Source organism: Orbicella faveolata, unplaced genomic scaffold (assembly GCF_042242905.1).
Source record: "Orbicella faveolata isolate gen_17 unplaced genomic scaffold, um_ofav_v1 contig_24, whole genome shotgun sequence".
Classification (NCBI taxonomy): Eukaryota; Metazoa; Cnidaria; class Anthozoa; order Scleractinia; family Merulinidae; genus Orbicella; species Orbicella faveolata.
In genome coordinates, this window is record NW_028301552.1 from 27209756 (window position 1) to 27281844 (window position 72089).

At 39.1% G+C, this 72089-nt stretch overlaps 4 protein-coding genes and 1 pseudogene across 6 annotated transcripts in view; 3 read left to right on the forward strand and 2 right to left on the reverse strand.

The window, feature by feature from the left end:
- LOC110069608 (carbonic anhydrase-like) overlaps positions 1-1616 on the forward strand; it is a 6516-nt gene extending 4900 nt beyond the window's left edge. Inside the window, 3 exon segments of the mRNA XM_089292396.1 lie at positions 85-154; positions 1233-1242; positions 1321-1616. Of these exon segments, the coding sequence (XP_089148522.1) occupies positions 85-154; positions 1233-1242; positions 1321-1531 (291 nt within the window). The 3' untranslated portion in view covers positions 1532-1616.
- A 9782-nt stretch (positions 1617-11398) lies between these two features.
- On the forward strand, positions 11399-38984 carry LOC110069619 (carbonic anhydrase 2-like). Its single transcript, XM_020777142.2, has 8 exons — positions 11399-11448; positions 15120-15182; positions 18520-18555; positions 18968-19299; positions 19938-20030; positions 33630-33708; positions 35156-35325; positions 38735-38984. Exons 2-8 carry the CDS (start codon positions 15128-15130, stop codon positions 38840-38842), a joined length of 873 nt encoding a protein of 290 aa, XP_020632801.2. The 5' UTR covers positions 11399-11448; positions 15120-15127; the 3' UTR covers positions 38843-38984.
- LOC110040070 (uncharacterized) lies at positions 31157-33256 on the reverse strand (annotated as a pseudogene).
- A 5398-nt stretch (positions 38985-44382) lies between the features above and the next one.
- On the forward strand, positions 44383-56985 carry LOC110069580 (carbonic anhydrase 2-like). 3 transcript variants are annotated; one of them, XM_089292129.1, is made up of 8 exons: positions 44383-44652; positions 46032-46094; positions 47141-47176; positions 51688-52022; positions 53432-53524; positions 54227-54305; positions 54716-54882; positions 56726-56985. In XM_089292129.1, the coding sequence occupies exons 1-8, from the start codon at positions 44616-44618 to the stop codon at positions 56831-56833; spliced, it is 918 nt and encodes a 305-aa protein (XP_089148255.1). In that variant the 5' UTR covers positions 44383-44615; the 3' UTR covers positions 56834-56985. The 3 variants fall into 3 exon arrangements, with proteins under 3 accessions (XP_089148255.1, XP_089148256.1, XP_020632762.2); XM_089292130.1 differs by lacking the exon at positions 44383-44652 and adding an exon at positions 45549-45592; XM_020777103.2 differs by lacking the exon at positions 44383-44652 and adding an exon at positions 45809-45906.
- A 6340-nt stretch (positions 56986-63325) lies between these two features.
- LOC110069607 (carbonic anhydrase-like) lies at positions 63326-67480 on the reverse strand. Its single transcript, XM_089292397.1, has 7 exons — positions 67426-67480; positions 66316-66342; positions 65640-65974; positions 65014-65106; positions 64724-64784; positions 64270-64439; positions 63326-63608 (listed from the first exon to the last, which is right to left on the reverse strand). The coding sequence occupies exons 1-7, from the start codon at positions 67478-67480 to the stop codon at positions 63501-63503; spliced, it is 849 nt and encodes a 282-aa protein (XP_089148523.1). The 3' UTR covers positions 63326-63500.
- Positions 67481-72089: the final 4609 nt, after the last annotated feature.

A 72089-nucleotide genomic window follows, 5' to 3' on the forward strand; every position in this document is an offset into this window, starting at 1 on the left:
AGCGCTTCCTCTACCAAACTTGGTAACTTTGTTCACTTTGCAAAATGACCTTCACACCTCACGCTTTGCTTCATTCCTCTTCAGGTGAACGGAGAATTCAATGAATGGATGGAGAACATAGCTCTGTCGTTAAAGAATGTTAAAGTCCCCACTGGTAAATAAATAAATAAAAGAAATAAATATACATTTATATAGCGCCATTTTCCACTAATTGTCCATGGCGCTTTACAATACTTTAAAATTAAAATCCGAAGTTTAAAATCCTAAAATTAAAATCCTAATCCTTTAAAGACCCAAAATCCTAAATCCTAAAAGTTAAAATCCTAACAATTAAATACGCTATATAATACAATTAGGCTACAAATAAAAAGTAAAAACTACAAATCAAATGCGCGCTTAAAAAGGTAAGTCTTAAGATTAGCCTTAAAAACTGCCTCTGATGATGAAAGTCTGATCTGGAGGGGTAGTTTGTTCCAGAGCCTTGGTGCCGCCACGGAAAAACCCTTTCACCATACGTTTTAAGATTTGCTCTAGCCTCATCAAGCAACCTGTTGTTTGAAGATCTTAGTGTGCGACCAGAAATGTTAAATCGGAGTAGGTCTCTGATGTAATCAGGGGCCAGTCCATTCAGAGCTTTGTAAGTTAACAACAATATTTTGAAAATAATCCTAAAATGAACTGGCAACCAATGTAAGCTCCTTAGCATTGGTGTGATGTGTTCCTGCCTTCTAGTCAAGGTAACAAGGTGAGCTGCTGAGTTCTGTACAAGCTGCAGTCTATTAATCAGATACTTTGGAAGGCCGTACAGTAGGGCGTTATAGTAGTCCAAACGCGATGTTATGTAAGCGTGAACAATAGTCTCAGTAGTACGCTGGGATAGGTATCGCCTAATTTTAGCTATACTACGAATGCGGAAAAATGCGCTCTTGCAGGTTATTTTAACGTGATCTTTGAAATCCAAACATTGATCGAATGCAACTCCTAAATTCCTGGCCTGTTTACTAGATTTGATTACTTCATCACCAAGTCGTATATAGTCGAGGGGTGCTCGTGGACGATATTTAGAACTAATAACCAAAAGTTCAGTCTTATCCTGATTTAACTTAAGTTTGTTGCGCAGCATCCAGTCCCTAATGTCCTTCACACATAATTCTACTGCCATCTTTGAGCTTGATAGGTGATTAGGACAGTTGGACGTAAACGACAAGTACAACTGTGTGTCATCTGCATAGAAATGAAACGGTATCCTATGCTTTCTGGTAATGATATGAACTTACGCACAACATGGTATTAATTCCGCCTGAACCGCGTTAAACACAGATTTATTAAAAGACCGCTCTTTTCTCCTTCTAAGGTGGCCAGGCTTGTTCCAGACCTAGTTTTCAAAAACGCACCATATTATACATACAAAGGTTCTCTTACCACCCCTCCCTGTTACGAATCCGTCCAGTGGATTGTGATGATAAACCCGATATCGGTCACCGAGTCCCAGGTAAGGTCGCTCGTTCAAGGGTTAAAAATGAATGAATGAATGAATGAATGAATGAACGAATGAACGAATGAACGAATGAACGAATGAACGAATGAACGAATGAACGAATGAACGAATGAACGAATGAATGAACAGTCCGATAAAATTCCATGGTAGTTCATCGTCTGGCGGACTCTCTGTAACTACAATGTATCTCACATCCTATTGAATAAGCTGAAAACTGCGAAAGCTTTACTTCACTGAGATCTTTTTCTCGGTGGTTGGAAGGTTATTCTCCTTGAGTGTGCAATCAGTTATAATACCAGGCACCTGGTTAAGCAACTGAAAAGTTGCTCTAAAGCTAACAAGATATTTCTCTCACGGCCAATTCGCAAAGGAGAGCAGCTACAGTACAATTAACTATAAAGTACGTTAAAAACGTTTTCATTAAAATATAGAATGTGTATGTTATTTCGTCGTTCGCCTTTTATGAACTATTATTTCGTTCGCCTTTTATTAATGAATAGCACTAAAAGAGTAAGCCCTCTCGAAGAAGTGGGGATGGGGACGAGGTGAGATAAACAGGAGCTAGCCAGAGTTAGAACCAGTAATAATACTAATCGTTTATTTTTAAAAGACTGCCGGAAATGTCCGCCAAATGATTTGTTGTCGCTTTCCAGTTCATAGGTCCTCGCGTAATGCTCCCCAGGGGAATAGGTTTCATACTATTCTGGATTAGCACACGGTCGACAGGAATGCGTACAAGAGAGTACAAAAACCTAACAAAAGAAATAATTAAAGCGAAAAAGCTGTGAAAACACTCGCCTAACGACCCTAACGGCTCGTGTCCCCACAGCATTTCTCGTTCTCCCAAACTTTCACTTGCGTTTTTATAACTCGAAAGAAACACTGAAAACATGTTTTCTATTTCTTAAATATCATTACGGGGAAGACGCAGTTCGGGAAAAAACATGACGAGTATCCAATGCACATCAGTCGGGGGTTGTATTCTTAGACTCCGCCACAGGAACCTCAGGGCGGGTTAATAAAACATGGCTGCAATGGCAGTGGTAACGTATTCTTCTCAACAACACACTCACTAGGCTATTCAGGGGATCGGGCCCGACTGTAAAGTTTTTCAGTCAAGGATACTCCATAAAGCTTCGCAGCATCATCCGTGACAATGCGGATTTTGTCCGGCATGTTGAGATTTCGGACTGTCCCAGTCTCGGGCCGAGGTTGGGGCAGATGCCACCCGAGGAGGAAGTTTCCAAACGTTCTTCGTTACGCGTTGATTTCGCTTTCCATAGACTTCAGCCGTTTTCCAGCCATAGAGCGGTTTTCAAGAAACTGTACCCCTTGTTCTGCTCATGGCATTTCGATTTCATGTGTGCGACACACATGGTTCGCGGTTCTCTCAATATTGTATTCAAGAGAACGGATTTTTTCCCCTACCAGTCTCGACAATGATTTTCTAGCATTTAGGACACAGCGCACATGTATATCATCTGGACGCTCAGGTTTCTTGACTGACTTGACGGAACTAGCGGGGGTCATGCCAAGGATTGCGAAAATCACAACAGGTTGCCCTGCACAAACGCTTTGCATATCATGCTGTAATATTGTCTAAAATGCTTTTGCCACGAGTAGAATTGTCAAGTCTTCGGAATCGACTTAAGGGAAATTCAGATCGATCAGGTGCAGAACATCTTGCATCATGGTATGCGTAACCCTTTGAGGGAGCAGGTTCAACTCTGGCACTGTCCAAGCTTCCTCTAAGGCTATCTGGACACCTGTATTTACTCTTTCAACCCACCGGCGTGGAACGACACTTTTCTCGAACGTCCTTTTTCACCAGACAAGTACGGGTGCTGCAGCATTCAAAAAACGAAACGTGCCCTGTTCAGAGATGGGTTTTTTTTTATGCATGCTATCAGAGATTGGTGGTCTACTGAATTGAAGCAAGAAAAGCACAACTTTTTTTCCTTGCTCAACTGTACTCACTTATTTATTTCTATCGCTTTGAAATTTGTCGCACTTGTCAATTGGGTGTTTTCTGATGCTACCAGACAGGTCTTAGCTATGGGTGAGGCCTGATTCCTTTTCGTAGCACCCGTAGTTAGGGTTAAGAATCTATGAGGTCGTTCTTGATCTCTACTTCGTGTGGGGGGTCGTCCATCACCAGTTCTCCTACCCTGTGACGGCTTACTGAAATTTGGTTAAGGGTGCACTGACTAAATTGTTGCCATTTGTCAAGATCAACTAGTGTTGAGATGGTGGGATGTATCTCACACTCCATTTAATGGGTCCGGCAATTTCTGTACAAAAATGAATTTTAAGTTGAAGACATCAAATTCTGTGAGTATTCCATCTAAACTGTTCATCGTGGTGACTTCTGATAACAAGTTTTTTGGGAGCTTAAGTTGTTATCCTGCTAACTGTTGGCTTTTTTATGGTCATGAATATCTGCAAATTCTCCCCTCACAGACTGCATTGTGCAGCTTGTTGTCTATTGAACGAGTTTATGGTATCTCTCCCCAAAAAACAAACGGGTGATTAAGTAGTCCTCATAGAAGCTTCAGCACCGAACAAGTTTCTCATTTCCAAATTATTCTTCAAGTTATATCAGGGTTGCTTTGTAGAGATGACCATGACAAAGAATGTCTGGAGGTAGGTGATTCAAAACATTTAGAAGAGTTTACTACCACACATTATTTATTTTTTTTTATATTATTATTACGTTTTTTTAATTTACAAACAGTTTACAACATACAATAAGTATCTAATTACTTAACAATAATTTTTTTGTGAGCCTAATTACTTCACAACTTCACGTAAATCTATGGGTTAGTAAACGTAATGAAAAGAGAAGACAAGAAAAGTAAAGCAGAAAAGACGAAAAATAAATAAAGGTTACAAAAGAAATCTATATATAGTCTTGAACTTTGTATTTTTGTTATTATGAACAACAATTTCCCGTTGTATATTGATTTTTTCTCTTAGAAGCGTGAGATAACTGTCAAAACAAAGCTTTTTTTCTTGTAAGCAGCTACTATATATGGAGTACTTTGCTACAAGAAGTGAGTAATTCAAGGAGTATAGGTGTTCTCTATTATTGAAAATTCCGTACAGAATCATGTTCTCTGTTAATGTGAGATTTTCTTTAGTTTTGCTAGTCCACCATGTTTGGAATAAGTCCCAGAAGGATAAACTTAATTGACAGCGCAAAAACATATGATCTAAGAAATGCCTGCCAGCAAGACATTGGGGGCATGTATCATCATCACATATCTTGGCTTTAAAGAGACTGACTTTTGTAGGAAGAATATTATGAATAATCTTATATTGAAACATTGTTGTTTTTATCTGGAAAGGTAGTTCGTACACTCTGTGAATATTATATTTTATTTTTTTCTCAAGCATCTGAGCGGGTCGGATTCCTAAATCCTCGAATTTGATTGGCTAATCATACACACGTGACCGGTCCAGCTTTTTACGATACGGCCCACAGGCCGGATTTTTTTCCCCGCTGCCTAAATTTCGCTCCTAAAAGTTAGCGGCAATCGTCAATCTTTTGCCTTTTTTACACATCCATCGACGATTAGTCAACGCAAGTTTATCTCTGTTCACTTTAAAATGGCAAGAAAAGTCACTGTAAGTAAATTCAATTGAGTGTTTTGAAGTTGTGAGAGTTTGCTTGGTTGTTTGTAGCTTGGGGCCGTAATGGCGCGTAATCCTGTGTTTAAGTCTAGCCGTAAAATTTGAGTAAATTTTAGCCAAGTTTACCTCTCTGATCGTTGCTGTATTTAGAAGAATTTATGTGGAATGCACTTAACGAATTTCCTCGCTTTCTGCTATTCAATTTACGGTAGAAAAGTGACGAAGTGATTTTACAAGCAACGACTGACAGAAATTGTTTTGGTAGTAAAACTTCAAACTTCGCACGAAATTTCACACCGCAAAAACAATTTTGCAGAACTTAACTGATGAAATAAATGCAACTAGCACAAAGTAGTTCGAAAAAAATCTGTTTTTTAATACATCTTTCTTTGTCTACTATCTGAGTTACTCGCTCGTTGCCGAGTTTTTTAAAAAAATCTTTAGTAGACGGCGCGCAAGCCGATTCAATGACAACAGTTGCGTAAACAAACCCATTTGTAATCTGTATAACCAATCTACTGCAGGAAAAAAATAAATATGTTATTTGCCGGCTCGGGGTCGTGCCTCGGGCAGCATTTTCAAGACCTCGGTCACAGTTTTTCACCATACGGACCGACCCCAAGCCGGCAAATAACATATATTCATTTTTTTCTCAAGCATCTGAGCGGGCCGGAATCCTAAATCCTCGAATTTGATTGGTTAATCATCCGCACGTGACCGGCCCAGCTTTTTACGATACGGCCCACAGGCCGGATTTTTTCCCGGCTACCTAAATTTCGCTCCTAAAAGTTAAGCGGTGATCGTTAATCTTTTGCCTTTTTTACACATCCATCGACGATTAGTCAACGCAAGTTTATCTCTGTTCACTTTAAAATGGCTAGGAAAGTCACTGTAAGTAAATTCAATTGAGTGTTTTGAAGTTATGAGAGTTTGCTTGGTTGTTTGTAGCTTGGGGCCGTAATGGCGCGTAATCTTGTGTTTCTCTCGCCGTAAAATTTGAGTCAATTTCAGCGAGTTTACCTCTCTGATCGTTGCTGTATTTGGGAGAATTTCTGTGGAATACACTTAACAAATTTCCTCCCTTTCTGCTATTCGATTTGCGGTAGAAAAGTCTGATTTCAAGTGATTTTAAAAGCAACGACTGACAGAAATTGTTTTGGTAGTAAAACTTCGAACTTCGCACGAAATTTCACACCGCAAAAAGCAATTCTGGAGAACTTAACTGGTGAAATAAATGCAACCAACATAAAGCAGTTCGAAAAAAATCTGCTCTTTAATACATCTTTCTTTGTCCACTATCTGAGTTACTCGCTCGTTGCGAAGAGCTTTTTACAAATCGTTAGTAGACAGCGCGGAAACCGATTCAATGACAAAGTTGCGTAAACAAACCCATTTGTAATCTGTAAAACCAATTTACCGCAGGAAAAAAAATAAACATATTATTTGCCGGCTTAGGGTCGTTCCGTATAGTGAAAAACTGTGACCTCGGGCTTGAAAATGCTGCCCTCGGCTTGCGGCCTCGGGCAGCATTTTCAAGACCTCGGTCACAGTTTTTCACTATACGGAACGACCCTAAGCCGGCAAATAACATGTATGAATAAAACCATATCTAATAATTCTGCTCTCGGCGGTTGGGGATGAGAAGACTTTTTTTAGCATAATAGAATAAACGCTTTTGGTGGAAACTTTTGTTGTGTTGTTTTCATTTTCCGCTACGTGCGAAGGAGTCCTTTTTATTGCCAGCTTCCAAGGGGCCGGCACAGAATTAATTAAGCCGAAATAAAGAGTGAAGGGGTTTCGAGATAAAATTTTTCAGAGAAAAGATTGAAAGGAAGGAAGTTACCGTTATTATCGAGGAGATCTTCAACCCGTAGAATGTTTTTTTGTCTCTAGCCAGCTTTTATAAAAGGGTGCTGTACCATCTATTATTATGTTGTGATTATTCCAAATTATTTCGTTGCGGGGGGAAGTATTCTTTTGAAAAGCAGACCTCGTGTTTTGCCAATATTTTAAGATATAGAAGTCTGGGAGTTTGCTAAATCGCAAGAACTTGACGTCATGGTTGCATTGCGAAAAAAATGATATTCCTCCAAGGTTTTCGAGCGCGGCTTCAGGGATGATTTTCCACGATGCGTCAGACCTGGATTGTAAACGTGGAATCCAAGCACCTTTTAATGCTTTATTCATAATATTAAAATCGATCATCTTGAGTCCGCCTTGTTTTTTTCTCTCCCATGGTAGTTGACTTTTTTATCTTTGCCGGTTTCCCATCCAAAATAAAGTCAAAAATTAGTTTTTCAATTTCCTTGATAAAATGTTCAGGTATAACATGAGCAGACACGCGTTATAAATTAATTTAGAAAGTCCGAACGTTTTAACTGTGTTGATTTTTCCGTAAAGTTTGAGATTTCTTTTTTTCCAACTATTCAGAGTCTTTTCTAAGTTCCGGATTTTCTCTGCAAAATTTAATTCATTGGTTTTGTTTTCATCATAAGAAAAGAAAATACCAAGAGCTTTTATTGGATCCCGTGGTCAGCGAAAGCCAAAAGGCGTATCGGTTTTGTTCTTCCACGTGCCGAGCCACATTCCTTCAGTCTTTGTTGTGTTGATTCCCAAACCGGAGAGATTTGTAAACTTTTGAAGTAGAGTTAGCAAAGGGGCAACGAAATCAAGGTCTCAAACAAAAACAGTAGTGTCATCTGCATATAAAGAGACTTTAATCACTTTCTCACTTACATTAATGCCTTTTTGGTTGTCGTCATTTTTTATAGCTCTTGCGAGTAATTCTATGCCAATTACAAATAGCAGCCCGGACAAGGGACAACCTTGCCTAAGACCACGTTCTAAAGGGAAAAAATTCGAACGCAAATCCGTTATTTACAATACAGCTGGAAACATTATTGTACAAGATTATGACCCAGTTTTGAATGTCGGGTCCGAAGTTAAAAACTTTACGACAGCTGTTAATGAAGTCCCATTCAATGGTATCAAAAGCGTTTTTAAAATCTATGAAAAGAGCGATTCCAGGAATGCTTTACTCTTCTGCGTACGTCATAATGTCGGAAATTGAAGGGACGTTTTCACCGATATACAGATTTTTTATGTATCCAGTTTGATCCGGGTTTATCACTTTTGGTACAACTTTTTCTAACCTTTTTGCGATAACTTTAGTTAAAATTTTGTAATCGGTGTCGAGTAATGATATCGGTCTGAGGTTATCGAGTAAGGCGGTACCCTTACTTGGTTTTGGAGTGAGCGTGATTATTCCCCTCCTTTGAGAGATCGATAATGACCCATTGTCATAAGCAAAGTTAAAACTGCGTATCATATCTGCGTGCAGCTCCTTCCAGAAATATTTATAAAATTCTGCTTGTAATCCGTCTGTTCCCGGTGATTTTTCATTTTTAAAACCCTTTAGTGCTTTAAGGTATTCTGCCTGGGTAACTTTTCCTTCACACGATAACTTGTCTGCGTTTTCTAGAGGGGTTATATTTTCTGAGAAAATCGGGGGTAAATCGTTGTTTGCAACTGAAGATTCGTGGTTATTTGATGTGTAGAGTCCTCTGTAAAAGTGCATTTGTTCTTGCAAGATTTCAGATTGGTCAGTAGTAAAACTACCATTGGGAAGTTTCAATTTAGTGGTTGTCTTTTTTTCAAAGTTTCGTTTCTCTAAACCATAAAAGTATCTAGTGTTACGTTCCCCATGCTCGTGCCATCTAACTTTACTTCTAAGAATTGTACCTTTCGTCTTATATTGCATTATGCTTTTTAGGCGGGATCTGGAAACATGAATTTCATTGATAATTTGCTTGTTGTTGGGATGTGTTTCAGCTTTTTTGTATAGTTCGTTAATTTGTTTTTGAAGATAAATTTCCATAGATTTTCTTTGTTTTGCTTGATTTTTAGAATATTTGACTGTAAAACCTCTTATTTCCATTTTGAATTACCACACATTGTGGGTCTATTGTTCTTTATATACTACTACTTATATTTTTGTCGACAAGAGAACTGAACAGTTTTCCTGAAATATTTACAGACTAAATGCAATTTTGAAACTTGCATACTAACTTAGTGACAGCGTCATCTTATTGAGCAGTGCCTAAGACAGCAGCCAATCAGATTTCTCCATTACACTAAGAAATCAGCTGACCGAATCTAAAACAAACAAACTGGTAGTTATGAGCAACGTAGGCTAGCTTGCAGTTGAATCATTACCAAGTGTGGGTGTTAGGCAAATAAGTGCAAGTAGAAATTTCCTTCCTTGTTCCTTTGTGATCATCTTTGGTGCTGATATTGGACATCTTATTTTCCTCACTGAAGCATGATTCTTGGATTACTTCACATAAGCTTCATATTATTAGGAATGGTATTTTTATAATGTGATGGGTAATGGAAAGAATGGGGCGGTAGCTGTCTAGTGACCTGTAGAACTGTCACGTCTTCGGAATCGACTTCGGGGAAACTCAGATCAGTCAAGTGCAGAACATCCTGCGTCATGCTATCCGTACCCCTTTGAGGGAGCAGGTTCAACTCTGGCACTGTCCAAGCTTCCTCTACGGCTATCTGGACACCTGTTTTTACTCTTTCAACCCACCGGCGTGGAACGACACTTTTCTGGAACGTCCTTTTTCACCAGACAAGTACGGGTGCTGTGGCATTCAAAAACGAGTCGGGTGGTGCCCTGTCCAAAGATGGCGTTTTTATGCATGCAATTACGAGATTGGTGGTCTACTGAATTGAAGTACAACTTTTTTTCCTTGCTCAACTGTGCCTACTTATTTAAGGACGATCGCGCTAATTGTTTCTGCGCATCCTTACTGCGCACACAAATTCACATGCCACGTCATGCATCGAGCGGGCGCTACAGGGCACATGGTCATTGCTATAGCTTTACCTGGATTTAACGATATTGGACGTTCGGTGACGCCTACCTTTCTTTCCAGAAACAGATTTCATTTACAATCATCTCCACATTGCCCAAAAATGAACAAAAAAATCAATGTGGGAAGTTAAAAAAAAACTCAGGATTTCTGTCCACGGGACATCGAACCCTGCCATCTTGCGGCTGCAAGGCGCGTGAAACTATGGTCGCTAAATGCGAACGTATTCTTTAAGGAACCTCACCAGTTGACTAAATTCACTTAACAGGTCCACTTAAACAATATCTGGCTGAGAAAATTTCACTTCAAAGATCTAATTGCAATATTTTGGAGCTTACAGACACTGTGGCTTTATTCACTAGCGAAGCCCGATTTTTTCAGATTTAGGGTTTTCTTCCAGGCATGTTCTTTCCAACACGAAGTCGGTGATCCCCAATTTTTTTTTTTTACATTTCTGACATAACTAACTCATCATTTTACAGTGGTAAAAATCTCAGAAAAAAATCAATGTTGGAAAATTTTCGCGCGAACGTCCTCAAGTCTATCGCTTCGAAATTTTTTGCACTTGTCAATTGGGTGTTTTCTGATGTTACCAGACAGGTCTTAGCTATGGGTGAGGTCTGATTCCTTTTCGTAGCACCCGTAGTTAGGGTTAAGAATCTATGAGGTCGTTCTTGATCTCCACTTCGCGGGGTTCGTCCTTTACCAGTTCTCCTACCCTGTGACGGCTTACTGAAATTTGGTTAAGGGTTCACTGACTAAATTGTTGCCATTTGTCAAGATCAACTAGCGTTGGGATGGTGGCACGTATCTCACACTTCCTTTAACGTGTCCGGCAATTTCCGTAATACAAAAATGAATGTTAAGTTGAAGACACCAAATTCTGTGAGTATTCCAAACTGTTCAACGTGGTGACTGCATTGAGCAGCTTGTTGTCTATTGAACGAGGTTATGGTATCTCCCCCCGAAAAACAAACCGGTGATTAAGTAGTCTTCAGAGAAGCTTCAGCACTGAACAAGTTTCTCATTTCCAAATTATTTTTCAAGTTATATCAGGGTTGCTTTATAGAGATGACCATGACAAAGCCTGTCTGGCGGTAGGTGATTCAAAACATTTAGAAGAGTTTATTACCATACATTATGGGTCTATTGTTCTTTTTATACCACTGCTACTTATATTTTTGTTGACGTGAGAATCGAATTGAAACAGCTTTCCTGAAATATTTACACAGACTAAATGCAATTTTGAAACTCGCATACTAACTTAGTGGCAGCATCATCTTATTGAGCATTGCCTACGACAGCAGCCAATCAGATTTTTCCATTATACTAAGAAATCAGCTGACCGAATCTAAAGTAAACAAACTGGCAGTTATGAGCAACGTATGCTAGCTTGCAGTTGAATCATTACCAAGTGTGGGTGTTGGGCAGATAAGTGTAAGTAGAAATTTCCTTCCTTGTTCCTTTGTGATCATCTTTGGTGCTGATTATTGGACATCTTATTTTCCTCACTGAAGCATGATTCTTGGATTACTTCACATAAGCTTTATATTATTAGGAATAGTATTTTTATAATGTGATGGGTAATGGAAAGAATGGGGCGGTAGGTGCCTAGTAACCTGATAGGCCTTTGAAACTGATTGTAACATTAATGTTTTATATTTACGCTTACCAAACAAAGAAGGGCTGAGAAACTTTTTAAAGGTTTTAAAGCAGGATACGCTATGTTATGCACAAGAAATTCATTGACATAGATAGGTCTCGCATTAGTTCTCAATAGAACTCCAAGATCTTTACCTTGGTACTTAGAGGGTAGAAATGATTACAAACGTCCGTTAAGTGTCCCTATACGAGGCACTCGGAGAACTGACGTTGCGAAGAGTTGTGTGACAAGACCAGAAAAACCAAAATGGAAAAAGTATACCAATCACGTTTTATGAAATCTCAGTTTCAAATAGAAAGGATAAGTTCCACCCATCGTAATAACCAATATCGAGCAGGTGGTAGTTGTCAGTGTGAAGCTTTAAAATCCTTACTTATTCGTTTTGGCTAGAAGGAGTTGGTTAGAGTTTACTATAGCAAAGAACGAGATCTGGCAAGAAACTTTTGCATGCATGTCTGACGGTTTGTAATTGCAGGCTAAATTTATTAACTCCATAGAGCTGTTAAAAAACTCTCTACCACCGCTGGTTAAACATTCAAACAGAACACACCGGAGATTGCCCATCACTTGATTTATTTTCCTATATTGTTTCATTCGGTAATAGTAGAATTACTCTGACATAAAATGTATTTGTTCATTTATTGTAACGTCTTACTCGTCTCAACTATCCCAAGGCAAGTCGTGTCCTGGACTGTAGAACGCTCTTTTAAACACGACAAGTTTACCTTCATCCCAATTGTTATTGAAGTTCCAAGTTACAGTAAAATCCAGAAAACAGGCAACTGGCTTAGGAGCCAGGGAACACCACTAAACAAATAACGACACTGAAAAACTAAACAAGCTCGACAGTTTTGAAATGACTATCGGAAGTACCTCAAAAAGCCTCTAATGAAATAAAATGAAAACGCTTCTGTTGAGACTTATTAACGGAAAAAGTTAAGAAGGAATCCACCACTGGGAAGTTCGTGTAACAAGTGGAGAAAAACTTTGTACCAAGACTATTTACAAACTTCTGAGCGACTGTTATAAATATTTTCTCGAAACAAATTATTTCTAGCAACACCAAATGTCTAAAACAAATTTTGAAGTTCATATGAAACACTTGAAATCACTGGTGAAATGAAACTGATTATGAAATTATACCTGTGCTTGTACAATTTCTCTGAACTTTGGAATTTATGTTCTCGAGTTCCCATGGAAAATTGTTTTTGATGTTATTTCAGTCAACTATTTATATCTTAAGCTTTTAGAAAATGTAAAAGGTAATAGGCTGCTTAAAATTATTCCGGTACAAGTTTTTTATCCACTTAAAACTGAAATTGCTCGATTTCCTCATATGTCTTGGTGTCACGGTTTTTTTTGCCTGTATATTAACAAACCGGGCTATCATATTTGGGTGAGATTTATTTATTACCTGAATTTTTCAGAATGTGAACTTTCCTAACGGGTTTAAAGTGTTCGTCCCGGAGGTACTACGTCCTTCCCGACACGAACATAATAAAGACTCTTGTTATGGAGACTTGCTTGCTTCCTGTGCGCGTCTGATACAAAGAGGCTCGATCACTGCATGTTATTTTTTGTCAATACGTTGAATCCCCCATCTTTGAGCAACCTTCACTTCTTTTTCAACACGTCTTGTAAGGTGTTCTTTCTAGTTAGTGTTATCATCACGATTACATCACTCCTTACTTTCATTCTAACATAAATGTTCTACATGAGGCTGAAGTATCTCATTCGCTAACTCTGTCTTTGGAGAAATCTTATGGTTTTTTAAAATTGAAATGAAATAAGGCAGGCAATCGTCACGCATACATCAGATTTGCTGAGAAGAATAATTATTCGTGGGATCATTGCATTAGGCCAACAACTTTCGAAGAATGCTTCTAATTAGTTTTCCACGATAAGGTAAAATTTCCACCACATGAATGCCTTTGGGATCCCCCAATTTTGTTTTGTCTCGGTCAATATCGGTTTAGCTGCGCGCGGAATGATCGCCGTGCTAATTTGCTTCACGAACATTCAAAATACGAAGTCGTCCTTTTTTAAATTTTGACTAAGCAACAGTAATTTGAAAACATTCTCGTCGTCAAAGACCACTTATCACTAGATGACAACTACATGCAAAACCAATACGTCAGGCGAGCTCATTCGGAAATATTACCAATCCAACCAGGTGTATTCTTAACTAAAAATTCGAGCTACGCGTGGAACATAAGGGAGCTCTCACCGATTAAATATTATAGTTAAACTCCACCCGAGTGAAAAATCATGCCCGCCACCGCTGGTTAAATCATAACTTTGGTTAAATATTCAAACTGAACTCACGAGAGATCGTCAATCACTTAACTGCTTTTTAAAGAACATTTGCTTCATTTGAATGCTTCACCTGGTTACACACAGACCTCCTCTGATTTAACAAAAAAAGGTACTGGTGGAGTAAAGGTAAAGCGTTGCTCGAGAAAGCACTTTACAAGCGGTGTTTTTAAGTCCGTTTCATTAACGAATTACATCGATCTCAGAGTAAGTATCTTCTAATCAACGAAAAAATTCTCCTCTCTGAGATGTGGCAAACAAATTAATTTGCAGCTCGTATGAGATTCCATTTTATACAGAATCATTCAAAGTTCACAAAAAAGTTTCTTTATGCGCTTATTTTTTGGGATACAGGGGGCAAACGAAACACTTTTTAAATGCAAATGCAAATGAACATAAAAAGCCTCAGGTCAAACGTAACGACACAAATAAATTACACAGCAAGTAGGCTTATAATCAGAAAGAGTTATCGTGAATTGAATGGTGAATCATTTGAGGGTCCTCGTGGCAAGACTTTGGTGAGGTGATCAACCTATTGCTTTGTAAAGTGGTATTCCTCATTAGGAAGAATTCTTTTCATTCTGACACGCTCGTCTTGGATATGCTTAGCTTTTAGCGAGGATCTTCCTTTGTCTGGAAACAAGCTTGAGAGTAAGGGTTTCTGAAGTATTTTTTATCAGATTACATGCCATTTATCCAGTCGGTCTCTGGATACCTGAAATGCAACGTGACTAAAGGGAACGATGAGCAGTAAAATGAATTAGTTCAGATAACAATGAATCTTGGAATTTCAACCTTTACTTATTATTACGAATTACTGGAGAGAGTATCGCGGTTAACTTTCCGTGACTCTCTTAGTATGAGGTGCTTACCGAGTTTAGCATGATTGACAATGTGGGCACCCGGTTACGTACGAAATTCCATATTCATGACCAAATGGGGCTGTTTCAAAAATGATAGAGTTTCTTATCAGTTGTGACTTTAATAAGGTGTTTTCTCGTACGTTAAAGTTCAAAACATCATGTATTAAAGAGACCCTGGCTAAGTGTTCTACAAATATTGCTTTTAGTCAATGTTGGTACAATATACATTTTCAGATTGTTAAGATCGTTCCTTTTTCTTTATATCACAGAAGAAAATATGGTTCGATCCGTTCTGTTTTTCGTTCTCATGGTCTTACCTCTGGCTACCCAAGGTAAGAAATTACGTAAATATTGAGATGCCGCATGACGACAAGACAGATGATGATAACAATAATGATAACAATAATGATAATAACCATAATAATAATATTAGTAATAATAATAATAATGATAATAATAATGTCTTTATATATTCGATACAGTACATATCAAACGTTACATAAATTTGGAAAAGAATTAAATAAGTGCTTACAGTAAGAATTTGTCATATTGCTAAATTGTATTTAAAACTAAGTTTATTACAAAGTGTTGGATCATGGGTAACTAAATAAATGTATAATTTACAAATCTAATGTTTTCAATTTTCTTTACAAAGAATCATTTTGCAAGGTCAAATATGAAGAAAGGCTTATTGTTTAAAGAAGAGGAGAAAACATCACCATCGTCATTATACAATTACAATACAATAATGCAAGAGAAACACAATAAAGGTTTCTTAAGGATACAGATGAATAGATGCAACAAGATTAAAGAGTTAAATCAAAGCAACGACAAATTGATAATCAGCGACAACAATAAATAAAAAAATAGGCACCCTGCATTGTATGCAGGCATTTGCAAAATGAAAATGATTTAAATACCAGGGGAACTGCGAGTTCGTTCTTGAAAGCAGGTAAACTGCATGCTTGCGAACAATAAGTGATTATAAGTCGTAGGTCGTTTCATGACTTAATTATCCTGGTAAAGAAGGAGAAATTTTATGGGTTAACCTTACTGGCTTTACAGATAATGCTTATAGGAATGATTTGGTCTAGTTAAAGAAAGTCGTTAAACTTGAGATGGCCTAGACAGAAAGTTTTTGAATTCTTTTTTGCAACGTGATAAAGAAATCATGCAAAACTAGAAATTACGAAGGCGGTATAAAATATCAAAAAATTGGAAGTATAAATGGCTCTCTACATTCCACATTCATTTTACATGTAGCCATCGAACTTCTTGGCTGTGGTCTGCAAATCTAGCGGAAACAACTTTTCTCTTTACAGCCTCACTATTTTGCTGAGTTGAACAGACGAATTTTGATTCGATATGGAACCATGTCACAGGCTTATGGACCCTGTAATCGAATACACGTACTTCGATCAACGCTGTCGACTAGGCTGGTCTAGATTTAAAAATCCTCTATTAAGGGGGATTATTTATTTTAGGCACTTTTGAGGGGGGCTTATGAGAGAGGGGGGCTTATTTGAGAGGGGGGTGTATTTAATTCCAGCCAGAGGATGGTATCAAATCTCCTTAAAGAACTAGAACGCAAAATGGAAAAGTTCAAGCACATGAAGTTGGAGGTCATGCAACTGAAGATCAAAAACAAATTCGAACTTTCAGCGCGTGACTAGACAATACTGGATCAGTCCGTATGAAGCGTTACAGTCATGATTACATTGCAAATGCAGTTTATCATTTATTAACTTGATTGTGTGGGGCAAGGGGGAAGGGGAGGGGGGCTTCAAAGAGAGGGAGGGCTTAATAACTTTCTTCCTCGGAAAAAGGGGGCCTTATTAGAGAGGGGGGCTTATTTGAGAGCGGAGGGGGGGCTTAATAGAGAATTTAAGGTATCTAAATTTGTGAAAATATATCTCTCGATTGTCATGGGTAATAATACCCTGGGTGTCAGAGGTTTTTCTTGCGCGGTTTCCGGTGTCGATCATGTCTCTATTGTGAAGCGAGCGAAAGACCTGGGGATGAGAGCGTGATTTCTTTAATAAGCGCCACGCTAATGACAACCCGGTTTAACCCTTTGAGCCCCAATTCCGCATATATACGTAATTAATGGTCGTGCTCTGTATACCACTTGTAACGTCATCAATTTAAATGTCATCAGATATTCTTGATAAGCAGATAGCAGTACTAGGCTAGGCCTTTGCTTACAATGGTCAGGTCCGACGTCGCAAATCGAAAAACAACGTTACCAGTTTTGGTGCAAAAACGGTGGTAAAATGGTCCACTACGCCTATGATTGATCAAGGTCCATTTCTAGGCTTCGCCCGTAATTAACATCCAACTTTTCACGGCAGCCAGAAAGAACATGCAACGCAAAAGGTAGCCAGAGTAAAACGGCCGAGAAAAAAAGAAAGAAAAGGGGCAACAAATAAAATTGAGAACAGTTAATGGCAAATTTTGGCTTATGCGCATGCCCGGAATTAAAATATTGTTAAATTTTGTACCTAACCTCGAAAAGTCTTTCCTTTTGGTAAAAAAAGCTTTCTTACTAAAATGTAGGCTTATTTAGCGTCATGGCAGCCAAAAACCCCGACTAAACGGTTAAAAACGACATGTTTTGGCGAAAGTTTGGTATTGAAAGGGTTAAATCTATCTAGCCCAAAATCTGGACTAGAAAGGTGATTGTCTCCTAACAACCTCGCAAGGGTTTTCTAATCTAACAGACACGGTGATTGGCTTCTAAGAATAGAGAAAGAGAGAGCCTGTGAAATGTCGGGAATAATGTGCTTGTCGTTGGTGACGTGATGATCGAGATGGCGGATGTTGAGGTTGATGTTCGTTCGCGCGCTGAAAGTTTTGTGAAAGATGACAAAGCCATGACAAAAGTTCTCAAAACGTTCGACGGTGTTGACAACTTAGGCGCCGAGCAAAGGGATAGAATTGCAATTTGTTATTGGCACCAAAGACGTTTTTGCGGTTCTGCCAACCGAATTCGGGGGAAATCGTTGTCATTTCAACTAATTCCTGGACTCCGTGTTGAGCTACATAATTTGGGCTACAGCCATTACCCAAAAAGTCCGATTGCAATTATTATTTGCCTTCCAAATGCCCTAATTGAATGCGACATAAAGGAATTGAAGCATCGATGGATTTCGTGCACGTGTTTGTCTGGCAACGATGCTGACAAAGGTATTGGTCCCGCTGGCCTATTCTCGTTTAGAGGTTTTTTCTCGCGGCTTTGCCGCTCGTGAAGCAAATCGAAGTATTTCCGTCCGCCGCGCGAGAAGAAACCTCTGGTACCCTGGGTTGGGTAATAAAAAAGGGTGTCAACGACGTCCTCAGTACCACCCAGGTTTACGGATCTGAATTTTAACCCCACATTCTGTCGTTGAAAGTAAATGGAACTGTGACGTGAGATGTGATGGTTCTTGTAACCAACTGTCTTCGTTTGTTTGTGTGCTATGGCAAACACATCTTGAGCTACATCAGAAGCATATAACCTCTGCTTCTGGCTACATTTATAGCACTACCTAGTCATATGCCCGCTGAAGCACGCGCAATATGGTCATAAGTACATTCTAATCGCCGTAATCCCTGCTGCCCCCCCCCCCCCCCCGCAAAAAAAAACAAAACAAAACAGAGAAAAATGTTTTTTTTCTTCCCTCTTCTCAGGAGCGAAGTGGAAGTACGGTAAAACAGATAAAACAGGTATAAGTATTAACTTAAAAACTATCTGTGAAACTGATCTAAAAAAGTGGTATGATCTCAGAAATACTTAGTTTTCGACACACTTTCTGTTGCCTTCGCCAGAGTTAATTGAAACAGTGTCACTGCATTTATGACCAGTGCCTATTTGCCGCTGGCCTCTCAGGGATGAATAATTTATCTGAATGGCCCTCATTGTAAACAAAGGGGCGAGAAAAGGATCATTTTGAAGTAATCGTTATCGTGCTAAGAACAGTGAAGATACAGTGAGGATACAGTGAGGATACACTGCGTGAAACAAAGAGCAAGATATTAAAGGCAATGATTAGCTTAGTTATTCATCAATTGCTGATAACCTATTGCGTAATAATAAGAGGAAATCATTTAATCAACCAGGTTGAATATTTTTTTACAGGCTACGGTCCAGTGGACTGGGGAAAAGTATCACAGAACTGTGACAAGAGTGCCCAGTCTCCCATAAATATTGAAACCAGCTCGTTAATAAAGGCCCCGAACGGCAAAGGTTTGAAGCTTACTTGTGACAACTCCGGATATGTCAGTGGAAAGATCGTCAACAATGGACATGCTCCAACATTGAATATCGACAAGACCAAAGGAACATGTCGACTTAGCGGGGGTCCTTTAGGAAATAGCAAGTACAAACTGCAACAGTTTCATTTTCATTTTGGTTGTAAAGACGACGAAGGATCTGAGCACACTGTGGACGGCGACGCATATTCCGGAGAGGTACGCGATGTAATTGTACACTAGAATGTCTCTGCCTAGGAGTCATATTTCTTGACAGTTGGTATGAAAACAACTATATGAATGAGACACTAAGTATAATATAGTTTGAATAATGTGAAATTTTCTCGGTAAGCTATCAGTCGATTGCACTGGAAGAAAACTTTCCAATTTCTTAATCTATTTTAGTATTCAAGTTGTTTGATGTTTGATAGCGTCTTTTATTATATAAAAACCAGTGAAATACCAGTTGAACTTTCGCGCGAAAAATTGATATTTTCACACGTGAAAATGGCATGTTATCTTCACATATGAAAAGATCGCCGTTGCTATCCTTACATACCAAATGGCGCCTTTCGCAGCGAAAGTGAAATGGTTTTTTTATTTCATTGATGTTTATATAATAAATAGAACATTACATGGCCACTTGGAAACACGAAATTTCTCTTCTCGCGTTCAAAAATATTTTACTAGTTCGCTGCGCTCACTTTAACACTCGAAGAGAAATTTAGTATCTCCGCGCGGCCATGTAGTGTCCATTATTTTTGCGTTGTTGTACATATACGACATAGTTTTTAATAAAACAATAAGGGTATTAACTAATCCGTATTTCTTCATTATCTCTTTTCTCTCTTTTGTAGCTTCACTTGGTGACTTATAACACAAAGTACCGCGATTTTGCTACCGCTGCTGATAAAACCGATGGCCTGTCCGTTATTGGTGTATTCCTTCAGGTATGACAAATATTAAGGTTGTTATAAGGTTATTATAAACAGTTCAGCAAAATAAAAAAACGGAAAATAAGAAAAGAATGCAACAAAGAATTTTGGGTACCATGAGGATATCACAGTTTTGACTTGGTACAGACCACCAGACTATCTTTTCTTGAATGAAACAGATCAATAAATTAAGGAAAAATACGACTTGTGAAACCAAGGTAATATAAGACATATTAATGAAATCGTAGGCTTATGGGAAAACAGAAACCATAAAACAGAAAGTGCTAGAATGGTGGTCGACTCGTAGTAAGAAAACAACGGATTTTTAACATGCAATTACGCTTTTGTAACAACTTGATAAACTGATTCACGCATATTTTGTACAGGCAATTTAGTGTCATTGTCAGAGAAAACCGGACAGTACCAAAAGATCGAGGTCGGCCGTTTATCTTCATCTTTTCACAGTATAAAAGCTATCCGAAAAGATTAACAACCATGACATTTGCCGAGGTAGGCGTTCGGGTTTCTTCGAGATATCGCCACACCATGATTTTGGCCTCTCAAGCGGTCGAAAATGGCCGAAATTTCGGGCAACTTTAAGCCGCCGAATCATAATTTGAGCGTGACTCAAATTTTAGCCATTTTCAGCGAGTCATTTTTCAAAAGTGCGGCAATTTATTTCCACAGAAAAACAATTTTGTGATAGTCTCTTGCACTGTTATCAATATCCAGTTTAGGTAAAACTGGCATCCACAGGCAAATCGGAGTAATCGGTCTCGCAAAGTCCAAAAAAAGTCATTAGTCAGAAATATTCCAGCCAAATATTTAGCGAAGAATATCACCTTATTCCGACTTTCTGCGATTGTTATTCATGATTTATGAAAGATCTGCAAAAAAATAGTTAGCTGGACTGCAGAAGAGAATTTTTAAGCTGTGACATCGTTATTAACGTACGTAAACATTTCTAACTCGCCAACTCCTTACCATTGTCTAGGCTAAAATTCTATTTTTAACGTCACGCTGCATGGGAAAACAAAGTGTATCCTCAGTTCGATGCAACCTCGTTCCCTGGGAACGAGGTTGAGTTCGATGGTCTTTTTTGCTGTTGTACAGAGCAAACTGCGAGTTAATAGTGAGCAAACTTCATCTCTAAATTTAATTTTGGGACTTCTGCAAACCCCTTGTTTACATCTATTTCTTGTTTTCGAAAGGCGTGACGCATTACAGATTCAAAGACGATTAGATTAGACGATTAGATTTCGAAATGTCGATCTTACCTATTAAAAGGTTCCTCCTTGGTTTTGAAAACATTAATTCTTCTTTCGGATCAGAAAAAGCGCCAAGCATTGCGGGTGGCGGGTCAGTTTCTCTTCAATTATTAGCGTGCAAACAAGAGGGTCGAGGCAAGACGTCAGAGGTGGTGTCTATTTGGCGCAGGCGAATGTAAACAACGAGGAAATACAGGTTGCGACAAAACTTCGCTGCTATCCGACCTACGAAAGGATCATAAAGGACAGACGACTGGAATACCGGTAAACATCTCAGTATGTGTAATCGTTGCTAGGTCAGGATTCCCAGCGGAAATTTTTCCTGCCTTCGTTGTTGTCGTTTGTATCGTCGCAGGTTTGTACACCGTCTTGTTTTCCGATTCATTTCCTTCCTTTATTACCTCGTACACGCAATTGACGTCGCAGGTTAGTACACCGTGTTGTTTTCCGCTCTGAAACGTTTTTTTTTCAACAAAAGTAATTTAATGTTGCTCTTGTCAATATCACCACAAAACCCCCCTCAATGCAACGAAATTACATCCAAATTAGTATTGATAATTAGATTGCATGTTTGTGATCCATCTCAAAGTGAATACACCGATTCCAGAAAAAACCGGAAGTTGCACCGAAACGAGGCTTAATAGCCCTCGCGGTAATTAAAGCAACATGGCGAACGAAGAAGAAAGGCCAATCTCTCTTCTGATGATATTCCCGGCGTCAGTGTGAGCGAAGAACATTGAAAAATTGACACTCAGCCAATCGAAATTCTGGCTTAAAAGTCGCCGAATAAATCAAAGGGGCAAAATAAAGGAACTTTTAGACGGGTATGTTTTCCATCCTTCGATTGTCTCGATCTCCAATATGCGCAAAAACAACCTGTTCTCACCATTTTTATTGCCTAAAAGAACTTTGCTCATGGTCGGTTTAGGAAAAAGAATCTGGATGAAATGAAAATTGTAAAAGTTTTCGACCCTGACCCGAAGAATGCTTTACTAAAGCTACAGCAAGAGCTCGAAAGAACATACGGAAGTAAATTTAAAAATTGTGCCGGATATCGGGAATATTGCAACAAAACACTTAAAAAAATTTCCTGCGGCTGATTCATTTTTCATTGACGACTTCAGTTTTCTCAAGTTAGAGAACATCCAATCTCTCTTTATAAATTAACAATCGGTGTTAGAGAGTAAAGGGGAATCCTTTTAAAAGTTCAAAAGATGCTAATCAGAGTATCAAACAAGACCACGATCTACTGGCCAAGAATGGTATAAGCAAGGGTTCGGTACAGTGACAGCATCATTGCGTTACAGGGTAGGACGCAAACACAAAGCTGATTCATCAGTCAAATCACCAATAAAATTATCAGTGACGTGTACTACAGTGTAACAAAGACTATCAGTCACATGCCATGAAAGATGGCCTAGAAAACTAGCAACTAGTACTGAACAAGTACACTGAAATAATGCATCAACAGGGATCGACGAAGGTGCAAGTAACAAAATGCTTTTTTTTTGTTCATGAGAAAAGGGAAATTTTGGGGACCTCCCCAGGGTTCCCCAGCTGGACTGAGGTTACAGACCCAAGTAAGGGCAATCTCCATGAAATAATTTAAGCTAGGAATGTCATTGTTATGGATAGTGAGACCCTGAAAGATTGCCTTATAAAATCAATATGCAAAATGTTTGACACTGGTTTAAAAGTAAACAAGAGTCATATGAACTTCAGTTTATGATGTACAATGTACAACAACTACTCTTTGTTGTGAACAGGCTTTGGAATGTCCTGGCTATAAATTGAAAGTAACTGCGAATTTTTAATGAGCAAAATGCCTTGGACATAGAATGGTGGAAGGAGATGCTAAAGAATATTTAACAATTCATGATAAATATATTAAATATGAATTGGCTTACCTAATGCTTAGAGATGGCCTTACACGATGCGATTATTGCTAAAGCCAGAATAAATAATGTACATCAAAGGTCCAAAAAGTTTGTCCAGCATCTAATATGAGAGAATTCAGCTACTTCCAGTTTTTCTCTGGTGATGAATATTTGAATAAATATTTCAAAATAGTTCAAAACAATTGGGAATCTATAAGATCATACAATGTAGAAAATTCTCAATGAGGTCAAATTCAATCGCACTTTTATGTTGTTAGCAAAATTATACACCAGCTCTAACATGCGTCCTTCTATGTTACACCCTGTGCCAGAAAATAGAACATGAAGCCACATAATGCACAATTTCAGTACGGTGGAAATCACCAAATATTTAATTACCACTGATGAACAATATCATGCACTCTGTTTAAAGTCACTACCAAATGACAAATAAACATCAGATAACATTTTTCTGCCAGTTTACAAGCAAACAGCTCACTATCCAGGGTTGATTAACAACTCCACACAACCTTAGTGGAGTTACACCATCAAATACATGCCATCCATTTATTCTCCTAATAGCCATTTCAGCTTGTATTCTTACATTTGCAGTTCTAGTTGATGGTTGGAAAACAGTCTTCCTTAGAAAATTGGTATTAAAATTATAGTCAGTTCTGATTTACTTGGTTGCATGCATAGAATGGATGAAGATTATAACCTTCCTGCTTGCCAGTACAAGCTGTCTATCAAACCTACGACATTAAGGAAAATTCCTATTAGGCCTTAAAATGTGTTGTCAGAGTAAAGTTCACTTTTGGATTTCCAGGTCTTGGGTGTCTGACCTTTTATCTCTCTGCAGTCTATTCTGCACCTGATGTTTTCAAATTCAGCCTAGGAAAACTTCAGGTAAATAATTAATGGGCTGGCTCCCCAACATCAAGTACAGGAAATTGGCCCATGCAATAAGTTATCTGACACTACTAGTTCTGAAACATTAAACCTAAAAGCCAGATCTTGCTGAAGTATTAAGCGAGTAAAAAATATTCAAAATTCATCAATGGCTGTATTTAAATCACTAATGTCCTTCCACATTCAACATTGTTTTTGGGAAACTTTTTTTGTTTACCTCAGAGGCATGAAAACTGATTAATTCCTAAGTTGATTGAAGCTGATGGGTATTCATATGCCAGACTCAGATTTATCACATATTTCGCTCTACACAGAGATTCCTCATCAACTTTTGCCCAAGGGAAAGCCGAGGGTACGGCGTCCAGTTTCAAAAAGTGTACTCAGTTGAAAATCACTTGGCAAGTAGTGCTCGGAAAAACAACAATTATTTCCTACCGAGGTAAAATAGACATCTCCCCTTTGCATAAGTATTTCCCACTTTTTTCTTCTTTGTTTATCTGGCTAGCTTGTCCGAAGGAAACTCAGTCGTGGAAATGACAAATCAGGTCGGTTTTTGCTTCGATTATTAGAGTTTGCAGCCGCACAACACTTGTGTCCAACTCTTTTCCTTTTCTTTACCACATTTGCTCCAGACAAGTAGCTCTAACCTACATACATTCGAATTTTTTCCTTCTTCCCCAGCATTTCGTCCGCCATTTTCAAAGCTCGAGGGCTATTAAGCCTCGCTTGCGTGCAACTTCCGGTTTTTTTCTGGAATCGGTGTAATGAATTACATTTTGCACGCAACTGAGTTGCTCTGAAGATTAATGGGGTAGCTTTGGGGTGGTTTGTGAAAAAAAACTTGCGAAGGCAAATAAATTTTCATTTACCCGGACAAAATGTAGTTCCATCCGTGTTAAGAGAAATGGGATGGTAACTCAAGAATATCTACAGACACAAGATGGTTCAACTGATCTGAATGTCAAAAATAAAACGAAATAATGAAATGGATTGTTAAAAAAGAAACGATATTCGTCCAGACAGTAGTGTTTTTATCCTCGCTGCCCCAATCAAGGAGGGTGCGCAGGTGGAACTATGAGGCCGGGAAGAAGTACCATTGCATAGTGGCAACGGAGAAGGGACTGCCACCCCCATCTCACCACCACCCACACCCTGTTTGCAAGGGGGTGGAAGAAAAATCTGCTGTCCTGGACGACATTTCAATTTCATTTAAATTAAGTTGTTTTTATTTTTGGCATTTACATGTAAACCAGCTGGGTGGGTTTTTTTGTTTTGTTTTCGTCATTTGGTTTCTATGGATTTTCTTGGGCAGCTTGCGAGATCGAAAACTCAGACCTCCGACCTTAGACCCGAGATATCGAGTTGAACACTCGAAGATAAAATTCGTATCCACGCACGGGCATGTAAAATACTCTATTTACACTTAAAAGCCATTTGAATACGATGGCTCGAGGTGCGTTGCGTGACAGTTTCGTATAATTACATACTAGGGATCCTTATGCTTCGATTTATTCTGCTAAATTAAGAAGAGTTTTCCAGGTCTGAGTTTTCGAGACACCTTAAGAGTCCCTGTCCATAAAAATGGAAAATAACTCGGCAACGGTAGAAAATTCGATTTCGCTCATATTTTCATGGTAGATAGGCTAGGGCATGACAAAAACTACTGGATAGTTTTTTTGGCAAAATATCCTTTTATTTCAAAGAAATATGCAAATTACCAAATTCCGTTAAAATCGTCATCTGACGCACCATTTTATTAAACAAGTTTGAGAGCCTCGCATGCAAAACCACGTCATTCTTCCGTCTTAAAAACACTCAAATATTTTTGTGCAATGTTTAAATGTGTACTGGGTTGATTTTAGGGAATGTTGCGTTGTCTTTTTGGGTGCAAAATAATTAAATTTCGAAGACATGTATTTCATTCAGTTAAAAGTACTTCGTGAATATAATTAATTTTCACTATGTGCGAAACCTTCAAATGGATTAAGCTTCTGGTGGTTGAATCGCAGAAGGATGATCTACAGATTCCTGTAAAAATTTCTTTGGGCAAATGATTGTGAGCGACGCGAGAGCTTTTCAAAGTACGTTAAAAATGCAAATATTTGACCATCCGTCGTCAAATTTCAATTTACGGGTTAGACATATATTTTAGCATGCGCCACATGACTTGACCTATGTTAAGTTGAAATAGACACAGAGCTGATAATTTCGAAATGTTCTAACCTCATTTGCTGTAAAAGGCAGGTCCAAAGCCGATTTGACGTGTTTCTCTCACCATTCGTCGCACGTAAAGCAGAAGTTTGCTTTTGTTTACATAACGTCCGATGTACATCGCCAACTGTCAACTTATTTAATGGTCGAATACCATGAATCTGGGACTCTCTTTCGACACATATGACCATCATGTGCATCTAAGTAAAAAACGACTAAGTCATTTGTAGACAGTTGCTTGCTTTGCACTACACCAAAATGTTACGTTTAATCATCATAGTTTGAATCCTGGCTTCCAGCGGTTCCTTGTTCGTCACGCAATGCTGTCATCCCATTTTAGGGGGTAGGGGTAGGACAATTTCTATCCTAATACTAATCCTAAGGCTCCGTAAGGCTTCGAACCAGTGGGAGCACACAATCGTGTTGAGTAGGAAGAGATTAAATTAAGAAATGAAAAGAATGAATAGTTTACCATTGCCCCTGTTGTTATCTTTTACTCGACCACCGCTACCTATATGCTCTGCGAAATACTGTAACGCTTAACTCATACCTAGGTCTTTTCGCGCTGTGCAATTATTTTTGGTTTACATGTAATACAGTGGACTACCCTCGGGGAAATGGGTGGTGACCGCTTAATGGGGTCACTTCACTATCGGGTTATAAATTTCTTGGTGAACATGGAGTCAATTCAAGACAATCATGATAGACGTGTGTTTGAATTATCACTCGTCATGCACCTTCAATTTCAGACTCTTATCTGCCATCGCCCTTTCCAAAACAAATTTTTTGAATTTTGGGTGGCCGCTTAATAGGGTTAAAGACAATAATGAAACCCTTATCGGAACGCCCAAATGGTGACCGCGGAGGTAACCGGTCAATAGGTGTTTTATTTACAATATTTCACTGACAATAAGTTTGGACTGTATTGACAACAGTTCTTTATTTTCTGTTACAAACATACCAATGCCCCCACTAAGCAAACAAAATACGCCAAATAAAATAGCATGGCCAGGGCTATTTACTCAGGTAATTACTAATTAAATTTAGTCTTTTTTTCTCACGAATTAGACTCGTTGTGATTTCCTGTTTTTATTTCAGCTATTTCTTGCTTCATTGATCTATAATTTGTTTATGACGATTTTTTTTAAAATTCTAGTGAGTACAGCCGCGAGCTTTATCAGCTGTTGTCTGAAACATCAGAACGTACAACAAACGTGATTTGGACCGAGGCCACGTACACAATAGAATACGATTATTTAAATATACACATATTATTACATATATGAACAAACAGATGAACAATGACTAAATTGTTTCACTTATCCTGAGAGTGCTCTATACAAAATAGATCAAAATGTGCAGCCTATGCCGTGACAGCATTGCGTGACGAACAAATAACGGCTGTAAGATTGTGCTGCGCCCACACGCTTAATATAAATGGTCAGTGATGCGATCGATCAAACGTAATATTTTGGCGCAGTGCAAAGCAAGCAGCTATCTACAAATGACTCAGCCGTTTTTGACTTAGATGCAGTGATGTTCATATGCGCAGAAAGATGGTCACAGATTCATGGTATTCGACCAATAATAGGTTGACCGTAAGCGATGTACATCGGATGTTAACCTTGTGTAAACAAAAGCAAACTTCTGCTTTGTGAACGACGAATGGTCAGAGATCGACTAGAAACACGTCAAATCGGCTTTGGACCTGCCTTTTACAACAAATAAGGTGAGAACATTATCGAAATTATCAGCTCTGTGTCTATTTCAACTTATTATAGGTCAAGTCATGTGGCGCATGCTAAAATATATGTCTAACCCGTAAATTGAAATTTGACAACGGATGGTCAAATATTTGCGTTTTTGACGTACTTTGAAAAGCTCTCGCGTCGCTCACAATCATTTGCCCAAAGAAATTTTTACAGGAATCTGTAGACCATCCTTCTGCGAATCAACCACCAGAAGCTTAATCTATTTGAAGGTTTCGCACATGGTGAAAATTAATTATATTCACGAAGTACTTTTAAGTAAATGAAATACATGTCTTCGAAATTTAATTATTTTGCACCCAAAAAGACAACGCAACATTCCCTAAAATCAACCCAGTACATATTTAAACACTGCACAAAAATATTTGAGTGTTTTAAAGACGGAAGAATGATGTGGTTTTGCATGCGAGGCTCTTAAACTTGCTTAATAAAATGGTGCGTTAGATGACGATTTTAACGGAATTTGGTAATTTGCATATTTCTTTGAAATAAAAGGATATTTTGCCAAAAAAACTATCCAGTAGTTTTTGTCATGCCTTAGCCTATCTACCATAAGAATATGAGCGAAATCGAATTTTCGAGCCTTGCCGCGAAATTAAGAATTTGTCTGATTCTTACAGGCAGGCACTCTAAAGACACCTTTGAAACAGCAAAATATTATCTCAAGCTTCATAGCAAGCGGTCGTAAGTCAATTGCATGCACGAGGTAGTAAAGGAAGGAAATGAAACGGAAAACAAGACGGTGTACAAAAGCTTACAAACCTACGACGATACAAACGACAACAATGAAGGCAAGAAAGATTTCCGCTGGCAATCCTGACCTAACAACAATTTCATGTATTGAGATGTTTATTCCAGTCGTCTGTCCTTTATGATCATTTTGTAGGCCAAATAGCAGCGAAGTTTTGTCGTAATCTGTATTCCTCGATGTTTACATTCGGCTGCGCCAAATAAGACACCACCTCTGACGTCGATCTTTCCTCGACCCTCTTGTTTGCACGCGAATAATTGAAGAAAAACTGACCCACCACCCGCAATGCTAGGCAATTTTTCTGATCAACCAAGGAGGAACCTTTAGGTAAGATCGACATTTTGAAGTCCTGTCGTCTTACCTTTGGATCTGTAACGCGTCACGCCTTTCGAAAACGAGAAATGGATGTAAACAAGGGGTTTACAGAAGTCCCAAAATTAAATTTAGGGTAAAAGTTCGCTCACCATCGAACTGAGGATACACTTTGTTTTTCCATGCAGCGTGACGTTAAAAATAGAATTTTCGCGGGAAAATGTAGCCTAGACAATGGTAAGGAGTTGGCGAGTTTGAAATGTTTACTGACGTTAATAACGATGTCACAGCTTAAAAATTCTCTTCTGCCGTCCAGCTAACTATTTTTTGCAGATCTTTCAGTAAATCATGAATAACAGTCGCAGAAAGTCGGAATGAGGTCATATTCGCTAAATATTTGCCGGGAATGTTTCTGACTAATGATTTTTTTTTTGGACTTTAAGAGACCAATTACTCCGATTTGTCTGTAGATACCAATTTTGACTATAAAACGGGGTATTGATAGCAGTGTAAGAGACTATCACAAAAATTGTTTTTTGGTGGAAATAAATTGCCGCACTTTTGAAAAATGACTCGCTGAAAATAGCTAAAATTTGGGTCGCGCTAATTAACAATTCGGCGGCGATATTTGGCACCTCGTGAAAACTCTCGAATTAAAGCGAAAGACCCCAAATATATCTCAGTCAACTAATAAAGGGACAAATATTATCGCATGAAAATAAGAGTTTCTGGAATTTGTACGAACTTTCTTTTAGGCTCACATAAAGTTGCCCGAGATTTCGGCCATTTTCGACCGCTTGAGAGACCAAAATCATGATGTGGTGATATCTCGAAGGAACCCGAACGCCTACCTCGGCAAATGTCATGATTGTTAATCTTTTCGGATAGCTTTTATACTGTGAAAAGATGAAGGTAAACTGCCGACCTCGATCTTTTGGCACTGCCCGGTTTTCTTTGACAATGACACTTAAATGATTTCGAGTGCAATTTGGAACAACTAAGCAGAAATAAATTTTTAAAGACTACAAAAAATTGCACGAACCTTTGAAAAATTTACGAGTGCTTATTTATTCCAAATTTCAGGAGAAAAATCATTTGATTAGCTTAGCTTATTCCCTTTCACTTCCTGTGGAGCATAGGTCCATGGAAACTGCCCGCTATGTCCTTCTGTTTTGACCAACTTTTCAATCTCTTTCCAAGAGTAGCTTGCCTTTGACGCCTTATTGTCCACGGTTCTCCTCCAGCTGTTTCTAGGACGATCTTGATTTCTCTTTTCCTGGGGGTTCCACTTCAGTGCATGCCTGGTAATATTGCTGATCAGTTTTCTTACGGTGTACCCAATCCAACCCCACTTGCGCCTTTTAATCTGGGTGTTGATTCGTTCCTGTTCAGTTCTTTCTCACAAATCTTCATTTCTTATAGCCTGAGGCCAGTGTATGCCTATGATGGACTGTAGGCATTCGTTGACAAAGGATTTTGTTACTCTCCATATCTCTGACCCATACAAGAGGACGGATTTCACGTTGGTGTTTAATGTCCGTAGCTTCGTCTTTTTAGATATCGTTTTAGATTTCCACACGGGACTCAGCATTATGAAAGCAGTTCTCGCTTTCCCGATCCTCAGTTGAATGTCGCGGTCAGACCCGCCATCCTTGCTGATGTTGCTGCCAAGGTAGGCAAATTCTTCCACTTCATCAATTTCTTCCCCATCCAGTTCTAACCTGTCTGCATTTGTGGTGTTAATCCTCATCCCCTTTGTCTTCGATTTGCTGATCCTAAGACTCGCCTTCGCTGAGATCATTCCCATCCGTGTTAGCTTGGATTGCATGTCCTGATGATTGTGTGAGAGCAAAGCGACATCGTCAGCAAAGTCTAAATCTTCTAGCCGAGTCATGAGGGCCCACCGTATGCCATCGCGATGTTTCTCTGTTGTCTGTCTCATTACCCAATCAATGACCAGCAAGAACAGAAAGGGCGACAGCAAACATCCCTGGCGTACTACGGTGAGCATCTCAATCAGTTCTGAAAGGACTCCATTGTGGATGACTCTGGAGCTGTAGCTGTCGTAGGTCTTCTGTATAAGGGTGACGTACTTCTCAGGGATGCCGTAGTGACGTAATAGTTTCCACAAAACGTCCCTGTCGACACTGTCGAATGCCTTATCGAAGTCGACGAAGGTCGTGTAAACGGGAGAGTTCCACTCGAGCGACTGCTCCAAGATGATCCTCAAGGTGGCAATGTGATCAGTACATGACCTTTCCTTCCGAAACCCAGCCTCCTCATCCCGCAGTCGTTTGTCCACTATTACTTTCAGTCTCTCCAGGATTATCCTGTTCAGCACTTTTCCGGCGGTTGATAACAACGTGATGCCTCCCCAGTTCTAGTCTCCCTTTTTTTGGTAGTTTGATCAGGTAGCCCTCTTTCCAGTCGTCCGGTAGTTCGTTCGTTTCCCAGATCTTCCCAAACAGCTCCTAGAGCATCTCTGTCGAGGTCCTTTAATCTGCCTTGATGGCTTCTGGTGGTATGTTATCGGGTCCTGCTGCCTTGCCATTTTTCAAATACTGTCAAATGCTGGATGGCTCTCCTGATCTCTGCTTTACCTGGCCTGTTTCCATTGACCTGTAAAGGTTCGTCGGCTGGTTCTCTATCAGGCATCTCGCTAGGCGGAGGTCTATTGAGCAGCGTCCTAAAGTGTTCTGCTCACCTTCCTCTCTGCTCTTCTTGATCGGTGAGCATGTCTCCACTTTCGGCTCGAACAGGTCTGCCTGTGCTCTTTCTAACACCTGCCAGTGTTCTTGTGATGGAATCAAGATCTTTAAAATCCCCTTTCCCTGCTGCTTCCTCTGCCTGTCTTGCAAGGTCATCCACGAAGTTCCTTCGGTCCTTTCTGATGTTTTGCTTAACTTCTCTATTGACTTTAGAGTATCTGGTCCGGGCTTCCGCTTTCTTGGCTCTTGTTCTGCTACGGTTTAACACATCCTTCTCCTTCTTTCTAGCTTCTATCTTCTTCAGAGTATCTGCGCTGACATAGGCCTTATGCTTATGACATAGGCCTTAGACTTCCTTCCCAACGTTTCCTCGCCCGTCTCCCTCCAAGCATTTTTTATTCTGTGCTACACTTGGTTGACTACTGCATTGCTCGCTTTCTGGGAGACTTGCGAGTGCTTGGTACTTATTGGACAAGGTAAGCTTGAACCAGTTCTTTGTTTTCTCATCCTTCAGCATCTCGATGTTGTATTTGTGGCTTGTCTTTTGTGAGGTAGTATGATAGTTTTTGAGCTTCAGTCGACATATGCCCACAAGAAGGTGGTGGTCAGAAGCCACATCTGCCCCTGTCTTTACTCTGACATTCAACAAAGACCTTCTGAACTTTGATGGTGTACAGATGTGGTCAATCGGGTTCTCGGTCTTGTTGTCGGGAGAAACCCGCGTTGTCTTGTGTACCTTCTTGTGGGGGAAAACCCTACCTCCAATGACTAGCTTGTTAAAGGAACAGAAGTCAGCAAACAGCTCTCCATACTCATTCATTTCTCCGATACCATGTGTTCCTATAACTGTCTCAAAACTTGTGTTATCACTCCCCACCTTGGGGTTAAGATCTCCAAGCAACAGTAGCAGATCTTTCTTGGTTGCCTCATCTATGACAACCTGTAACCTCTCATAGAAGGCATCTTTTGCATCGTCGTCAGCTTCGTTTGTAGGTGCGTAGCACTGGATGAAGGTGGCTTTTCCGATCTTGTGTGGAATCTGGCCGTGATGATTCTGAACGATACAGGATTCCAGCCTATGAGTGACTTGGCCGCTTGTGGGATCAGCATAAAACCTTCTCCCTCTGTGTGTGGAGCGTTGGCATGGTCATGGCCTGAGTAAAGGACGGTCTGTCCAGTTGACAGCCTTATGCACCCAGACTCGATCCATCTGGTCTCACAGATGCCTATTATTACTTGTTAATAATATAAAAGTGACAATTTCTGTCACCTTCAATATTTTACGTGACAAATGGAGGCATCAAGCTACTTAAAAATTTGACAATTTCTTGTGTTTAAGTGCAACTAAAGAACACCCTTACAATAAATAACTACTTAGAGTACATTTATCTTATTACTTACAGTAAGTTAACAGTATCCGACGACACATTTTTCATTTTTTCGTTTAGCGGTTTCTTGTCTCTTTTTTGTAAGAGTTTCCAAATTCTGGGTATTTTTAAACGGTTTTTTGTGTTCTGGTTATAAATTTCTGTCGCTTTGCATCAAAGAGGACGCGCGATGTAATCGTGACGTGGGATAGTGTATACATTGGTGACGGTCGTGATTATATAATCTAAAATGAATCTCTTTACTGGAGATTTGTAGGTGAATATTCAACGACCCGGGAAAACTAACGGCGTGTCTCATCTTGAACTGAACCTTATACTACACGCCGGGGCGAGCCTAACCAGCTGCAATAAAAATTCTATAGGTATTAAGTGTTGAAATTCTAAGAAGCGAAATGATGCTTTATTTGTCTCTTGAATAAAGGAGGAAGATGATGATGATGATGACAGCAACTATTCGTTGCGCAGACTGGCTAAGGCAATGCGGAGGATAAGGGACAAGGGTAAGGACAACATCGTTAATTATTATAGTTTAAAAGTATAAAACCTGGTCTACACTAGCGACATAACGACATAACAAGAAAACGTCTTAAATCGGTAATGTGAACATCGACATAACGACATAGGGCTAGGTGAAAAATGGAGCAGGAGACACGTCTTTTTGAAAATTCCCTCATACTTTTGTCATACAATATAAGACAGCAGCAAACCGCTTCGGCAGGTGTTTGTTCATCTATCCGAGCCGTCAATATTTTGTACTCGGCAACAGTCAATTCTTGCTCAGTCGAAGCCATTTTGAAAATAGTGCTGGTGGTGAACTGGGTTCTACAATTTTTGCGCCGCTCTGACTGGTTCTTTGTTATGTTGTTATGTCGATGATGTTCACACTTGTTTCAACAGAAACATAGCGACATAAGGAAAAAATCAGCTTTTTCCTTATGTCGTTATGTCAGGATGTTCACACTGCCAACATAACGACATAAACCCCTTCTTATGTCGTTATGTCGTAATGTCGCTAGTGTGAACCAGGCCTAACAAAAACCCTCCAAAGAATAATCAAATCCAAAGAGTAATCAGACTTTTGCATAATTAGAACTTTTAAAATATCGGATTCCTTGACGCGTATTAAACGACTATTTGCATGTAATACTGTTAACTAGGAGGGACTATCTGTAGCATATGATCTGTAAAGACAAATCACATAGAACGCTAGGTTGGAGAAGGTGCGAGGAACTGCTATGAGTGTGTTTTCTTTACTTGTGTCTCTCATAAAGGTTCCCGTTTTCTCTTTTTCTGATTGTTTCATATTGGAGGAATGCACCCTCTCTTCTATCGACGTTAGCGAAAAAGTCTCTGAACTGCGAAAAGAACGAAAGCTGACCAAAATTCGAATCTCACAGGGGTCAGTCCCGACGATTTACGTCCTCAGATATATGTCGCAGCATAAATTAAAATCTCTCTAATGAATTTGATTTCTATCTGGCATTAGCACATTCCGAAAGAAAGCAAAATGAAAACCAAACTGGTTTAAAAAGAAAATGTACAGCCGAAGGGTACATGTATCTACTCTTTGAGTAACTGGGGTCGAAGGGCAGGGATGTATTTTTTGTTTTTTTCTTTCGTTTGCATTGCTGAACTGTAGGTCTGAAACGAAACGAGAATTCAATTCGAGTATTTAATTCATCCCTTCCCATAACAGGGTTTCAGGAAAAAAAACTAATGTAAAGAGGATGTAGAACATTACGAATATGTCAGAGGGGGTCAGCAGGGTATTTAAATCTATGGTCGTGGAGTTGAACTCGGGTCTGCCATGAAAACAACACTTGATTGTGAAAACAACGTCGGTTTCATTGTTTCAAATAACAATTGTATAGTAAGCAGTTTTAGGTCCTTGGCAACGGACTCTACGACTTGGTGAGTACAGTTATATCCCAAAATACTGTCTTCCAGATCAACAATTTCAGGTGAATGGTTTGTCCTTGTTCGACTTGGTGGCTCAACTGAGAGATCTGTCCGGGAGTTCCTTTTACTCGTACAAGGGATCTCTGACCACCCCTCCCTGTTACCAGTCAGTCAGTTGGATTGTGCTTGAGGAGGCAATTTCTGCTCGTAAAAAAGAGGTGAACGATGTTTTATTTTAAAACAGTACTTCAAATATGAGTGCTAACATACAATAGGAAACGTTTTTGCCTGGTCTTAATGACATGCGCCTGTAAAAAGTGAACGTAGGCTGAATAAATCGATATTCCCAAATGGTTTAGAAAAGACTGGCCCTTTTGCAATATAAAAACTTTCCTTAGACAAAAAGTTAAGAATGGCTGACTGATAGGATCGAGAAACGCCGGTCAACGTCCCATTTGACAAATCGCTCATATTTTGCCCAAAGATACCCTTAGGTGACCTAATTCTAAAAATCATATTTAAAGGTTCCAGCGAATTTTTATTTTCCAGAAATTCGCGAAAATTTGAAAGCGCGGTCAAAGTGCGGTTTTTCGTGTAATAAAATGACCGAAATAAGGTGCGAGGACGAAGCGTTGCTGAAGTCTTAAAATAAACTCAATTGACTTCAAACTTCACACAAATGTGGAACAACCACTCTAATTTATTCCTCGCTTTAAACTAATCTCAGATATGTTGATATAGTGGTTTTCCGAACCATTTTAAAAACAGCTATGAAGCGTGTGAAAAATAACGGCAAAATATAGGTCATGTTTAACAGCATAAAAATGCATCTGGTACCTCACTTTCCGATCATTTTACTTGACAGCCTTAAAATATCATTATTAAAGATATACCATGCCAAGTTTCATGCTCGAACTCGCAGTATTTCCTTTTGTGAAAAACGAAAATCTATGTCAATGTGTTGGGCGCAAATAACACAATAATTATGCACGAACCAGAGACAAATCAATTTCAATGGCGAAAGTAAAAGGCTATCATTAATTAGAATCCCGTCAATTCACTGCTATCAGTAGAAACATAATGTCCACTGCATAAAAACTGTTTTCAGACGTTTTCGAACCATGCGCGTCAACTTTGTTTAATTTCGTGTCCGCCGTCATGTCTAGTTTGTCATCGCGTGTATTTCCTTAATGTCAACAACACGTGAATGGTTGTCATAACAAACGCAAGAGATTTCCTGGAACCTAAATGTTTTCGATTCACCAAAACGCTTTAAGTTCGTTAAGACACAATAATGGGTCAACTTGGTATGCTTTTTAGCATCAAGGACGTTAAAGGACTGTAAATTAATCGAGTTGAAATATCTTGAAGCAAATCAAAATCGCGCCCTTATTCTAATTTGGTAAACAGCCGATCTCCGTTCAAGTTCAAGAAGTCGAGAGGTTAATCCGGCAATGTATTACCGGTACAACAACAAAATCAAACCGAGGTCATCAAAAGTGTAAGTTTAAAAGTGTAGTGGCAAGTTCCAAATAAATTTCCCCTATATGAATTGGAAACAAGATGTGAAACGGTCTGACCCGAAACAAATAAACAAAATATTAATACGACTAATTTAACCCGAAAATGTTACAGAAAACATACCGTCGATTCCCCTCGATACCACTCCGCATTGCCTTAAAGAGCCCAAGCTTTCTGCTGTAAGAATCAGGGGCCTCATGAATCTGTATTTATTATATCGGCAACCATGCTGCGTGGCTGATATTCGAGACTCAGTAAAAGTTGTCACACAACCGTACGAGCAGCCCAGTCACGCTTTCACTGCTCTTGCGCAAATGTTCAACATTTCGCAATTTACATAAACCGACTACAAGTTTAAAGTAGTGTCAGTAGATTGAAATGCACTTTTTAAAGCTGTCCTATCGAGGAACAATTATTTCTTGTTTTTGAATGGCTCTTAGTTGTAGCCACAGTCGGGGAGGGGGGGAGAGGGTATTCCCGGAAATTTCGGATATCTGTTGCCGTGGAAGATTAAGTGGTCTCCAGCTCTTAACGCCAACACTGAAACATTAGATGATTCTCGAAGTATCACAGGGGTCACTAAGCTAAATGATTTTGAGTGTAGCTCCGCTGAGTCAATTAACCGTTGGCGCGCATATTGCATTGACCGTGGACAGTTAAACCGGAAAAGCCTGTTGCACATTGTAATTTAGCGTTGTCCAACACGCAGTCGGTCTGGTTGTAATGTTAATCGTATTTGAGAGAATCTCAAGTTTTCTTTCGACACATACTGGGGTGACATACTACTAGATGGGCGTGGCCGGGAGCCACGAGTCAAGTCAGTCAACTCGCCCTGCTTAACCGAGAAGAGTGACTGCGACCTTAACATCAGTGCCATTATCAACGGGTGTGACCGAGGAAGCGTCTGCTGAGGTTTCCATAGATAGTAACCATGTACAGTAGGGGTGTATTGATGTCTTCAAGGCCGCTGCATTCGATTAATTTACAGTCCTTTAACGTCCTTGATGCTAAAAAGCATACCAAGTTGACCCATTATTGTGTCTTAACGAACTTAAAGCGTTTTGGTGAATCGAAAACATTTAGGTTCCAGGAAATCTCTTGCGTTTGTTATGACAACCATTCACGTGTTGTTGACATTAAGGAAATACACGCGATGACAAACTAGACATGACGGCGGACACGAAATTAAACAAAGTTAACGCGCAGTGGTTCGAAAACGTCTAAAAACAGTTTTTATGCAGTGGACATTATGTTTCTACTGATAGCAGTGAATTGACGGGATTCTAATTAATGATAGCCTTTTACTTTCGCCATTGAAATTGATTTGTCTCTGGTTCGTGCATAATTATTGTGTTATTTGCGCCCAACACATTGACATAGATTTTCGTTTTTCACAAAAGGAAATACTGCGAGTTCGAGCATGAAACTTGGCATGGTATATCTTTAATAATGATATTTTAAGGCTGTCAAGTAAAATGATCGGAAAGTGAGGTACCAGATGCATTTTTATGCTGTTAAACATGACCTATATTTTGCCGTTATTTTTCACACGCTTCATAGCTGTTTTTAAAATGGTTCGGAAAACCACTATATCAACATATCTGAGATTAGTTTAAAGCGAGGAATAAATTAGAGTGGTTGTTCCACATTTGTGTGAAGTTTGAAGTCAATTGAGTTTATTTTAAGACTTTAGCAGCGCTTCGTCCTCGCACCTTATTTCGGTCATTTTATTACATGAAAAACCGCACTTTGACTGCGTTTTCAAATTTTCGCGAATTTCTGGAAAATAAAAATTCGCTGGAACCTTTAAATATGATTTTTAGAATTAGGTCACCTAAGGGTATCTTTGGGCAAAATATGAGCGATTTGTCAAATGGGACGTTGACCGGCGTTTCGCGATCCTAACAGTCAGCCATTCTTAAGGATTGTAAGTTTATGACACTTGGAGCAAGTAAACATTGCAAAGTGCAGGGTGTAATCTACAGTCTGTGACTGAGTGAGGTATTAATTCTAAGTGTAATTTCAATTCCCCTTACAACCTCGTGGTATCCTATTGAGTCACTGCAGCTTGTGCTGTAGTGTTAACAGATTCCTGTTTTCTTTTAGTTGGACGCTATGAGAGGTCTCCGCAATCACGAGAAGCAACCCATGTGTGGCAACTTCAGGCCACCTAAGCCAATAAACGGACGTACAGTGTCAGAATTCTCCGGATAGGCTCGGCTGATCACAACCACTCGGGACTACATCGAAGTTACTATAAATGTTATGTAGTGGTAAACTGTTAGGGTATCATCGCGTAAAGCGTGTAAAAGTTTAATTTAACACAATGTGTAGTGAAATAAAAAACTAAAATGAGGTTGTTCATGACAAATTTACCAAGTAGATAGATAGATTACTAGTTTAATTCTTATAATTATCGTGCATAGTCAGCAAGTGCGGCAAAAAGAAGTTGAAACCTGGAAAGAGTTGCTTGCTGTTATCCTTTATTAACTGAAAAAAAGTGAACCCTGTCAATCACTACGGATCTGTAGATCACTGTGGGAAGTAGGGTTGGCGCAGTGGTAAGAGCGTTCGCCTTCCACCAATGTGGCCCGATGTGCGAATCCTGAACCCGGCAACATAAGTGGGTTGAGTTTGTCGTTGGTTCTCGCCTTGCTCCGAGGGATTTGCTCCGGGTTCTCCGGTTTTCCTTCCTCCACAAAAAAAACAACTCTTCTAAATTCCAATTCGATCTGGAAACAGTGGACGAAGAGCGTCTATTCCTATTATTTGTTTATTTATTTATTTATTTATTTATTTATTTATTTATTTATTTATTTATTTATTGTATTCATTGACCTTCTTGACATGCCTTGAATTTGTTTCGTGTAAAAAATAATCCAAGCTGTGAACACGATACTGTTGCTACAAGGGAAAAGACTTTCTAAAACTTTCGAAATTAATGATAAGTGAATTAATACTCGGGCTTTTACAGCGCAGTTTCAGTGTTTTCAAGAGAAGGAAGATTAGACAGTAGTCATACTGAACAAACATCGATTAATATTGAAGTTATTATTAAACTAAAAAGTAGGAGAACGAATAGGTCGTTACGAAATCATATCAGTTAAATTTAATCAGAAATCTTTACACTTGCATTTACTTTTTGCTCTTTTTGACAATGATACATGAAGGGCAACCTGGGCAAAGAAATCAAGCAAAGACAAAACTACGGAATTAACAAATAGAGACCGAACGACCTTCCATAAAATAGTGAGGCCGCCGCCGTTCGCATTCTGGATAGCGTCGCTTCTGTTGTTCTTCTTGTTGAGGAACCTCCACGTGGTTATCGTCGTCATCATCGAATTCGCTTTACTGATCTTGTTGTTCTGAAGGAATCAGGCCATCATAGGGATTGAAATTGGAGATGTGGCGAATGGGTATCACTCCTCCCTCCTCTGCAGAGACTTGGGTTCCCTTTATGGAAATCTCGCGATACGGGGCTGGGTTTAAGCGAATGGAGAACTTGTTACGCTTTTTTCGTTTCATTTACACCATCCGGCCAACTACAAGAGTGGGTGTTTGTGAGCGACATGTGCGATTAGCATACTCTTTATTCTTAGAATTCCTGGGTTGATCTAAATAGGCAGCTTTATTTCACGAGTTGAAGTTTTGACTTCCATATCAACATCACTGAATTCGCGGCTTTTTGCTAGGTGACGTAAACGGATGTGAAAGTGACCCAGAGTCTCGTCGTCTCGTTGTTTGCCTTGTCTAAACAGTTATGTTTCGAACATTATATAGTTTTTGGGCGAAAACGGCGTAGTCAGTTTGTTAACGGCGAGGTGTAAAATTCTTTGTATACCCTTGTGCCAGGTAGCGTGTCGAAAGCTTACAAAAATTGAAAGATGAAAATCTGGAGACTTGGGCTCGTGTATCAAACAAGACAATTGGAGTAAGAGAGCTCGATGGGGTGTGGGGTCTTCCATATTCATAGCTACGTTAAGAAGGCGAAGCTGTTTTATTCAGTCGTACCATCCATCGCTGGCTGAGCGAGGAGACACCTGTATGCGGATCAAAACGAGAGATTGCAACAAAATTGATGCCTGTAGCCATCCTCGTCGTCATGTTGTATCTTTAAAATTTTACTATAAGCTGATGTATCTTGTTTTTAATTCAACAGATATTTTCAAACGATTTTTACGTAAGTCCCTTCTCGAAGAGTGTCTATGGATGCCCCCTAGACCCATCTTCAAAATAAATTAAAAATAACAAAATTAAAATGTTTAGAGAAAGCTACATCAACCGTAACTGGTTTTCATGGGGGTCATCTTGCCAGATCAAGTGGGTCGAAAGGCAAAACAACATGGGTAAAATGTAGAGGCGATAGTCCACAGAATCAGCAAACACCAACACCGGAATCACCAAACCTGGAGCTACACCGGGTTGTCTCCTGATAAGAAGATAGAGAAAGTGCACGGGTTCTTAGAATCGTTCAAAATCCCTTGACAAAGCTCGTAGTTGAAACCACAACTTCACCAGCGAATCATCACCATTCTTGAGAAGGTTTCGTTGAAGCTCATAATCAGCTCTGCATTCGGGATGACCATGGAAACCATATCGAAACGAGTTGAAGCTGATACGCTCTCCCAAGAGAGACAAACCGCGACTTGTCAGAGCAAGTCAGCCATTCGCAAGTCAGAAAACATTTGACAACGACTTCGCTATCTTTCATATGTATAAGACTTGCCTAGTACTGAATTACCCAGAATTTTTACACCTTTGCATGTTTGAACTCAGCAAACTCTCGTGAATGACCTTTACAGCAAGATAAAGGCCCAACACTTCCCCAAGGAACAGTCGCTTCACAAAATGCCCCATAACGTTTTGTTTTATAGAACCTAAAATGTGCGACAACACGATCCCAAATGGGTTCTTTACCTACATAGATAGTTACATATATTCTTGTTATGTCGAAGGAAAAATAAGTGGCAGTACACTTGCTTATCGTTTTGTTGGATGCTACCAAACTTACGCACATTCGCTTTAATAGAAGTGCACCGACTACGATAAATAAATGGACAAACAAGAAAGTAGGTTGCAGTCGAACATAATTCTTGTCACAGCCTCTGTGAACATGTGTCATTTTCTTGCATTACTTGATGAGCCGAAATATCCATGTCTAAAACAGAATAAAAACAATTCAATACTTTATTTAACGTGGAACATACGCTTAGTTATATGGTTTAGTTAAAACAACTCTGCACCAGCTTCTTTACAGATATGTCACGAAATATTAGAAAAATGAACAAGTAATAGAAAAATATTTAAACTTATTTACAGTTTAAAATAAAGGTATCACACAAATAAAATCAAAAAATCTCTCCTAACAATGCATTTCTTATATACTGCTTATAAATGTTTAACAGAATGCTAAGTAAAAATTCTCTTCGGAGGTCTTTTGAAAAAATAAAACGTAGAATGTTAAAGAATGTTACTGAAATGACCTTTTTTCAGTGTAATTTCTTATTCTTAACGAGAACGTCTTCAATCGGAAAAAACATTGCCTAAGGATGAACGTCCACACTTATATACTTCCTTCATGTCTCTTTGCTTTTGCTGAATATCGGCTTCAAACTAATAACCTCGCAAACTGATACAAGTTAAGTAGGTCATGTCAAGAGATTCAAACGAGTTTCTTATCGACACTTTATGCAGTCCTATGCAAGCACGGCTATTGCTCTGATATCTGTTTTCGATAAAGAAACCGAATTGAAACAGCTTGCTTTCAAGATTTACACAAAGGTTTTGTAATTTTAAAACAGGGATATCAACTCACTGAAAGTGTCATTTTCTTGCGGTATTTTCTAAGACACGAAGAAGAGTGTCAGTAAACATGATCCTGAACGTCAGCCTATCAGATTATTCCGTACTGCTAAAGTTTGAACTAATCGAGTTTAAAACAAACAGATGGTGGTTATAAGCAAATGTTACCTGATTTTCAGTCATTTCCAAGGGTAAGAGTTTCATAGGTAAGTGTCCCTTTATGATTGTTTTACGCGCTGAATATCGGACAATGTTTTCCACTGTAGTAGAGTACTTATAAGGTAGTGGCAAAATTATGTCGCACGTTACGAATCTGATGGCATTTGTTTATTCATTTATGTGATGGGTAACGAACAAGATAAATTGATGGACTGAAAGACGTCTTATTGCAACATTAATTTTGAACATTAAGAACTAAGCAAGAAAATCAGGCTTGACCCAAAATATACAAATTTTTGAAAGATGGATGCGCACAAAAATATTGACATGGGAGGGGTGTCCTAGAGCCATTACAACTCCAGTCCAGTATCTTGAAAATTCTTGTGGAATATTGGGTTAAGTGTGGTAGTGTCTAAGTAGAAGGGTTCTTTAACTACATGATATCAGAGGTGTAGCTCGGGAAACCCTACATATTATTTGGGATAACGCTTAACAAAGATATAGTAGCCTCGTGCTCCACTCACAGGAGTGAAGAGGATGAGTGAGTGAGTTTACAAAGATCACATATCTATGAAAAAGCAAAGTTAGATAAGGCTTTTAGCAAGTTGAAAGGACAGAAAATTAGAACAGCAAGGGTAGCTGCACTTAATATCGGGCGTTCAGACACCTAGAGTGGTCTTGTACACCTTCCCTGTAGTTGGTACTTGGTGACAAGTACAGGAAAAGGCAAAAATAATGAAATAATATGCCGGCCGGGTTTATTGAGAAACTTTAAGTTAAGTTTCATCCTTTGTCATAATCAGATTTGGAGCAGCTGGTAGTAGTCAATGTAAAGAGACAAAGTCCTAAACGACTCATTTTTCTTCTTGGACAGTGAAAGGCCTTGGTCTACTTAACTTAAAAAAAACAGAACGAGATGGGAAAGAAACGTTTAGATGATTTACATCTTTGTTGGAGGGTTTGGAACTCCAACCTAGATACATTACTTAAAAATATCTCTGCTACATTATATTATCTCAGTTCTATGAACTTTACATTTAATTCGTTCACTATATAATCACTTCAGTTACAAAAAGAAAATAAAGGTTTGGAAAGCGTGAAATGATGTTTCGCACCTAAATATAGTAAACTGCAACGAGTAAAAAAATCCCCTCCACCGCTGGTTAAACATTCAAAATGAACTCACGGGAGATTGCCAATCACTTAATTGTTTCGTGACGAACATTTGTTTTCTTGGGATGTTTCACCTGGTAACGCAGACTTACCCTGAAATAACAAAGGATATGTGTGTAATAACTGTTAAGTCTTGCATATAACATCTGTCCAAACGAGGTCTTGTCTTTTAGAGCTGTTTCATTTAGAATCAAAACGATCTCACAGTTTAGATCTTCTATCGAACAACGGACCACTATTTCGCTCTTGTCAAACCTTACAAAAAGACAAACCCGTTGAAAAGGCTATTAAAGTTCTAAAAATACTATCAAATCAATGTAGTAAGCACTTGGTTTAAGTGGAAAAGAACACCGCAAAACACCAATGACCTCATGAAACCTAGACAAGGTGGAAAGTACTGAAAAAAAAATGTCGGAAGTAGTTAAAAATACTGCGATGAACGACAAGAAAATGCATGAAGGACATGTGTCGGTTCTAGAGGAACTAAACTGATTGCTCAAATGATGAATACATTAGTTTTTGAACTGCAAGCGCTTTTTGTGTCAAGACTTTCATAGGACCATGTTTGTGTTTTACGTGTGGGCGCATCAACTTGGTTTACTGCTTGCAACCTCTGTCAATAGTTGAATTTCGCAACTCTGGTCGACCTTCACATTTTACGCCGGACAGAGTTCAAAGTTCTTCTTCTATTCATCCCAAAAGGTTTTAATGCTCTCGTGTTAGTGTCACCACTTTTATCATATCGGTCTTTTCTTCAGCTCAGCCCTAACATAAATGGTCTGCACAGGTTGTACATCATTCGTTCATTCCACTGATGGAAGAATCTTCTGCTTCTCCCAATTAAACGTCAAGGATGTTAATCGTCACTCATACGTTAGATGCATTGAGAGGTATGCTTTGGTGATAACATTTCATTGGCCAAGACCAATGCGATTCGGTGTCCTTTAACACCGGTATAAATTCTTTTTAACTAGTCTTAAGCATATTCTTTTATTTGAACAAAGGGTTTTTAAAGTTAACTACCAGTACGAGTGATCAGCCCGAAAACATCTCATAAATGGAACAGTTATGATTAGGTGAATGCGTAGGGAAGTAGTTCTTCCTGAAAAAAAGAAAAAAGAAAACACAACAACAAGAAAACAAAAACAAAAAACAAAACAAAACAAAAAACAAAACAAAACAAAAAACAAAACAAAAAAAAACAAAACAAAACAGAACAAAAGACCCAGTTTATCATACTCGAAGTAGGTTATTTCGTTGTTCAGTCGTTTGAGGAACGTTTTTTGTCTTCAGTCTTTCATCATATGGATATCCTTGATGGATATTCCTGCGATGCGATAGCAGTTTTAAAGGGATGATTTTCTTCTCATGGACTAACATACAAGCATCCTTTAATCTAATTGATCCAGAAAGGTCGAGAAAGCAGCAGAATCACTAATAACTTCCGAAACAAGACAGCATTTTTAAATTTTATGACGGACACCCGTCATCTTCAGTGTAACAATAACTACACCTGTTTTAGATCCGCGTAGCATACATTTACAGTCTTGTCTCCAGTCTTTTACCATATGGATATCCTTGATGGATATTCCTGCGATGCGATAGCAGTTTTAAAGGGATGAATGTCCTCTCATGGACTAACATACAAGCAATCCTTTAATCTAATTGATCCAGAAAGGTCGAGAAAGCACCAGAATCACTAAGACAGCATTCTTAAATTTTATGACGGACACCTGTCATCTTCAGTGTAGCAATAGCTACACCTGTTTTAGATCCGTGTAGCATACATTTCCAAAGATACGTTATATTTGTAATGCTGTATTGCGTAAAGTAAGTTGTAATAGTGACGGTCGTTTTGTTCAGCTAGATTTTGCTTCCCAGAATCTGAGGGAGTTTTGGTTGCATGGTACTTACTTGAAAAATACGAAAATTCTCGAATTTTTCGGAAACTTGTCCCCGTTTCGAATGTTCTCTGCACAATGGTTAGCCCCCTTACAGGAAATGAAATACAACACAACTAAATGCTTACTTTTGTTCTAATAAGTTCATCTTGAATAATTAAGTCTCGAGAGGTGAGGTAGCGTTTTATGAACGAGAGGGAGTTTCTTATCGTGGCCGCCTTCGCAGCGTGGCGTTTTTTTTCGGTAAGTCCGGGTAGAGGAACCTTTTTTGTTGAAGGACCCATGGGTAAGGTATCTATGACTAATATTTTTAAATATTTATACACTTTTCTTATTGTAAAGATTATTTCGTTCTCCTTGTTTCATAGCGGAAAGTATGGTTCGAGTTGTAGTATTATTCGTCTTCGTCGTTGTGGCTTTAGCTTCTGAAGGTAAGATCCATTTAACCACGATTGTTTAATGGCGTAATAAAAATACTAAGGCTGTTGGAATTACAATGTGAACAATTGAACAATTTTGAAGGAAAATCCAGCAGGTGCCACGGCTTTGAAACATTCTAAAGCGCACACAGCTTGTTTTGAGGGCCTGCATAATTAACAGGCACAAGGCCTTGCACGTCGTTAATCGGAGAAATTCGATCATTTCTGTGCTCAGTTCAGTGTTAGTAGGTCTTCATTATTTTGAGAGATTTGATTGTTAGAGAGCCAACAAAACTAACAAAGCTTACTTTAGCTGGCTTTAGCTATCCAAAATAGTTGAAAGACGTCCTATATGAATATTGCCACGTTATTCGTGTGAAGCCGTGCATTAAAAAATCGAATAGAATAGTTGCACACTGAACGTTTACCATTTCTTAATTGGTCAGTCCAAAATTGATAAGTTGAGGAATTTTTGTCGGTGGATAATTTTCAATGGTCGATAATTGACGTCCGATGAAAAAGTTGCTAAAATTAATTCCTGCTTAGTTGTTACTAAGTTACTCACGTCCTGCTCACCTCTATTATTGTAACTTTTATTTGGGGCAGACTGACATAAAGATAAACCGATTGACGACTTTGTCAATGGCAAATTGAAATGTAAGAAAAACTATCTGTCTCATCTGAACGCCCGAGTAACACCTGCTCGAGGTAGTCAAGTTTCTCCCGTCATTAGTCAGTAAAATTCTATAGCGAGACGTGCCCTTTTGGAACTGTGATATTTCAAACGAGGCGCATGAACCTTTCCTTACCTGCTTACAGGACTTCGTTAACTAGTGCCAGAAAAATGCAAAATGCAATTTTTGGAATTTTGTCAAGAAAATAACGATGGAACCATTTAACGAAACTAGGTCGTTATCTTTTTCTTTTAACGGAAGCTGTTTACAACACTGCTGACAATGCTGACATCTCCATGTATTATTATGTAATAAAACATTCCGTTCATTATGATCACAGAGAAGAGGCATTAAATGTGTTTCCCTTTCTCTCCCTCTTCTCAGGAGCAAAGTGGAAATACGGAGAAACTGGAGCTACAGGTATTTGAATTTGTTCATAATATCAGTTAGCTTTGAGTTTGTAACTAGTTTTTACAAGGCTAAAATGTTTAAAAGAGCAAAAAAAGTAAAAAAAATTGATATCTCACTGAAGATGTATTTTAAAGCTTCTGCTATCATTGTTCAAAAATGGCCATATCAGGGTGATTTTGGATCGTATAACAAAGCCTTTTATAAGAAAAAATGCACCCGCTTTTCTTAATACGTTCGAAATCGTTTGGTTTTTACTTTTTTACCTTTTTAAACACTTTCGTCGTGTAAAAATGTGTATTTGAACGAATAGATGAATGTTGGAAAGGTTTGATTTACGCCCGTGATCTTTGTAATCAATATATGCTTTAGGAATGAACAATAACTGCATCCTCCCCCCTCAGCATGGTTAAATTTTAATGTATTCCTCCTCTTTCTGTTTTTGTCTGCGTTCTGTTGGTGTTGATATTCTGTCGAAGTCTGAGTAACGAAATGTAAGCCATCGGGTGGGTTCGAACCCAAGCTTAAGCGTCCATCAGACTGAATGGCAATTCCCCTCATCACTTTTCCAGGAGCGACCGTATGACATCATCCTTGGGGATAAACGCCATCAGCATAGATAAATATCTAAAGTAAACGCAGAGATACTTTAATAGTTTGAGTCTGTCAGTAGGCTGCACATACTCTTTCACCAACTGCTTATAAAAATGAAAATGAAAATGTTGAAAATGTAAGCGCCGATCAAGATGGCAGCCATTTGTGTCCGTATTTATCGTCTCATTTCGTTGTTGAACTTGCTTTATATCCTACAATTTTATACGGTTTGGCAACCTGAAGGCCTCTGCTATCCGATTATGACTAAGTTTAACGCAAAGGCATCTTTTATCAAAAACAACCACGAACTAAAGTTTCCGAGGCGGCCAATTTCGATCTGGTACAAGCATGGTCCGACCTGTTTGGTTTTACCAACAGATTTAACTGTCCACATGGATGTTGAGCTTAATCCTGGTCCCTTACAGAAGAAACCAACTTATTTGTTGACCTGTCTACCTATGATTTCTGTGATATCTGGCATGGTCTCGCATACAAGTGATAAACTGTTGTCCACGAATTATGCTGACACCCGCCATGTTGGATTTTGTTACTACTCGGATGTCTACCATCGACTTTCGCCTTGTTCATTGCCGTTATCATCGACCTACAGGAGGTGCCGCGCTGGCCGTCGAGTTAAAGAAAGGAGAGCTAGAAACATTCACAGAATTGAATCCCTGGTTTCTTGTCCACGCGTTAGCCGAGGAAGCAATAATTTGCATAAAGGATCTATTTCAAATAACCTCTGCGTCGTTACACCTGCGAATATAAACAATCACTTATATTCTAACGTTACTTCGACTAACTCCTCTCTTCATACAAATTTGTTCGTCAATCCACGTTCAACTTTCCTAAACTTTGCGGTCTTCAATTCTAGATCCGTTAGAAACAAGATCGAGAGCATTATTGACTACGTCGTAGAAAATGACATTGGCCTTTGCACCGTTACCGAGACCTGGTTAAATGACGCTGATTCCGTCAGCATTGCTCTGTTATCTGTGGCTGGTTATTTCTTCAAGAATTTTTCTCGACAATCGCAAAACCGTGGTGGTGGAACTGGGATTCTGTTCCGAGACTCTGTCAACGTTGCATTAGTCGATGGGAAGGAAAACAAGTCTTTCGAATATTCTGAGTGGATTGTTAAAGTGCATAATCGCTCAATGAGACATATAATAGTGTATCGACCTCCATATTCTTCGTTACATCCGGTTTCTGCCTCTGTTTTCTTTGATGAATTCTCTCAGTTTTTAGAGAATGCTGTTATGTGCCCCGAGGTTCTTGTTATCTCTGGAGACTTCAACCTTCATTTAGATGACCTCCGTGACAATGATACCAAGAAATTTATGGATTTACTGGAAACGTTCAGTCTTTCGCAACACGTATCCGGCCCAACCCATCTATCGGGTCATACCTTGGATCTAATTATTACTCGTTCGTCGGATGATGTTGTTCTTGCTTCTCCTAAAGCCACTTTTCCCATCTCTGATCATTTTATTATTCAGTGCCCTACTGGTTTCCCGCGACCAGCTTTATCTTGCAAAGAACTGACCTTTCGTAAACTCAAAAATATTGATATTGCCGAATTCTCAGCTGATATTGCCTCTTCTATGCTTTGTGCAAGCGTACACTGGGACAACATTGATGCCCTCTCCGACTGCTTTAACACGACCCTTAATGACATTTTGGACAAGCATGCCCCGCTTAAGACAAGGATTATAAAAAATCGTCCAGAGATCCCGTGGTTTAATGATGACATTAAACAACTCAAGCGTAAACGTCGTCGCCTTGAAAAGAAAGCCTTGAAAACTGACCTCCCTGGAGACTGGAATAATTACCATAGAGTTCGTAATCAGTACTCTGCATCTCTTAAATCTGCACGTGTGAATTATTACTCAAACCTAATTGATCAGTGTGCGGGTGACTCTCGCAAGCTATTTCGTGTGGTTAATTCTTTGTCCAGGGAGCCACTTGAGATGGCTCTTCCAGAGCACGATGATCCCACTAAGCTTGCAAACGAATTTGGCACCTTTTTCCTCAAAAAAATCGAAACCATAAAGGAAAATCTTGACAAGTTTCAAGTTCAAGTGCCTCGACTTGTTCCTGTCACTCCGAAGGAGAATCTGGAGAATTTTTCTTCGTTATCCTTAGGAGAAGTGTGTAAGATTGTTCGAGAATCCTCTAATGCCTCTTGTCGATTGGATCCTCTTCCTACATGGCTCGTGAAGTCCTGTCTTGATGTATTAGCGCCCTCTATCACTGAGATGGTTAATCTCTCTCTTCTCAGTGGTTCCGTTCCAGAAAATTGGAGAACCGCTGTTGTCATCCCTCTACTGAAAAAACCTGGACTTGATTTGGTCTACAAGAATTTCCGTCCAGTCAGTAATCTTCCATTCATTTCCTAGGTAGTGGAAAAGGCTGCACTTCAACAACTTCTCGCCCACTGTGAGAAAAATGCCCCTCTTCCTAAATTCCAGTCCGGCTTCCGTAAGTATCACTCGACAGAGACTGCTCTATTGAAGGTTCAAAACGACATCTTAATGAGTATGGATAATAAGCAAGTGACACTTCTCGTACTTCTGGACCTAAGTGCTGCTTTTGATACCATTGAACATTGCATTCTTCTCAATATTTTGCAACAGGATTTTGGAGTCGTCGGAACTGCTTTAAATTGGTTCGACTCATTTCTGTCTGGTCGCAAACAACGTATAGTTGTCGGTGATAAGACTTCTGACGACTTCAATCTGAACTGTGGAGTCCCCCAGGGCAGTTGTATGGGCCCTATTTTATTTACTCTCTACGTCTCCCGTCTCTTTAACATTATTTCACAGCACCTCCCTTCCGTCCATGGTTATGCTGACGACACCCAGATTTACCTTTCCGTCCGACCTTGTTCTATCCATTCGGAATTTAACGCTGTCTCTGTCATTGAAAATTGCATCGCTGATGTCCGCTCTTGGTTTATTGGTAATCGTCTAATGATCAATGACGCGAAAACTGAATTTCTAATTATTGGCTCCCGTCAACAACTTGAAAAAACATCTATTGATTCTATTATCATTGGCGACACTGTCATTAAACCGTTAGAAAGCGTCCGGAACCTTGGGGCCTGGTTCGATGCTCATATGCGAATGAATGTTCACATTGGCAAGATTTGTAGCAAGGCGTTTCGCGGACTATACAACATAAGACAGATCAGAAAATTCCTTACCGCGCAATCCACAAAGATACTGATCCACGCCTTTGTATCCTCGCACCTTGATTACTGCAATGCACTTCTATTTGGTCTACCTAAATACCAGATTGATCGTTTACAGAAAGTTCAGAATGCCGCGTCTAGAGTGATTTTTCGAATTGCGAAATTTGATCATATCACACCCGCTCTTATCGACTTACATTGGCTCCCAGTATCGTTTAGAGTTCAGTTTAAATTGCTTCTTCTTGTTTACAAGGCACTACACAACCAAAGTCCTTCCTACATAAATGATCTTTTATCCCTGAAACCAGATACTAATTACGCTCTTCGTTCGTCTGCAAAATCTCTTCTGGTTGTTCCAAAAGTCAACTGCTCTACACTTGGGGATCGGGCCTTTGCTCATGCTGCACCTGTTTTATGGAACTCGCTGCCATTAACTATAAGAACAAGTAGCAGCCTCGCCATTTTCAAAAAGCAACTGAAAACATTTCTTTTTAAGAAAGCTTTTGACTTGTGGAAATAGTTTTAAAGTTTAGCATAGTTGTTGTAATAGTTTTAAAGTTTAGTGATTTCCTTTTATTCATTTATTTTAACTTAATGTAAAGCGCTTTTGAGTATGTTTGTCTAGTTCTAGCGCTATACAAGTCTATTATTATTATTATTATTATTATTATAAAAGCTATATAGTAATAATGAGGAGGACTGAAAGATTTGAACAACAAGGGCGGTGATTTTTCAGGCTACGGTCCAAAGGACTGGTACAAGGTATCAAAACATTGTAAAGAAAAAGCCCAGTCTCCCATAAATATTGAAACCAGCTCGGCAAAGAAGGATTCAAATCTCAAAGGACTGAGCTTTACTTGTGATAACAGATACGGATATGTCAGTGGAAAGATCGTCAACAATGGACACGCTCCAACACTGAATATCGACAAGACCAAAGGAACATGTCGACTTACTGGGGGTCCCTTGGGAAATAGCAAATACAAGCTGCAACAGCTTCATTTTCATTTTGGTTGTAAAGACGGCGAGGGATCTGAACACACTGTGAACAGCAAAGCATCTTCCGGAGAGGTAACAATTGTACTTTAACACTTAAATGTTATTTCCAAGAGTCAGTCAGATATTAACGAAAATTTATGCATCAGGCAATTCAAGCAGTGCCCATCCCCCCCCCCGGCAGCCGCGGGGCATTTGCTCACGTTGTTAGTTCCGGGGGTGGGGCATCTGCAATTTTATCGCGGCCCGGGGGCTGGGCATTTGCGTACCCCGGGGCGACCCTCGAGCATTTGACACACGTGTTTTCGAAAGTGCAATGGATGAGTTCATTGGGAAAGACGAGGCGTTTGTCGAACGATGACTTGTCCGTCAGGGACTAGAGAAACTTGTGGATGTTTTAAAGTTGTGTTTTCTCAATTTTAGATATTTCTTCATTACTTGTAAGCATATAAATATAAGCGACAAGGTGAACTATATTTCATTTATCACAAAACAATCACTGACGTGAACACGACTATTTTGCATTTCGCATTCAAAACTAGCCTAGCATTTTTTTAAATTCATTAAAGTGGAGTTAAAATACTTAAGATCTTCAAGACAGATTTTGCAAGCTTAAAATGCAATGCATCGTCATTTAAAATGTCTTGATTCTTCACAGAAAAAGTAGACTGCGAAAACAGGCACCTATCATAGCTCGCGGGTGGAGGCACGTCCGCCGCGATCCCAGCTATCCTCTGGCAAACTGTTTAAAACAAATATAAAGAAATAAATATAATCAGAATCAACTAACAAGTACTGTTGTTCTTGAAGTCTTACAGTTGCATTAAAATACTGAACAGTTGAACGTTTTACTCATTGATTAATAAAAAAACTGCAGAGGTGTTGGAAGGTGACGATCCCGGGGGCGGGGCATTTACCCTCTTTCTTCGTCCCCACCCCGCGGCATTTAGGCAGCTTATGTGTCCCCACACCGGGGAATTTGCTCATTTATGTAAAACAAATGCCAATGCCCGGAGGTTAGGCCGGGGGGGGGGGGGTGGATGGGCACTGCTGGAATTGACTGACGCATTAAAGGAACAAGCTTTTTCGGTCTCCCAAAACAAGATTCTCGGGACTGCCTTTTGAAGATCTTTATTTTTTTCCCACAAATTTTCATTTCGGGCAAACTGAGAAACTGTGAAAGCGTTTAACGTGCACTAACAAACCGAGATGTATGGTTTTTTTATGAGCAAGTGAAAAGCCCCCTAGGAGCCATTTTTCCCGTAACTGGCCTCAGAAATCTGCTATCAATACACGTGAAAGCACGAGACGAAAAGAGTAGAAGATTTCTATCCGAGCTGTGTTTAGCAAATTTTGGCATCCTCCCTTGATTCTCTCAGCGCATTTTGGTGTCTAATATTCAGCCAGTCCATTTACTAACTTTATTTTTCCATCACCTATCATACACTCTGACTTTTCTTGGTCTATATCTTTTTCTCTTATAGCTTCATTTGGTGACCTATAACACGAGGTACCCCGATTTTGCTACTGCTGCTGATAAAACCGATGGCTTGTCTGTTATTGGTGTGTTCCTTCAGGTATGAAAAACTAATCTGGTCCCAAAATTAGTTCATTATGATCAGTTTAGCACAATTAAGAAACTGAAAACAGATGGCAGCATAAAAACATCACCATTTCAAATTTGTGTGAAATAGCCGACTAGTTTTGGTTGAATAATTAAAATTTATTTACCAAAGAAGGTATAACCAAGATAAGTTAACACTTACGGAACTAACATAAATTTACAGAGCGTAATATCTATAATTATCATATACACACGAGTGTTTTACTGGAAAATACATCACTCGTAAATTCATGCGAGACTACATCCTTAATCTTACAAGTGAGAATATTGATGACGTCATTTCCCGCTTTCTAATGGTTGTTTCCTCAAAGAGTCAGTTCGTCTACCATTTAATGAGAAGAAAATTACATGGTGGCTTGAGGATATGAACTTTATTTTCCCGAGTTAAAAACAATATTTTACTTACTCGCTGTTGGCTTCGTAAAGTATTGTTTTTACCACTTGAAAATAAAATTGATTTCTTCGCGCCACCGTGTAATATACTCTCTATATACTTTGTTACTGCTAAGTGTATTAATCATGCGTCGATGCAGCACAACAGTTTCTCTCACAGCAAATAACTTTGCCAATTCAATTTATCATTCCAGTCGCAACCTCTCTTTTTCGTACAAGACTTCTCGAGCGTAATAATGTTGTAATTATTTTTTAAATGAAGGGGGGTGATGATGACAATGATGACAGCAGTTATTCGTTACGCATGTTGGCCATGTCAATGTGGAGGATAAGGAAGCCTGGTAAGAGTAAGATTTATCTGTTGTTTCTGATTGAGACAAACCCTCGGTCTTGAGAGCTTAAGACTTTGTGAGCACATTTATCCCTGTATAGAGATGCATGAGGTCTGCTCGAGTCTACGTTAAGCACAATCTTGTGAAAATTAATTGGATGGTTCAAACTTTAAAAGAGTGCATGGGCTCGTTACCGCTTTGGTTATCCGGAAATTGTGCGGTTTTTGAAAGCCAATATCTCCTTGAATATTACACCCAATGAGCTAAACTTTCACCATGTTCTAAATTCACAAGCTCCCCAACTGTTTACAGTCAATTCGTGCAACCATCTTTACGCAAAGTCATATGCTAATGAGGGAAAATGTGAACAATGACGTTATTAAAGATCGCCCTTTACAGTCTGAGCTATTCTTTCACAGATGCTGACTTTCCGGCTATGGCGTATTTGTACAACTTGGTACCCAAACTGAAAGATCTGTCAGGAACATCCTTTTACTCGTACAAGGGATCTCTGACCACCCCTCCCTGCTACCAGTCAGTCAATTGGATTGTGCTCAAAAAGGCAATTTCTGCTGGTGAACGAGAGGTGATTTTTTTAATTATTGCAACACCATACTGGAGGGAAATGTATTTAATATAGGAGAATCTTTGTTTACAATATTTGCCTCATTACCATAAGCGATGCAGTTTCTGATGGAGCTACAAAGAGATTAACACTGAATATTGAAAGGGCACAGCACGATTAACTGTCCCAAGGAATCTGAGCGCGATGTATCGAATACTTTTTGTGCGACGCGGATTTAAAAGCTCAAAATTTTACAAAGAATATATGAGCTCATTAGCGCTTTTGCCACACAGAAATTTTGATGTTTTCGAAAGCCAATTTCTCCTCGAATATTACACCCAAAGAGCCAGAAATTTCACCACTTACTACTAAGTTTCACAAGCTCTTTAAGTTTTTCTAGTAAAATCGTGTCTAGCGTAATACCTTCTATGCGCAAAGTCGTATGCTAATGGCGAAAAATGTAAACAATGACGTCAGCAAAGATTCGCCTATAGAAGAAATCTTTTAGGGTTATATCTGTTTCATCTCCGTTTCGGTTGACTTGAAAAACATTTAAGCGTTTGCTTTAGCTCTTGAATAAACAAAAACAAAAGCAAGCCAAATAACCCTGTTCAAGCTACAGTTCCCAAAAAGATATCTTAATCCTGTTACCCTAATTAGGTCTTCACAGTAACCAAGTCACGAAACGTCTGAAAACCTGTGTATACAACTTCTAATCTTTTTTCAATCTCAAGATCATATTCCAAAACACACGCCGCATCAAATCTTACTTTCCATGCAAAGATCGCTTGAACCGCTCACAGAGGTCCAAAGTCATCTATAAATCTGGTTAAGAGGACTGTGACGAATTTTACGTTGGCAAAACAAAACGAAGACTCCATGACAGAAAAACAGAACATTTCAAGGCCCTCGCTAAAAGTGACCATTCATCAGCTGATTATGAGAAAATCGCTGGTCACAACATCAAATGGGATCATTTTGACATTTTAGCGTCCGGCAAAACTGACTTTCATTGCAAAATTGAAGAGACTCTGTTCATTCAAGAGCTAGAGCCTTCCCTTAATGTCAATGTCAGTAGATGACAAGATGAAAAAAATCCTGCGCTGTGATTGGCTACCCGAGCGGGCAAAATGGGCCTATCTTGCCCGCTCGGGTCTACCCGCCGCTTCCCGCATGAGAAATTTCCGCGAAGGCCATATAATAAATCCTTTATTGACCAAGCTTGTTCGGTCAAGATGGCTGGATATTGGCCTCGTTCTTTTTTTGCGAGTTTATGGACCTCGACTCCGTTTCGGTCCATAAACACGCAAAAAAAAAAGAACTTGACCAATATCCAGTCATCTTGACCTCACACTTGGTCAATAACCCATACTTATAAACCTAATACCCTTTGGTCATCATATAGGCGAATCTTTGCTGACGTCATTGTTTACATTTTTCCCATTAACATTCGACTTTGCGCATAGAAGGTATTACGCTAGACACGATTTTACTAGAAAAACTTAAAGAGCTTGTGAAACTTCGTAAGTGGTGAAATTTCTGGCTCTTTGGGTGTAATATTCGAAGAGAAATTGGCTTTCGAAAACATCAAAATTTCTGTGTGGCAAAAGCGCTAATGAGCTCATACATTCTTTGTAAAATTTTGAGCTTTAAAATCCGCGTCGCACAAAAAGTATTGAATACATCGCGCTCAAATTCCTTGGGACAGTTAATCGTGCTGTGCCCTTTCAATATTCAGTATTAATCTCTTTGTAGCTCCATCAGAAACTGTATCGCTTATGGTAATGAGGCAAATATTGTAAACAAAGATTCTCCTATTGAGCCACTGGAGCTTGTATGTTACTGCTAATCTTTCTCCTTTCAGCTGGGCGTTATGAGATGTCTCCACAATCACGAGGAGCAGTCCATGTGTGACAACTTCAGGCCACCTCAGCCGCTAAATGGCCGTAAAGTCTCAAAATACTCTGGATAGCCGCACGTCTAGTCCGCACGGCTAATTGAGATTACATCAAAGGTGCTATAATTGCGATGTAGCGGTGAAATATAGGGGGATCATCGTGTGAAAAAGGTTTAAAAAGGGTTTAATTTAACGAGTTGTGTGGGAAATAAAATGACTTTGCTCCATGCCTTCGTCATTGTGTTCTGAATATAGTCTAACTGCAGCACACTGGGTCATTGATATAACGTGTCCGTTTACCTGCAACAAGGTTGCTGTTATCACTCCCAGGGTGTACATTTGTTTCGAAATTAGAAGGAGGCAAGTTATGAGAGACAAACATTAGTTTTAAAATTCCCTTTGCACTGCTCAATATGTGATAATTTCTTCAAGTTTCGGATTTCGTTTTCTCCTTTCCTCGTTGAAAAAACGTTTTCTGCTTGAACCTACCATGGTTGAAGCAATTAAGAAAACTTAAAAGTGAAAAATATATTCTCAGTCAATTTATGCTATTAATTGCATTAAAAGCGATTAAAAAATAAAATTGATCTTATCAAACACTTTGTCCAAAAAACTGAATGTTCGGGAAGCTTCTGTTGCCTTCGTCAGAGATTAAAACACTGTTACTTTACATAATTTACAGTTCCTATTCCAGGGAAGCCGCTGAGGGTAAATAAACCTGTGGGAAATGGATATGTTCGTTAACGGAGTTATAGTCTTAGATAGAGTGTGGAGCCTCCGAGAAAAGGCGTTCTTAACTCTTAAAGAGCCAAATTTACTAAAAAAAATGCTGTTTTTTTGCCGTTAACTCGGTCATTTGGTTGCCACGACCCTGAATTGGCCTCAACTTTGATGAAAAAGCGATTTCTTACCGAGAAGCAAGGTTTTCCTGAGGATTAGGTACCAAAATTTACGATGTCTTACTTTTGAGGATGCGCATAAACCAAAAATTGTATTTTTTTTTTTACTGGCCTGATCTAATGTTTTTCTCTTGGCCTTTTCCTTTCCTTTTTCTCGCCTCTTTTACTCTTGCTAACTTTTGCTCTTCATATCCTTAAGCTTTCTGCCAGCCGTAAAAAGTTCTGTGTTGATTATGGAAATGGAACCTTGATCGATTTAGGTGTAATGGGCTATTTTACCACCAATTATGCGCCAAAAACTGCTCACGTTTTTTTCAATTAGCTACGTCAGAATGCGATTGATATCCAAAACGGCCAGCTGTGCGGATAGATCTGTCTTAGGTCTATTATCTGCTAATCAAGAATAAGCACTTAATGACGATGACTTTCCCTCAGACCTTCAATGGTCGAGGGGAATGTTTCCCACGGGACCAGCCATTAAGTGTTTTGGTATACATCCCAACTCAAAAATAGAAAAAATGCAAAGAAATATCTCTACCTCTAAAAAGCTCATGGGGTCTTGCAATCCACCGGGAGAAAAATTTCAGTTAGTGAAGTACTAGCTAGTTTTCCTCGCTACTGTTTCGCGGGATTCGTCTTCCAATGCAACTTATGTGAGTCTGTCGTCAAGACTGAGCAGGATTTTCTCACAATGGATTGCACGACCGCCGTTAAAACTCATAACAGAATAGGAAAAACCCCTCTTATTCCAAAGAAGAATAAAGATGAAACGCTACTGGACAACTGGAGACCTATCTCGCTTTTGAATACTGACTATAAAATTGCTACTAGAGCAATAGCCTCTAGAATGTTTAAAATACTACCGGACATCATTCACATTGACCAAACGGGTTATGTTAAAAAGCATTTTATCGGGCAGAATATTCGCTTGATTTTTAGCTCTTATTAACCGAGCAGGAGGTCTGTATGGGAGAATCTTGACCGAGGTCGTGAGTACAGACCGAACGCAGTGAGGTCTGTACACACGACCGAGGTCAAGATTCTCCCATACAGACCGACTTAGCTCGGTTAATAAGATGTTTATTATATGGCAAAGAAGAAAACTTTAATTCGTTTAATGTAACTGGTTTGCCGACATTTTGCTAGCGAACGGTGACGAGGTTAACTTAAACCTGCCGAAATTTGCTTGTCCTCTTTACTTCTTTTTTTGTCATCAGGCTTTTTGGCACTTCCATAAATGATTGAGAAGAAAATAAAAGAAAATGTTAAACATTTTAGTATTTTAGTTTGCTACTTTTTCAACGCAAAATGAAACCGGTCTACAGATGCCGGTCTAGATGGGAAAATCTAGAAAGCGGTCAATATCGATTTCAGCCAATCAAATTCGTGAATTCGGTAGTTCCCAGTCCTTGTGAGACACAGCCATATAATAACAGATGTTATTGAACGTTGTTAAGACACGCAAGCGCTATTAGAAGCGACACATCGATAAAAGGTCTATCGCTTAACTCTAAAGAATTTAAATTATCGCAGTATGTTGATGACACTACTTGCCTGGTTGAAGATACTTCACCGGCCAGCAATCTATTTAGAAAGCTGGATTTGTTTAGACTGTGTTCGGGGCTCGAGCTGAATAGGTCCAAAACAGAGGCATTATGGTTACGTTCAAACAAGAACAGAACCGATACTCCCTTTGGTATTCGCTGGCCCAAGGATTATGTCAATGGACTTGGCATATGCTTTACAACAGACCAGAATATCTCTTACAGCAAAAACTTAGAATCAAGATTGCTTTCCTTAGAAAAATGTCTTAACGTGTGGTCTTCTAGAGACTTGACTCTGTATGGGAAAATCAACATAGTAAAATCTGTAGCACTCTCTAAATTGACCTTTGTCGCAGCCGTTCTTCCAATTCCCGAAGATTTTATAAAATTGTGGATTTTATTTGGAGCCACAAGATTTCGAAGATTAAAAAGACAAGGATGACTAGTGAAAAAAAGGAGGGGGGATTAGGTATGCCCGATTTTGATATAATTAACAAATCGCTTAAAGCAGCTTGGGTTAAAAGACTGTCCGCTCCTGAATGCGCTATGTGGAAATCACTGCCACTTGAGTATCTCAGAGACGTTGGAGGAGAACTTATTTTCAACCGCAATTTCTCACTTAAAACTCTCCCGCATCTATCTGGTTTACCGTTATTTTATAAACACGTGCTCAATGCATGGCAGAGGATAGTGGCTCACACCCCCTTAAGCAAGAATGAGGTGGAAAATGAGGTTATTTGGAACAGTAAATTTGTTACAATGTGAAGTTTATATGAAATAATTCATATATGAACTGCGGTTGTAGATGACAGTGAAGAATGGTCATCGCAGTGATCATTCTTCACTGTCAGTAAATTTGTTACAAGTCAGTATTCCATCGATCGTGGTATGAGGCCGGAGCTAAATACGTAAGAGATTTGTTAACTGAGGATAGAAATTTTATAACACCAACATACCTTCGGCATTAAAACACACTTTTCGCAGTATTTAGGGCTTTTAAACGCTATTTCCACGAGCTGGAAAAAGAAACTCAAGAATAGCTACGAAGAAAATAAAACTGACGACTGCGAAAATAAGATCATTGAAAAAGACGCTTAGACAAATACTGACAAAAACGGTTTTTGAGAAGCCCACCTCAGTCGGAAAGCTTGAAAAAGCAGGTTTTTCTGCGAATGAAATTTTACATATTTACGAGCTTCCTTTCAAACTAACTCTCGATGTCAGAATGTCGGTTTTTCAATTTAAGATTAACCACAACATTCTGTACACAAAAAGTAACAGAGAACAACAAATGTTACCTTTGTAGTGGCAGTCAAACGCTGACTCATCTTTTTGTTGAATGTGATTCTAGTAAAGTGTTTTGGATCGATTTTACTTCTCGGTGGAATTATAATTATAATTCGATATGTAGAGACGATTGCCTCTTGTCAATGTTTTCTAAACCTCAATTTCGGAGCGGATATTTACAATAGCAGCTTCTAGCAACTTCACCTCTGTCATCTAAAACGTTCCCAATACGTAGTTTCCATTTATACAACTTTTTCATTTATACAATTTTCCATTTATCCAACTTTTCCATTTTCAGCGCAACAATTGCAGCTAGACCTGGTAATGAAAAACGATACACGTGCCTAGAATATTGACTATACAGTGATTTGAAGAGCTTTATCTACTGGTCAGCGGAATTACTCCAGAATGATTACAGATGATAGAAGGACATCATTTGCACATCTTTTGCATAATCTGCACCACCATTTAAACCCTCTAGATTGCAAAACATTGAAATTTTGCTGAATAAGATGAAAGTTGTCTTTTCTTAAGATTGGCTAGATCTCACTTAAGACGTGTATATATTAATTGACTTGTAACTTCCCCCTGAAAATAAAACTGTCTCGGAAGCGTTGCAAAAGGTATAATTTTATCCTACTATAAAATGCATCTCATGGTGCAACGAAACCGCTACGCGGTTGAAGCCAAGATCAAGGGTGTTACTAACGGGTTATACTGTTGCTAAGGTAACCTATTATGCCGTAAAGAGTATCATTATCAGTTTTATTAATGGCCGGGCGTTTGTGTGATACCAATATTGTAGCATCACTTGATAAAGACTGGTAGTATTTATTCCTTCCCTTTGCCTTTACCAGACTTGTTATTGGCTGATTGCAAATAATTAACAATGACTGGACGGGGTTGAGCCAAATATCGTGATTTGTCAGTGGCGAGCAGATCCATTATTTGCCGAAGCCGATCTGTGAGACACTGACAAATCACGTTATTTTGCGATAGCAAAGTTGAATAACTTTTTTATCATTCGATCACCAAGTTTGATATCATATTTAAATCACTCTCTGACGGGTTAGCGAAGCCAGTTGCCATTTTTCATTCGAGCTTGGTGACAATTATGTATTAGCAGAATATTATTTGCATTTAGACGTTATTACAAATATGCAGACCATTATTTGTAGGCATTTATTTGCAGCTCACGTTTTGGGCTCTTGGCCAATGAATAGGAAGAAAAAATGCATCGAATAATAATTTGAATTATCTAGTCACAAGAATTGATAAAATGGTCTCGCAAATTTATGGCCAGCCTCATACGGTACTCGCTAAGTATAACAGTCTTTTTTTCGGAAAGAATCATTCAAACCTCCTAAGAGTACTTACTCTATGTTTATTTAACAAATAAAGAAGCCTAAGCCGTGTATTACATCGTGATAAAAGACGACGGGTATTTGAGAACACGAGGGAAATGTAGAAAACGCGAGGCATGTAGCACTTTAGAGGTATTAAATTGCGTCAGTTTGTCGATCTGTGTGCTTTGTTGTTTTTACTCATGGCGTGTGAAATCTATATCACAAAGCAAATGACGGAGCCTAAGCCGTGTGTTACACTGTGATAAAACACTCCGGACCGCAGGCGAGTGTTTCCTACATTTCTCGAGTGTTTTCAAATGGCCGGGGAGTTTTATCACAGTGTAATACACATTTTAGGCGTCTTCATTTGCTTTATGATACAGATTTTACAAGCCGCGAGTAGAAACAACAAAGCACACAGATCGATAAACTGACGCAACTTAATACCACTAAAGTGCTACATGCCTCGTCTTCAAAACTTTCTGCTGTTTCGTAGAGAACTCCATCAGGAATTTCTTGAAAGAAAATGTTTTTCGCCATCTCTAACAAAAATGTTGACTAGAGGTAATGTGGAGAAAAACAATAAAACACGCTTTTTCTATGTTTTATACTCTGATAAAACATCGATTTTTGACCAATCAGAGCGCGCGCAGGGTCCCATCTATATTATATTAGTATAAATCTACTAGCGTTCTATCTGGAATGCCGTTCACTGATGGCTACGCTACTCACTATCTATTCTGTGATAGATAGTGAGTAGCGTAGCAGTGTGCCCTTGATAAAAAAATGAGGGCCGCTTTTGGCGTTTTCGAAGTGTCTGTAAAGAGGATTTAGATAAAGTTTGAATGACTGGTAGATTTATACTAAAACAATTAGATTATTCGCTCTCGATTTCTATGCTTGATAGTTGACTCGAGCTGCGCCCTCGTCAACTATCACGGTTTCGGTTTTGCAGTGGACGAATCTTCTGAGCGTGGACACACTAATAGACACTCAGCATGAGAGCGTAGTGATTTTTTATAGTATGCTCAAGCTCGGGGAATTCGTCAACTAGAAAACCAATATGATTTTTGGAATCACTTGGCATTTACTAAGAAACATCGAAAGGTTTCAATAAGAGTTTCCGTAGAAAATCTATGAAAGTGTATGAGTGTGGGGCATTAATAAAAAATCTTTTGTTTCAGAGCTGTCTTGAGAACCGCCCAGGCGGATTTTGATGGAATTCACACAGGACAATGTAAGAATGCTTCACTGGTAATGTTTGAAGCAAATCTGAGTACTGACACATATCAAAAATCTTGTGGGACATAAGACCGTAAGCAAATGATTTGCCAACCACCAGAGTGAATTTTTGGCGCACGTGATCTGAAATGACGACAATGTTTATTAACAAGGTACATCTTTATTGTACAGTACTAAACAGTCGAACAGTCGAGGTCTACAATTCAGGTGATTATATCGTGAAACAACAACAACAACAACAACAACAACAACAACAAAACAACAATTTACTTTATTGTTGTTCCCAGTTACAAGATGAACGATAACCTACTCTTTCACAACAACTTGATACCATAACCCCCGTGAGTAAAATAATAGCATTTCATTCCTTTTACATAATAGTTCTTTCTTAGTTTTCCAGTACATTACAACTCTGCAACTACAGTTATCCGGAGTATTCTGACACTGTACGGCCGTTCAGGTCCTGAATGGGCCTGAAGTTGTCACACATGGAGTGCTTCTCTGGGTTGTGAAGTTTTCTAAAAGCATCAAACTGAAAGCAGAATATGTCTTTTGTTAAAAGTAACCCTAATGATTTTGTGGTTTATTGATACTTAGTTATGAATATAGAACAAAATGAATTATAGAAAAGCGAGTGATAACAAAGTACGGGAACGAACTGACGAAAACAACAACAAAAGGAAATTTCAAAATGGGGTGAGCGGAAGCGTGAGGTCGGTTTGAAATTACGAGCACGATTACTCCGTGAATTGTACGACACGAGCTCCAATTACTAATTAATCATATCTATAACAAATTTCGGAGTTAAAAATGTCTTTTGAGAAATTCTTTAGAGAGAAAATGTCTGTAGCTCTTTTCATAAGTTTTGAAAACTGGAGGAATCATTGCAAAGGAAGCCATTAAAGCGCGCGTAATTAAAGTGCGAATCACGTGGGTATCCAATAACAGATAGCCAGTTATAAACAGTTCAAATTGGATACCTGTAATTGGATACCCACCCGCGTGATCGCGCGCAGACTACGTAACAAATAGTCGCGCGGAGAACCAATCATGATAGAGAATTTTGTTATAGATACGATTAAATGAGAAATCGGCTGCAATTGAACAGTTACTAGAGAAATCGCGGAGAATTTGACTGATAATTTAGATCCAGACTCTCGTAATACATTACCATAAATAAAAGAATCCCTTACATCGTTTTGACAAGCAGGAATTGGGTCTTTTAGGACAATCCAATTGACTGACTGGTAACAGAAAGGGGTGGTAAGAGATCCCTTGTACGAGTAGAAAGATGTTCGTGACAGATCTTTCAGCTGAGGCACCAAGTCGAGCAAAGACAATCCCCGCACTGGAGTGTGTTTACCTGTAAGACAATATTTTTGGAAAATAACTGTATTCACTAAGAACATTTCCATTCTGCATGTTGATTCGTGACAACTGTTACTTGCTGTTAATTAATTGTTGATAATGTCTATAAATAATAAGAAGATCACGGCATTGGGAGCAGTTCCATTCAGCGACGCCAGAGGAATACACAGTTAATAAGTCATATACGTTTGTTTTGTTTTGTTTTGTTTGTTTGTCAGGCAGAGTAGGCGGTAAGCCATGTAACACCCCATGTAACCAAGTCTCGTGTTCAAACCTTACCAGTCTGCTTTATATTATTCAGTTTGTGCCTGGGAAAACCAAGATTTTCTTTTTGATTTTTCTGTTAAATGAAAACAAAACTTGATCATTAACGTTTTTGAAACAACTTTCTGATCAAGAGCAAGTGGTCAAAAAACAACTGGATTTGAATGAATGGAAATTAAAACTAACACATATCCTTGAACTGTATTGGTATAAAAGAGATCAGGTTGAGGAAGTCTTTTTTTTGTCCTTACGACTAATAAAAATAACAAGAAATATCATTTGAAAACAAACCTCATTCTACACACCTGGATGAATACGCCAATCACAGCGAGTCCATCATCTTTACTTGCAGCAGCACCAAAATTGGGGTACTTCGTGTTATAAGTCACCAAATGAAGCTAAAAGGATTCAAACAGATATAAACAGCGTGGCGTCCAAACAGCAGATGAATAGTAGTCAAGGAAAAAGCTAAAAACTAAGTTATTATTCGTTATATTGGACATTTACGCTTTCTTCGAGACTATATGTGACAAATTATCGATAAGATCACAACATGAAAGCTAACAAGTTACTGTAAAAATAGGGTTCCAGCAAAATTTGAGATCCTTGCCGCTTCGACAATGACACGTCATGATTTTGATTACTGTGCTACATAAAGGTTTGGTTTGGCTGAGGCAAGGTGGAATCCAAGAACCACACCTTGCAGTTTAACTGTTTTAGCATATTGAAGCTGTGATGTCACGTCACATTTCTGAGATAAACAGTTAATACAGTCACCCCTCGTCGCTCTTGAGCGGTTAACTTCTCACAAAAGCCAAATAGGCTGAGAGAAATGAGGGCCGGCTAACCTCGCAGGCTACACTGAAGTTCGAAAATAATAAATTCTTGGGTTGAATTCAGCGAATTAAAATTGCGATGAAAAATCTGATACCTCTCCTGAAGCTGGTTTGCCGTTCACAGTATGTTCAGATCCTCTGCTGTCTACGCAACCAAAATGAAAATGAAGCTGCTCTAGCTTATACACACTACTTCCCAAGGGTCCCCCGGTGAGTGTAGCAGTTCCTCCAGGTTTGTTGATTTTTAAGGTGGGAGCATGGCCATTGTTGCTTAGATCACCGCTGACCTTTCCGTCTGCGTTACCACAGGTAAACTGGAGTCCTTTCAGATCTGAGTTCTTCTTTACCGTGCTTGTTCGAATATTTATTGGAGACTGAGCGGTCTCGGCACAGTGTGGATAAACCTCTTTCCAGTCTTCTGGGCCATAAACTAACACGAAAAACGATCAACGTTAACAGGTTGACCTTTTATAAGTGCCCTTAATTAAATCTTGCTTAATGAGTCTCTTTGTTCTACCCATGCGATCTAAGCCATACCGATAACTAAATCGATAGCACGACCTCGCTTTTATTAGTAATACCACGACTTTACGAAAGCGCAAAATTAAGATCCAATAATGTTATCACAGCTAAGAAGAACTCTTTTCGATCTCTCAGAGCGATTCATTTATCCTCACCGAATCTTTGTTCTTGGCTACCACCTTGTTGTATACTGTCGCTTTAACTCCTTAATTTGTTACTAAGAAGGACATAAAATCAGAGGTACCGTACCAGTTTCCCCGTAATACCACGGCGGTCCTATAAAGATGGAGAGACAACACATGTTACTAAGGGACATTTCCTTTGTTGTACAAGCCTAAGTCCGGTTAAGGACTGATCAACAACTTTTAACAAGAGCTTATCAAGGTACCTTGATAATCTCTTGCTTTTAATCAATTCTAGCCGTTATTTTATTTTTCTCTGTTGCTTGAAACGACATGGCAGTGACATTACAAGAGTTTAAATCCGACTACAGGCCTTGGGGCCAATCACCCCAGTTTTTATCTCCAGTTTTCATCGCTGTCAAACCCTCAGTTGTTTTTTCGGCTTGTTCAGTCAATTCACAGTTACCAATTTGCACACCTGGTTGGAGAGAGGCAGTGTGTAGAGTCAAGTGTCTTGCCTAACAACATAACATGATGACCCTGGTCAGGGCCGCCTGTCGATTCGAACTCAAACACACTAACCGCAAAACCATCGCCTCTCACGCATCCAAATGAGAACATTCAAAACAGCGGATCGTAAATTCTGACAATTTTCTCGGTCAGACCAAGGTACTCTTCTTGAATGGCGGGGTGTTAATCTGCCATTGCAGGTTACTCCCCACTTTTCCAGGTTGTTTTTACAAGTTCTACTGGTGCTCATTTTTACGCCTGGGCAGAGAAAAGTACTCAAGGGAAAAATTTGTTTGGCGTAAAAAAAACATATTGCAGACTTTGGCGATCAGGAATCAGACTTAGGAGTACTAGTCCTGAACCATGTCGGGTATGCATTATAAGCGCATGCTGAAGGACCGTCACGTAAAGAGCTCGTTTTTTCTATGTTATTCTCGAAGTTCTCTGACTTCTATGGCATAACTGTGGAGTTAAAAGTTTCTCGTGACAGCATGACGAGCCAAATGTAAGACCCTGTGAATTAGATGGCTTGTTTCATTTGTGTCCTACAACTCTTGTTAACAAACAAAAGCTGAAGGCATTGTTGCATTCGGCGGCATTGCAAATATTCCACAAAAACATAAATTACTGATCTCCTCTGTCTGGAGGTTGGCCTGTTCAAAGACTGAAAGACTTGAGAAAGTAAACATAACTGAACCAAAGAATACATAAAGCCGCAACGTCTTACCCTCAGAGGCCGATGCCACAACGACGAGAGCAAACAATGTCACAACTCGAAACATCTTATTTCTAAGAAAAAACAAAATACAATAATAATAAAAAGAAAAAATGAAACACGAGGTAAAAAGAACAATTAACCAACCCGAAATAATCAAACCAAAATTAGTTTCAAACTGGTATTATCGTCGACCCGCCCATCAACAAAGTGAATAAGTAAAGTTCGCAGCTGATACCCACTGAGAAGTTCAAAACCAGTCTTAACGCTGGTAGTTAGACAGATAAGGCCGAGGGAACAGTAAGGCTTCCGCGAGAAGACAAGATCCTGGCATTAGGTTTCTTGCTTTAGTTTATTATGAATATTTAATCGCCAGTTGTGCTTTGATGCTGCTGAGACTAGTCAAAGTTCGAAAAGCGTAACGGCTTAAAGAAAATATGGACGAACGAAATTTTTTCGTCCTGGTGCGGCGTTGTCGGATGTTATCAAAAGTGTTCAGTGTATAACTTGTTGTCCAATTCCAATCTTTATTTCCTATTGGTAGGTTTCTTGCCCATTTCTTACCTTTTTAAGTTTAAAATAGCAAAAGTTGTCAGAGATTCACGTTAGCTGTTAGATAAATCATGTTTTCGGTCAGCATGTTTACTATTGAATAAAGAAAAAAAATAGACTTAAGGTGCCCTATAGTTTTATCCGAGATCGATAACTACCAATGCGTTGAAGAAATAGGTACCTGCACATGTGTCTAACCGTTACAACTGATAGCTAACTAACTCGAAATTAAAAGTAAAAGTGGGAAAGGAATCTTTCCATGCAGACTGATATTTCATCAATTCCCTCTACTCCCTTCGCTGGGCCGAAAATGCTGTCATATCTTTGTAATCAAAGCGGTGAATGTTGAATGTGAATGTCAATAGCCTTGGTTGGATGATTAACAACAATGCGTGCATTCAGAAGTGATTCTAGATTTTCGTCGCTGTAGGTACGCTCTTCGCACTCGGGTTTTGAAGTCGCGGACATTTTCTCGCTTCGGCCTCAGCAGCTTGATTTGTAAACAAGTCTATATTCAATCAAAATGTAAAGCACATTTTGGTCACTAACTATTTTTGTGTCTCAAGTTCAATCATCAATTTCCCCTGGCCCCTTTCCTGCGGAATAGCCATCAGATCTTTACAGTCCTCGCCAGGAATTTTGAATGTGAATGTTACAAACCTTGGCTGGTTGATTAATAACAACTCGTGCATTGGGAATTTTTTTGACTGATATGATTCCAAGTAGACTATTTTTCAAGTTCTTCGTTGTTGTACGTAGGTACGCTCTTCGTCCTCGGATTTTGAACGCCGTTCCGATCTCGACCTTTTGAGCTCGACTTTTGGGAAAGCCCTCATTCCAGCTAATCGGAAATGTAAGGCATATTTTGGCCTCTAAATATTTCTGTCTCAAAGTACACTTTTTAAGGTACGAATCATAAATACACTTCCGCAAAAAAGAGGAAAAATATATAAACGAGGTAACTCGCATTTTCATTTTTTTCGGTTTATACATAAGGACGAAAACGACATATCTTAATCCACTTAATTTTTCAAATGGACTTTATCGAGCAGGGGAAGATGATGGATTCGCCTCTCCCTGGAAGTGTTCGTTCCTGTTATATGTGTGGTTCAGCGATATTAATAAAGACTGAGACTTGGAGTGTGGTTACGTAAACACAGAAACTGAACAGCAATGGTCTTGGAGTGGTTGTTTGTTTTCCATACATTTTAACTGTTACCTAAGAAATGACGCGCTTTTAAACTGATAGCTGAAAAATGGGCTGAAATCTTCACTGATAGCTGAGAAATAGGCAAAAATTTAAGAGCTTCAAACACCCCCGTGCACGCCCATTGGTTGGCTAACAGCGCGTGGGTGGATGTTTTAATTCAATGAACTTTGTGGTTCGTGTAAACTTGCACTTCAACATGATAAAGACGAAATACAGCAAAATGTTTTGAGTTTTCCATAACCTTCTAAAGATGTTAATATATGGAAACAGTGTTAACTTGGCAGAAGATAAGCAAGATTGTAATCAGTAAAGGAAAAAGTGCTATTAAGTAATACGAATATAACGTAGAAACTTGAAATGATAACGATACGATATAGTTCAAACTGAAATCCGAGATGCATATGGTGGTCAGCCGTTTGGACCTGGTTGGGTCTCGTCAGCATGGTGTAGCAGGAAACAGTAAAGTACTTAGCACGGGCGCCAAATGCACATGGTAATTAGCATTCAAAAGCTATCTTTATATTAAAACTTATATTATAGTTATGTACCATTTGCACTGACGTAGACACAAGTGTTTGCTGAAACATCATTGTCGCGTTATGCAATATATCAAACATGAGAGACAGTGTTTCATCGGGATATCCAAACACCGAGAAGAGAGTTGAAAATACGATGCGGAGCGGAGTATTTTGGACGAAATTCGAAGTGTTTAGATAGCCGATGAAACACTGTCTCGAGTGTTTGATATGTCTTCTCAATCGCAACAAAAACTAAGCAGTAAACGGAGAAGTAAAATCGTCAAACTCGTCAAAACCTCCTTCACGGTTGTGATTTTCTCTGTTTTAGCTTGACGAATTATTAATGAATTTGAGAAGTTTAAAACGAAACGTTTTCGTATGTTTTTTCATAACGAATCTATTAGATTCATTCATGACTACCAAGGAACTCCATTTGTTTTCAGAAAATGTCAAGGCCTTCGAAAAAAGCGTGAATATTTTTATTCTTATTTGGTGGCCGTGATTAAGGCGTCATCTAAAACTAGAGGAGAATGGAGCGAGCACAACAAATGCAGAATCAACGTTTATTTTCTTCTTGGAAAAGGACACTGCGAGCATAAGCTTCTGATGTGTCCCCCACGAAGATGAAATTAAAACTGCCCCGAACTTCGAAGTTGCTTGGATACTTCAAAAAAGATTTTGAACTCTCTCCTTCCGTTTTCGTGAACTTATCCTGTAAATAACGTTAGGAAATTGATGTCGCTCCTCCTAATACATCATGTTAGTCATCTCATTTATTTACTGATTTAGAAAAGAAAATCTTACACAGCACAATTAAACGTACCTGCATTTGGATAATTTGGATAATTTGGATAACGTGTCACTTTCAAAATATTGGAACATTTCCAGTGGTTAAACTATGTTTTCTTTTTGTTCGTTTGTTCTGAATAAGATGTCACTGATGAGAATATTTATCATCGTCAATTAGTTAGTTTTCTGTTTGCTCTTGGTTTTTGTTCTACTTTTATAAACGTTTGATCCCCTCGGGGAAGGGCGGGGGGGGGGGGGGGTGGGTAACTCCATATAAAAGGGTAGGGATTTCACAAGTTGAGGAATATGAAAGGGTCGGGAAATCTGTCATTTAGTTAAAAGGGCCTTTAATTACAATATTTCGAATAGACGCACTTTATGGCTGTTTCATTCATTTATTAAGCGCTATATGGAAATGACAGGAAGATTTCCTTTTTGGCGATTTAAACATAATAGGATGTGAAAGGAGTACCATTTTTCATTTAAAGGTATATCGGAAAGGGCTTCCTTTTTCTGTCAAAATGGTATACAAAATGGTAAGGGGTTGGACCTCGGAGCGGAGCCTCTCCGTATAAAACTTTGCAGAGTACCCCCTGTAGCGGCCGCCTTTCTATGCAGAACGGGGCGCGAGAAACATTGGTACGATCCACACGTCTAACAGTTCTACTCCGGTTTATTTTCCCCGGTGTTGGGATGAATGATTACAGCTTGAACATGTTAAAGTTCAAAGTAAGGCATGACAGGATTTCCTTACCACAATATCCGGATAAGATTGTCAAAGACTGTAATGGAACGTACTCAGGAATGGCTTCGGGTGAAGCTTGAGTAAACAGGTAACAAAACTACAAATACACACTGAAAATACACGGACATTGCGAAAACGTTCTCCTAGCACGAGGAGCCCCTTTTTTAAGTCCCGTATTAGAACTAGGGGATGACGGGATGCGTAACGCAACACTGAACGACTGAGAAGGCGTTACACCCCCCGGATTTTATCCGACAACGTAATTATCAAATCGTGCACTAAGCTCCGGTACCTGGAGTTAGAAGGAAATTCCAAGTCATATGCTGAGTTCAAAGACCACTCGGGTGTAAAAGCTAATCAAGGTATAGATTCAAGGTTACTAAGCAACTCTACTTCTTTGAAGACGCCATAATGGGAATTTAATTTAATTATTTTACATTTGAATAATAAATGATCGAAAGACTGTGGACTTGTCTAGTAATTGTGAATAATCGCACGCAAGAAAACGAATGTTGTCAATGTTGTTTTCAAAATTATTTGCGGGAATAAAGAACATCTTTTTTTTCACAGACCGCGTGAACTCCCGTTTTAAATAGCTCTGTATCTAAAAAACACACTCGAAAGGGTTTTATTTCGCAAGTGCTTCAGTTGCTAAGGTGCATTAAATTGCACCCTTTGTGTTAATCTATGTAGCCACCGGTTGGGTTTAGTGGGATCTCTCGCTGGGAGTCTGTTCGCAGGCTATAACCTATCACTCTAACAAATGGTTAACATACATTCAGCGGAGAAGACTTCCAAAAGAGGAGCGACAAGAACTTGTTTCCTGCCTACGAATCACCAAAACTGTTTTGGGTCCTTCGAA

Excerpts from the sequence above, each read along its gene's own strand:
- LOC110069619 (XM_020777142.2), top strand. The coding sequence starts at position 15,128 with ATGGTTCGATCCGTTCTGTTTTTCGTTCTCATGGTCTTACCTCTGGCT. Across the intron at positions 18,556-18,967 it reads CGGTAAAACAGATAAAACAG|GCTACGGTCCAGTGGACTGG; the intron begins GTATAAGTATTA and ends ATTTTTTTACAG. Across the intron at positions 20,031-33,629 it reads TTATTGGTGTATTCCTTCAG|GAGGAAGATGATGATGATGA; the intron begins GTATGACAAATA and ends TCTTGAATAAAG.
- LOC110069580 (XM_089292129.1), top strand. The coding sequence starts at position 44,616 with ATGTTAATCGTCACTCATACGTTAGATGCATTGAGAG. Across the intron at positions 53,525-54,226 it reads TTATTGGTGTGTTCCTTCAG|GGGGGTGATGATGACAATGA; the intron begins GTATGAAAAACT and ends TTTTAAATGAAG. Across the intron at positions 54,883-56,725 it reads TTTCTGCTGGTGAACGAGAG|CTGGGCGTTATGAGATGTCT; the intron begins GTGATTTTTTTA and ends TTCTCCTTTCAG.
- LOC110069607 (XM_089292397.1), bottom strand. The coding sequence starts at position 67,480 with ATGTTTCGAGTTGTGACATTGTTTGCTCTCGTCGTTGTGGCATCGGCC. Across the intron at positions 65,975-66,315 it reads GTGGTATTACGGGGAAACTG|TTTATGGCCCAGAAGACTGG; the intron begins GTACGGTACCTC and ends TTTTCGTGTTAG. Across the intron at positions 64,440-64,723 it reads GAATAATATAAAGCAGACTG|GTAAACACACTCCAGTGCGG; the intron begins GTAAGGTTTGAA and ends ATTGTCTTACAG.